Consider the following 72,089-nt stretch of genomic DNA (forward strand, 5'->3'; position numbering starts at 1 on the left):
TGATACGTACCATTTTTATTTTTACAATATGAAATGAATTAATGTGCTGAATGGGGAAAATCTCACACAAGCCGTGAGGATAACTGATTATTTTCTTTCATCAAGAAATACACTAATAGATAAATATATACATGAAAGAAATAGAAATAGAGATAACCAGTCATTACCTATTGCTTTGACTGGTTATGGTTTCTTTTCCTGCTGCACTTGTCCAGCTCCGAGCTCTCCAGCAGCTGCAAAAACATAAAGCAACTGATTTTAGATCCCAAGGGATCTAAGCAATGACTACCTACCTCTACAACTACATATTCTACCTATCAATGCATCCCATCATGAAAGAAAACAAACAGTGATATTGGCATTTGATGCTAAAAGAGATAAAACCATTTTGTGAGTGTCATGAGCCCGTGCTCGAACCTCATGAAATACCTTTAAAAAAGTGAACTGCTAGAAAAATAGAGCATTTAGGCAAAGAGCAGTACAAAGGTCAAGCAATATTCCTCATGCATGGTAGGAAAGGGAAACATGAAGCTGTACTAGAAAAAGGATACAGTTTAAGATTTCATGTGTTCTTGCTTTTAAAAAGTGGATATAGCATACAAAGAATACTAGTACAAGATTCTTGTCTTGACAAAAATGGAACAACATTCATTATTTTGACAGTGTACCCTGATTATTTCCTTTCATTCGACAATAATCTATAATGCTATGATGATAGAATATTGACCAGATTCTAATAATGGAAATGTTGATAAGTGATAATGCTGATGACAATCAACAATAATGAGAAATTTTAATACTACAAAGGGAGAGAAATTCTGGGTAATTGGATATTGCTGCTATTGACATATTTTTCTAAAGCTTGGAAATGGAAGGTCTCTTTATGCATGTCATCTGATAAAGGTTCTTGGGTTGAAATCTGCTGATCTCTCATTTTATGTTGCTTCTCTAAGTTTGTTGAGGTGATAAGGATTGCTCAAATGATGATAATGTATTGTTACATAATAGTATGAGAGGTACTGTAGAATAACATATGCATATAAAGAGCAGAAAGCCAGTGGAGAAGATGCAGCTTTGTTAATACTGTAGTTACCATTTTTATATCAGCCTCTATATCATCTCTTGTTCGAGATCATCATCTTTAACAACAACTTATCTTGGGGGGTAGCTATTGCCATTCAATGCAAGTTTTTCATCGAAATCTGAAGCCAAAAAATACATTCAAAGTTTCAACTTGAAAGTCTAAAAAAGAAATGGAATTTCTATTCGAACTTGTCTCATTGCAAAGAAGCATAATTGTACAACAACCCAGTTGGCTTTGGCATGGCTTCTTTATCAAAGAGGTGACATTATCACCATTCCAGGAACAAGTAAAACAATGAATTCAGATGATAATATTGCAACATTGAGCATAGAGTTTTCAATGAGTGATCAAGATGAAATTTTAAATGTAGTCTCAGGAAATAAAATAACTAAAAAATACATATCATGTTGTTCCAAATGTTCCAATATACAACTTGGCATTCACCTCCAACTATTGCAGTTTCACTGATTTAAATGCCTATTTCTGGGTTATGCTTTGGTCAACGAAGGAAGGAATGATGACTACAAAGAGTTATTAACAGCTGTAGAGGATGTGGATAATTCAGGACATCTAGCATGTTGAAAGCCATTCATGTTCAAAGTCATTCTGGAAAGAAAAGGAACCATGATTGTTACACAAATGATCTTCATTCCTACAGGTCATGTTTCTAGTCACCAAAGCTTATTTCCAATTTGTATAGCAGCAGCAAATCAATATCAACAAATACCCATAGCTGGAGGGAAAAGAAGATTTTCTTCAGATGATAGTGAAGATTTCAAGAATACGATTGGAAAAGCTCATCTTTTCAGTTTAACAGAAGTGAAAATTTCTACAAGAGTTTTTTTTTTTATATAGGAAATAAAAGAAGAGTGTGGTTTAGAGGTAGCATGCAAGGGTGTGCTGCAGAATGGAAATCTACGATAGTAAAGAAGCTGTCCTCCATGTCTAGTAAAGAAAGCAAGTAATATGGTTTTTGCATTTTGCAACATATGTATTATTAACTAGAATATCCAAAAGGAAGCAATAATATACATATGAAACAACAAAGCCTTCTAGTTCCAGCAATGAATTCACATTCAAAGGCAAACAATACCCATAGCTTATACTAGAGAAGCCATATAATAAAAAAATTCGAAGGCTTGAGTTCATATTCATGGCGGCCAAGAAAATTTTAAAAGAAATAATGGTAGAACAATACCCTTGTGTTCATCATGGTGGCCAATAGGAGACAATTATATATCCAAATTCATTGAGCTACTTTTCAAACTCTTTCAATGGCAGCCAACAATCGTTTCTCTCATTCCAAATGCAACCTACAAGTGTATCAAAAAGAGAAAGAACATAACAACATAATTTTTCATTACCTTTCAGCACATACATCTCATGATGGCTTTGACTTTCAAATAGCAGTGAAACTCAAGCACATTGGCCATCAAACTCTTCATGGTAGTGAATAACTCCAAGAAACCCTCCTAGCCGCAGCTCCAGAATGGGTTTCCTGAACATGCGAATGTAAAAATGGATGAAACTTTAGAGTATTTGAACCTTCTTATGCCCTAATTTTTTTTTCATAAAATTTTGAAATCCGGAGGGCTTTCCATGGGATTTTATTCCCTTTGCAATTATCTTTGTTTTTGCTTTGCAAAGCGGGGGAATTTTACCCGTGTTTAGCAATTTTTCATTTTGTTTTGCATATTTTTGTCTTTTTATTTCTTTTAAAAAGGTTCAAATTAAATTTATTTCCTTGCAAAAAAAAAAAATTAAAAAAAAATTAATTTACTATAATATGATTTATTTGTGTTATTTTAATAAGTATCAATTATTCTAATGGAATATTAGTTGATTCAATTATTACTTAATATTTTTAAAATGATTAATATTTATTAAAATAAAAGGAATAGATCATATTACAATATATTATTAATAAATACTGAATGATTTATATCTTATTTATAAAATATAAATCATTTGGTAAAAATTTCCGTGCAAAGAAATAAACATTTAATTTCTTTTTAAAAAGGTGTTAAAAGACAGATATCTTGCAAAATTATATGACTAAGTGTTGAGTCAAGGGTGAAGTTTTTTTACATGAGGAGTTATTGCATTTTGGAGACCTTTTGGAGGTCTGGGAGGAGTTTTGGGGCTACATTTATGAGGGTAGTTGGTGATGTTATCAAACCATGCCTTTTGGGCTATTTGGTACACCTTTTGAAGTCTTGTGAAGGACTCAAGTTGGCCTTTGGGGTTGAATCCGACCCAGCATTTATGGTTTTTGGTAAGATGCAGTTGAAAAAAGATGTTAAGTATGAGTTGAAGGCTCATTTTTAGAGGTTCTAATTTGTGTGGAGGAGGGTCTTGTGGCTTTTCTTTGAGTCCTAGACTTCATTCTACAGAGTCTGTAATTCATTTCTGGAGAGGCAATACAGGTTGCAGTAGCGTGATTATGCTTGGTGAAGTTATCAGTGAGCATTTTAAAATGATTGGATAGGTTAACTTGTGAATGTTTCATTATCGCCTATTTTATGTCTCATTTCAGCACCTCTGTGTAGAAGAGTAAGTTTGTTTGCAGGTTATAACATGTGTTTTGGGTGAAATTAGTCAAAGGAAGGTATTAGTTTGTCTCCCTTTTTGTAGTTTCAGTGGAAAACCTTATTATAAACAATTTGTGCAAGCCTTTCTAGGAAGTTGTGCTTCATCTGTGTTTCATAAAGCTATATTATCCTCTTTGTTACATGTGGGTTACATTTCCATACCCCTCTTTGGTGTATCACTTCCTTAGTTTAAGACTTAAGGTTTTGGTTTTGGTTTTCAGTAACTTCTTGCCCTTTTCCCTCAAGTTTTCTTTAAGTTTCAAGAGGTTATCACTGAGAGATTCAATAGGAGCCGACCTAGAATTTGGAGGTTTCATCTCACTATCCAGTCCCATATAGTGAATTGAATCCCATGTTAAGTAAGGGATACTGAACGTTTTACCATTCAGTAAAGGGTGCAAATCTTGAAACTTAACACTACTTTTGGATGATAATGCCTAACATCATTGCAATAATCATTTTGTGATTTGCATACTTACTATATTTATTATCTGTATTGTCTATATGTCTAGCAACTTTGTGTGTGATATTACATGCCTTATGGTAGTATCAATGGTGGTATTGATATCTAACTGGCATGTGGTGCTTGGTCTGTAGTTTGATTGAAATTTATTTTTTTACTAAACAACAGGTGTATTTGCCTATAAATATGTAATTTTAAAGCATTAGTCAATTTTATGATGCAAGTTTCTTCTCTTTGTTTTCAAGATTACAATTGTACACTTTGGTGGTTTTATAAATATATTTTTATTTATTTTTTAAGCTTAGTGAGTCCTACAAACTTCTCCAATCTGGACAATTTTCTTTACTACATCCTTTTGAAGTGTTTCTAGTCTTCTGTGTACAGCTATCTTTCAGGGGATGGACAGTTGATATGCAGAACATACTAAATACAAGAAAGCATGGTGATCTGGCTTTACAAGATAAAGATTTTGGAGTTGCTATACTGTGGTATAATCGAGTATGTATATCCTCATTTGTTTAAAGTGATAGAGTAACAGAAAAAACCAGCTGCATTAATATACTGAGCAATGTGCTTTCATTTTAATAACATCTTAATCTTTATTGAACTAAAATGTCTAACGATTAGGATTCTGTAACTGAGTTCATAAACCAGACGTTATAGAATTTATATTTAAATGCTAATAAGTAAATGGAGCCAGTATGTATCTTCTGTAAAATGAAAATATGAACATATTGAAGCATGCAAAGAAAACTACAATTGTGCACCTCATTGATGCTTATACAGTTTTCCTCATAGTAGCAAAAATCTTTCTCAGCAATAACTTAGAAAACCAAGACATTAATTTTTTTCTTTTAAACTAGCATTTAATCTGATAATGATTTGAGTTGGGGAAATTGAAATTTGATTTGTTTTCGCAAAATAACTTGTGGAAAAATTAAAAACACTGCAAAAGTGAGCAATATGACTGAAATGCATGTTTCATGGACAAAAATTGCAATCCCTTAATAAATTTATGGTTGTACAGGTACCAATGGTTTTTGATTTCATCAATGTGAAAAATGCATCCACAAATCAGGAAACGTGGCTATCTAAAATTCAAATTACTGCTTTGGATGAACCTAAATTAATTTTGATTATTTTATGATTTCTCCACCATAGTACTTGTCACCATAGATATTCCCCCATTGTTGGTAGCTTTTTTGTAAGATTTCTTTAGTGCTGCACATTTTCTATTTCCTTCTCTTTTCAGACACCATTTTCAAGATACCTCATCTAAGTTATCCCTCTTGGACTCTCTTGTTTGGCCAACTATTCTTTATGGCTCAGTGGTTTGGGGGCCTTCTCTCTTTGGATCTTACTAGGCCTCGATGGGGTGGGTTCAGACATTGTTGTTACGCAGCATCAATAGATGTCACAAGTTCACTCCTCATAGTATCATATTTGCTGAGTTTGGTGCTCATTGCTTCAGTCTTGCAACCATATTCGATTTTATCTAGTTTCTTCATCAGCTACACGATTTTGTGAACTTGGCTGGTGATCGTGATAGATACTCCTAACTAGCATATTGTTCTTTTGTTGCTACTGCGAGTGCAGATACTAGCTCTCATTCTCATTGCTGGTATGCTCAGGCATCTTCTCTACTGAGCTCGATAGAGATTGATATTTATTGTCTCCCTTCTTATCAGTTCTCATTGAATGCCCCTGCTCATCTCCTCCCCTCTTGATAGGAGTTAAATGAGCATGTCAAACTTGATATCTAAGGATAGTATATTACCACCACATGGACTAATTCTCAGGGTTGCTTATGGTTGAGGATGGCCTTTTATGCGGAGCAAGTTTTGGTGATCAGTAATGGGATTATTGTTCATCCTAGTTACTTATCTCATCAGTGGTGTTATGCCCTACGTATCTTTTTAGGGTCTTTCAGAGTTGGTTCTCACTTTCTTTGTGCTTAGATTGATCATCATAGAGGTGAACATATCTATAAGTCGTGTAATCTTGCTAAGGTCAAGATGGAGACTCACTTTATTTTCCATTTCCCTATCTTTTATAAGATAAGAGGGAGATTCTATTGTTTGTTCTAGGACTGTTCTTCTCTTTCAACCATTTTCAACTATTCTAACTAGCGGTTGTATATGAGCAATGTTAGTATGCTAATAGAAACCAAATTTAAATAAAGCTTCTACAAACTAAACAAAATTCATAAACTTCAAGATAGACTAAGATGAGCTCTTAATTGAGAATATGAGCCATTAGTGGGCTCTCTCAATAAGAAGCTCTCTTGTTGAGTAGCTTTGTCTTAAAAGATAGGATGTATGCTCAATATGCTTCCAAAGGCTTCAATGGATGATTGTGGATTTTTGGTGTGGATAGATGGCTTTAGTATGGATTTGGATCTCAAAATAGCATTATAACTTTGCTTCATGGATTGTGTTATTTTGTAAAGGGGAAGGATCCAATTTATAGGCAAGAGGCTTGAGGGTTTGAGGGCTAAGATGCAAGGATGGGAAAAAGCTTATGGAGGGCTCAGATTGCATGAGAGGAGAGCACATGGATTGTGCTTCCTTACAACCAATCAAGGAGTGACACATGTCACATGGTGAGAGGATGGAGGAAAGGGGAAGGATGAGTCAACAAAGGAGGCTCAAGAGATAAAATCTTCATAAAGACCCTCATAATGACTTGTAAGAGCAATAAAAGGGCTTGTAAGAGTCATTTATGACCTAGTGGACTTCATAAAGTTTTATGGTTGAGATATTTTGAGGGTGATGAGAGCAAATTCGACTTGGACTTGATTAGGAAGGTTCTAAGCTTGTTTAGGCTTGTGAAAATGATTAGAGGATGGATTAGGATGGTTTAGGATTAGCTTAAGGATAGGCAAGTGGATGGCATTTAATGAGGGTGGGTGAAGGAAGAGATATTTGTTAACTTTGGCTTGGGTTAGTAAGTTTTAACCCATGTTTAGGGAATGTGACAAGGTTAGGAGGGGATTAGGATTAGGTTTAAAGACATCTTCTAGAAGAGTCTAGATTTTGGATGAGGATAAAGACTTTCTAGAATAGTCTAGAATTTCCTAGGATGAGGATGAAGACTTTCTAGAAGAGTCTAGAACTTCTTAGGGTGAGGATAAATTAGATTTTTAGGAAATAAATAAAGTTTTATTTATTTCAAGGGTTTGGGTTGAGGAGATATTTATTAAAACTTTTTTAATAAACATGAGGATTAATATTTAATCTTAATTAAATATTTTGAGTTGGGATTAGGGGTAGGAAATGATGGGATTAGCCTTTAATCAAAATTAAAGAAGGATTAGAAGATTTTGGAAGAGGTTATTGGTCATAAGGAAATTGGCCAACTTTTGGGAAAAAAATAAATTTTTTATTTATTTTAGGATTTTTGGTCAATTTATTAATTAAATAATTAATAAATAAGGAAATAATGTTTAAATAAGATTTAAACATTTTTGGAAGGGATTCCTTAATTAAATATTTTTAATTAAGATAAAGGGATTTAATGGCATAAAAATTAATTAATTAATTAATTAATTAATTAATTAATTAATTAATGATGATGTCATCAGGACTTTTTCAGAAAATAAAAATACTTTATTTTCTAAAGGTTTTTAGGTGTCTACATTTTGCCCCTCTTTGATGTGATGCCGCAAGTGGCATGGCATCAAAGATAAGAAAATAAGATGCCTAAGGCTAGAGCAAAAGAGGAGAGAATGGACTATGAGATGCCCCCTCAAGAAGGCAGCGGGGAGAGAAAGCGAGGCTTGGTGGCTTCTTGAAAAATACAAGAATCTGGGATGAGCAAGGAGACTCAAATTGGATTAAGAGAAGAGGCTGAATTAGCTCAAACTCTCACTATGGGAGAATGATAAAGGAGAATCAGATGCACAAGAGGAAGCAAGCTTAAGACTTCAGGGATTGCAAAGGATGAAGGAGCAGAGCGCTATAAAAAGGAATCCAGGATAGGGAGATGGATGAGGGGATTATAAAGCTGATGCAATAGGATTTCAAAGAGTCAAATTGGTGGAAGATGGGTTTCGGAGATCCCTAGGACTAGGATTGTGGATCTCGAAAGATGAGGCTTGGTGGATTGATTTGGATTGGTGGATCCCTAAGACTAGGATTGTGGATCCCTAAAGCTAAGAGTGATGAGTGATTCAAAGAGATACTGATGCATAAGCTGGGGTAGGAGAGACGGATGTTGGATATGGATGGGGGATAATGGAGATGAAGGGAATCCATTGAAGCTTTTTGAGCAGGGGGATACTTCAAAGAGAAGTACCACCATGTAGTTGAGCACTAGATTTGCTATAGGATTGTTGGTTAATTGCCAAGGTTACCAAGAACATCAAGGCCTTTTCACCAACTGTCCAGAGGACTGACAAACTGACACAAAACAAACACGCAAGGATTTCCCCAGTATCACACATGAATCCCAGAGGAAGCAGTGTGGAAACGACACTAGGTAACCCACAAGGAAAAAAGAAAACAAGAAAAAGACATGATCAAGACCTTACGCTCTAATTGCCCCATTCGCAGCATACCATGATATGGAAGATCATGGCAACCTTGAGGAGGGAACAAGGAGATTGCTTGGAAAAGATACTTCAAGACCCAAAAGGGAAGATCCCAAATCAAAAGAAAGTGAAAATCCAAAAGAGAGCCGTTTGCCAACGAGATGGGTAGGACGAGGTACTAACGGACCAAGATCAGACATGAGGAAAGCTATATCTTGCAAGGACCTATCGGAGAGCACCTAAGCTGGTGGATCTAGATGAGTGATGTGTCTGGCAAGCTAAACTAAGAAGGAGAACACTTTGGTGACAAGAGATCTAGCTAAAGGATGCATTGGAATAGCTAACCGAGGGTTGTGCGATGTGTGCAAGATGCTGATCAAGGAGGAACTGACACAAAAGCTAGATAGATACAATGGTACTAAGCTAAAGAGGATGTACAAGCTAATGGACCAAGATATTTACAAGCTGAAGCGGACCAAGATAGTTACAAGTAGGCAAAAGCTCAGGATGATAGGATAGGAGGATGGTTTGATGTTGTGCAAGATGTGAAAGCTAAGGGTGGGGTGATAGCGAAAGATATGGATTTGGCAGGATGCATCCAATGATGATGAGAGATTTTGTGACCAAGGATAGCTAGAGGAGCAGGATGAGATGGCTGGATAGGATGGTAGATAGCTAGGATTATGATGGATATAAAGAGATGACATTGGGTTTGCATGAGGATAGCCTAGAGCTAGATACCAATGACAAGGGAGGATGGACAAGACAAGATCTCCAAGGAATATAGTGCCCCCAATCAGAAGATAACATGCAGAAGGAGGTCTTATGATGGATGTGATAGGATAGAAGCTAGGATGGAAAAAGCTAAAGGGGCTAGGGAGATGTATGATAGCTGAGATGATTGGCTGAAGCTACATAAGATTAGTGGATGGTGTGAGATGGAAGCTGGAGGATGGAGGATAGGTGGATAGATTGGAAGATGGAGTTGGATGTCAAGAGATGACCAAAAGCATGAGGGTGATAGGCTAAGCTGGGGATGGCGGGATTACGCATGATGCTTGTTTGCCAAGTTTTCATCATGGTACTTGTCCAAGGCGCTTGAATTGCCAAGTTTTCACCAGTGGACGCTTTATTTTTCTTTTATTTTTTGACTTTTTGACTTTGGACTTAGCTGGAATGATTTTGGCTTTCTTCAGCTATTTTGGCTTTTTTGGGATTTTTCACTGGTTGTTGGAATGTTCAATTTTGTTACTAGCTGTTGGTACACTGGATGTGTGATTTATACAATAGATCGGATTAGATGGGATTGATGGTAGGAGATGGAGGGATGAAAATGCTGGAAAGGAGCATGAGATGGGGATGCTTGCAAGAGCAACATTGGCACATGTTGGAACGGGTGTGAAAAGAGCATATGGGGGATAGATGGTAGATGCGGGTGTGATGGAGGATTTGTGGAAGCATGCTTGGGGATATAGGAACCCAAGATGGAGTTAGGAGATGGGGGACATGAGTCACTAGATGGGGGATTAGCAATGGTAGATGCCATTATGCATTGGGTTTCAACTTTTTTCTTGGGGATCCACATGGTTTTGGATTTTCTTTTCATAGGCTTTTGCATTGTTTTGCATTCTTTGATTGGATTTTGCCTTTTTGGAGTATGTCTTTTAGAATAGACATATGATTGCCTAGGATGTGGATTTTTAGCTTTATACATTTTGAAGTTGGCATTTACATTGTTGTGGTAAGCTTTGGGAAGATGGTTAGGAGAAGCTTTGTGAGATGGAGAGGATATGAAAGAGCATGTAGGGGGATGATGATGGATGATGTGCCCTGATATGTGCCTTTGTTGATCTTGCATAGGAATGGATGGAATAGGATTTTTATGATGGCTAATAGGAGGATGGAGGATGGTAGATTTTGGAACATAGGGACCCAAAATGGATTTAGCGGATGAAGGGGGGATATGGTAGGTTGTTTTAGGTTGCAAAGATGGTGGAGGGGGGATGAAATAAGATTTCTTGAAGGAGTGATGGGAGGCTAGCATGGTGGGCTTGGAGATAGGCTTGGTTTGGGGGTGTGGTGTACCAACACCTTTAGATGGTGAGCCTTTGGATACATATCCAAGACCATGAAATCCTAGATTTTTTTGTGCAATAATAGGCTCTCTGATTCCTTGCTCTTGTGGTCCTAAACCTTGACCTTGATAATGCCATCGATTGAGCATTTGAACAAGCTGAGGACACTTTTTGCTTGCAGAAAATGGTAGAAGTGATTTATTAGGTGTATTGCAATGGGGAGATACTGTTCTTAATTCTTCTGCTGAGAGAGGGCCACCATGGATGAATGTAAGTGAACCAAGAGGGTAGATTATAGATGGTGGAATAGCTTGGATAGGTGGTAAGATGGAAGCATGGAGCGGGGGAGATGGAAGGATAGGATCTTGATTTAGCTGGTGGGATGACAAGATATCTTGTAGTGGAGGAGATATGGCTTGAGGTTTTGGAGATGGAGGAGATGGTGATTGCACTATGGATGGAAGACATGGTACGATGATATCTTCATTTATGCTTTGGGGGATTTCAACATGCTTTTGGGCAGGATCTTGATAGGATTGGTTTGGAGTGGATGGTGCGATAAGAGGTGAAGGGATGGATTCTTCAAAGGAAGCGGATGGATAGATGGGAGATTCAGTAGTGGAGATGGGTGAGTAGAAGATGGATGCATAAGGGTCATTACGAGAGATTTGGGAAATGCTTGGAGGCGATGTGGATAGGATTTGGAGGGATTTGACAAGTGGTGGGATTTTGATGCTTGCGGGAAGTGGAAGGATTTTAAGCAATTTGATGGATGGTATGGGGATGATAGTTATGGGAGATGGAGGTGATATTATAGATGGGGAAGCTTCATCACTGACTACTTCACATGGTTGGATTAGATGAAATGGCTTATCGACTATTGGAGGCAACTTTTCTTGTATTTCCTCTAGGAGATTCCTTGGAGACTCGCGTGTCAAAGGTGGAGGTGGATTGATAGGAATAGCTAGTGTGATGGGGGTGGAAGATTGAAAGCTTGGTTGATGGGGTGATGGAGGGGAAGCTGGAATATTGGATGGCATGACTAGATAGTTTGGAATAACTCTTGGATTTTGGGGGATGCTTGGGGGAATGTTTCTAAGGCTTTCAATATACCCATCATAGTCAACAAGATTTTCATCATCATTGGAATAGGAGGTGGCGGGAGCAAGGACAATGCGACCAAACACATCATGATAGGATTGGTACTTCATGCTTTGATGGTGAGTTTGATGGGGATGGGGTCTTGCATATGGATGAACATGGAAGCTCATGGTTGGATTTGGATTAAGCACAGATTTTGGATTGGTTGATGAAAGATTTCCTAGGGATAGTCAAAGCTGTATGACAGACCTAAGGAGGATTGGCTAGAGATTTTGGGCTTTCTTGTGGGTGGAAGACTTCAAGGGTATGCTGTCAAAAAGTGAGAGTTTTGCTTTCCTATGCGCTAGATTTGGTGGTGGCTATGTCAACTTGAGGATAGACTAATGATCCTATGGCATGACACGAGATTGACCACTTGTGGATCCCAACCTTTAGCTCAAGGTGATGAGGGATACAAGTGACAAAGTTGGATTACCCTAGACAATGCTCTGTCAAAGGGATAACCTTGGCGAGATTGGTTGATTGGTAGGATTGATTGGATAGCAAAATCTAGCAAAGTGACAACAACTCTTTAAAGGCTTGGGTGATTTTGGATTGGGTTGCTAGCTGGCTGGGGGGATTATTTGGATGGACTTTGGATTTGGGATTTTTCTAAGGCAAAGAACTAGATAGATTCAGTTGCATCGGGGGAGCTTGGATGATTTTCTGATAAGGCAGTGACTACGCTAAGTATGCCTTGAGTTGGGAGATTTCTGCTTTTCAGGGATTTCGACCAAAATTGGCAAACATTCATTCAAAAGCTATGAACAAACAAGAAGACAAAATTTTGGAGCAAGCACGTCAAACACACCAACATCCTAGGAAGCTTTCTACAAAGATGAAATTTGTTATAGCTAGGGAGTCATCGATATACGCAAGGTACGTGAGGCCCAAATCCATAGATGAAACCAAAAAGATGTCACACAGCTGAGAGGAGCGGTAACCCACTTCTCCTCTTTCACTTCTCAAGGGTATAAAGTTCCTTGAGGCTTAGCCCGAGTGACAAAATTTTGATCCCAAGAGAGGTGTCTTTGGATTCACCTCCCGATCTTTATACTCCGCCGGAATGCTGGAGTTGAGGTCGTCCCAAGGGGTGATGAAATCCCCAAGCAGGCCTCCTAAAAAGCTAAGACAAGATTTTGGATCCTAATCTTATGCACCCAAGATGGCCTCGAAAGACGACAAGGGGAGAGAAGACTTGGATGATCTTGGGCTAAAAAACATGCTTGTTCTTTTCCAATTGATGATTTAGATTTTGTAAGCTATGATTGAAGACACTCGTGATTAGGACATACAATGTTCATTCCAACTTGACAGCGTCGTCAACATAATGAAAATCGAGAATTCGTCAGCATAAGAAATGCGAGCGTCATTAAAATGCATCAAAACCATGCAATGTTCATTGATTGTTAGGCATTCAAGATTGTGTTTAGCAACATGCATTCAAAGACAAGTGATTAAACATTCAAGTTTTTTCCTTTGAGCATTCAAGATTGAGATTTTGTGTGTTGTTTTAAGAACTTTGAAGTGCTTTGTTTTAACCTTAGATCATTCAAGATTGTTTTTGGACTCAAAAGTGAAAATGACTCTTTGGACTTTGGTTTTCATTCAAGATTTTGTGTTCTAGTTTGCATATTTTAAGCCCAAAAAAGATATTCCTAGATTGTTTTGATGCATGAAAAACCTAAGAAACATTAAAGATTTTGCAACAAGACATTTTTTTGGAACAAATAACAAAGCTTTTAGGACAATTTTTGGCAACCATTTAGGACTCTTAGTTTTCATGAGATTTTTTTAAAAAGAACTTTAGTGTGCACTTAGTGTTGATTTTGAAGCTTTTGAAATGGAAACTTGAAGTTCTTTTTAAATTCCCAAAAATGAAGTGTTCCTAATTTTGCATGAATGCATCTAAAACCTTGATGTTGCAAGGATTAAAATGATTAGATTGGTTTAGTTTCACTTGTTAAAAGATTTTTTCTTTTTTGCAAATTTTTAATTTTTCAATGGATTTAAGTATGATTTGGGGGTTCATTTTAAGCACTAAAAAGAAGTGTGTATGATTTTGCTTCCTTAAAAAAAAATGGCCAAGATCTCTCACAAGAATAAGAAGAAGAAGTAGATGGAATAAGAAGAATATAGACAAGAAGAGGAAGACGAATTCCAAGTGCTTTGTCCACCTATAAGCTTGAAAAATCTGCAAATACTATGAGATAGATTATGAGTTCTTTTGTCTTCTTCATGCTCATGTGGACCTACAAAACCAATTTATACAATCCTACCAATCACAAAAACAAGTAAAATTAGCCAAAATCAGCAAATGACATACAAAACTTGACTAAAAAAGCTAATGAAGATGACCCATGCGGGGTCCCACCGGGCGTGCCAAAATGTATATGAGCAATGTTAGTATGCTAATAGAAACCAAATTTAAATAAAGCTTCTACAAACTAAACAAAATTCATAAACTTCAAGATAGACTAAGATGAGCTCTTAATTGAGAATATGAGCCATTAGTGGGCTCTCTCAATAAGAAGCTCTCTTGTTGAGTAGCTTTGTCTAAAAAGATAGGATGTATGCTCAATATGCTTCCAAAGGCTTCAATGGATGATTGTGGATTTTTGGTGTGGATAGATGGCTTTAGTATGGATTTGGATCTCAAAATAGCATTATAACTTTGCTTCATGGATTGTGTTATTTTGTAAAGGGGAAGGATCCAATTTATAGGCAAGAGGCTTGAGGGTTTGAGGGCTAAGATGCAAGGATGGGAAAAAGCTTATGGAGGGCTCAGATTGCATGAGAGGAGAGCACATGGATTGTGCTTCCTTACAACCAATCAAGGAGTGACACATGTCACATGGTGAGAGGATGGAGGAAAGGGGAAGGATGAGTCAACAAAGGAGGCTCAAGAGATAAAATCTTCATAAAGACCCTCATAATGACTTGTAAGAGCAATAAAAGGGCTTGTAAGAGTCATTTATGACCTAGTGGACTTCATAAAGTTTTATGGTTGAGATATTTTGAGGGTGATGAGAGCAAATTCGACTTGGACTTGATTAGGAAGGTTCTAAGCTTGTTTAGGCTTGTGCAAATGATTAGAGGATGGATTAGGATGGTTTAGGATTAGCTTAAGGATAGGCAAGTGGATGGCATTTAATGAGGGTGGGTGAAGGAAGAGATATTTGTTAACTTTGGCTTGGGTTAGTAAGTTTTAACCCATGTTTAGGGAATGTGACAAGGTTAGGAGGGGATTAGGATTAGGTTTAAAGACATCTTCTAGAAGAGTCTAGATTTTGGATGAGGATAAAGACTTTCTAGAATAGTCTAGAATTTCCTAGGATGAGGATGAAGACTTTCTAGAAGAGTCTAGAACTTCTTAGGGTGAGGATAAATTAGATTTTTAGGAAATAAATAAAGTTTTATTTATTTCAAGGGTTTGGGTTGAGGAGATATTTATTAAAACTTTTTTAATAAACATGAGGATTAATATTTAATCTTAATTAAATATTTTGAGTTGGGATTAGGGGTAGGAAATGATGGGATTAGCCTTTAATCAAAATTAAAGAAGGATTAGAAGATTTTGGAAGAGGTTATTGGTCATAAGGAAATTGGCCAACTTTTGGGAAAAAAATAAATTTTTTATTTATTTTAGGATTTTTGGTCAATTTATTAATTAAATAATTAATAAATAAGGAAATAATGTTTAAATAAGATTTAAACATTTTTGGAAGGGATTCCTTAATTAAATATTTTTAATTAAGATAAAGGGATTTAATGGCATAAAAATTAATTAATTAATTAATTAATTAATTAATTAATTAATGATGATGTCATCAGGACTTTTTCAGAAAATAAAAATACTTTATTTTCTAAAGGTTTTTAGGTGTCTACAGCGGTGTCTAGTGCTTTATCTTCAAGAGGCTACTTTTGCTTCGTGACAATACTTTATAGTCACTACTTCCTCACCGGTATACCTTTTCTCATCTTTTTATTGCCTTTTTCACACCTTTATCTACTTTTCTCGGTATGAAAAGACTATCTAGTTCTACCAATTCTATTGACCATTCAAGATCTATCAAACCCTGCAATGGTTTCTTGCGTCAGCGACACCCTTCCATGAGTACACAGAGACAGTACAAGGCTCCTCCTTGCTCATAGTCTTATCCTTTTGTGACTGATTTTTTTTTACCAAGAAAAGACTCCTAGTCTTTCCTTGGCCTCTCTCTTCTTGGTTCTTGTTATTTGCTTTTCTCAGACGTTGTCAGCTATCTAGTTGTAAACTCTCAGTCCCATAGACCTTTTGTTTTTGTTGGACATTAATAATTTTATCTTATCTCATCTTATCTTTGGTATAATGGGAGATACATGTTGATCTTGTTCCTACATTTCTTTTGGGTTGTTTATTCATCTTTTTTTACTCACTTTACATATAACTATTTTCTTTCTGTGTTCCCATTATGATTAGGAATATTTCTCATTGAGCATGCCCAAGCTCTCTAGGCCATGCAGGTAATAAAGGATGTGGTATGATAGGTAATAAAGACTTTGGCAAGTAAAAATTGTGGTTCTTCAAATTATTGATCTGTTGAAGGGCTTGCAAAAGATTCATCTCTGTCACAATAAATATGGATCATTATTATTCTATTGGACCTTTGAAGCTTTTATAGACCAAACTTGGAGATGTTGACTTTCCCTACTTGTTTACCAAGGGCAATGATTTGTGCCCCCAATTATAGACAATCTGATTGTCACCCCCGACCACTGCATCTGCTTAATAAGGCAGATTGTATTTTTCATTCCCTCTATAATCAAGACAGAAATATTAATCTTCTTTTGAACAAATCAAATGAGATTCACAAAGGGACACCAGCTTTCCAAAGTTTGGTCCCCCAATTAATTAAATATTATAATAAAGTTGCCCCGCCCTACCACAATATAATATGATAATTATTTTATTATTATTATATAATAATATGATAATCAAGGTTGCATGGGTACTGGGTTACTTGGGTACTTTGGATATGAGTATGAGTATGGGTATAATTGTTTTTCAAAATAAGGAATGGGGGCATGTGGACATGTCTAGTTTTTTTAATATAATTTTGATATTTTATAGAATATCTGAAAATATGAGTCATGAGTCATCATGTCGAGCTTTCAAAACAAGAGTTCTGAAAATATGAGTCATGAGTCATAATATATATGCTGAATATTTAAACTTTAGATGCATAGCAAAATATGGACAAGAAAATCATAAATCATATAATGACATGCTTTTTAATGATAAACTTCTAGTTCTAACTTGAACAATGAAAATTAGAAAAGTTTAGTATTTTACTATTAATCAATATTATATTGAAGTTTCAAACAGATTACATATTGGATTAAGCTAGATAAACAACAAGCTGATATGCAAATGAAAAATTGAAGAAAAAATTAGACATCTTAATCTACGTGGCAGTTTTTTAACATTTTGCAAAGGGACAAATTTGTGAGTTGACATGGTGTTTCTGGCTGCAACGTATGTACCCAGCCAAGTACCCATACATGTACCATGGGTCTAGGTGTGTGTACTCATGCCACCTTGATAATAATTGTATATTATAATATTATTATAATATCATATAATACAATAATCCAATAATTAAATATTGTTATAATTATTGTATTATTAATTACAATAATCAATATAATTATTGTATCACAATAAATATTTTTATTACAACCTTTATGTTAACTATGTCGGTTAGAAGGAATCCAACCATAACTACAATAACATTAATACTCCCTCTTAGTTGTTGAGTAACATGGATAATTTTCTGCAAATGTACTATCATTGCCATTGTAATTGATATATTCCAAATGTAGATTTGAAGACTCATAAATATGAGAGAAGACATGTCTCATGAAGAGACATGTCTCTATGGTTAATCATGATTAGTTAATATATTAATAATATAAATAACCATATGTATAATATATATAAGAATAGTTATTTAATGATGATTTTCCATCAAGAATATATCGCATGATTGAATCAATCCAACTACAACTACAAAATTAACATAACTAGGAGGAATCCTTCTCGATAACTTTAGAGTTACAATGTCTAACTTGGCTAGTCTCATAGGGTGGCTCCATGATGTCTGTTCCCATGAATTCAAAATAAAATGACCACAAGTGCTCATAATGGAATTACTCAATGTGATGTCATCATGATGTGCAACATGGCTACTCTTAGAGGGTGAACATGCACAAACATGAAATTTCTTCCATGAAATCCACCATACCTACTCGCAATGGGTGGATTTATCATGCCTACTCGTAGAGGATGGAAAAGGGCTTAGACCTCAAACTTCTCCTAGAGAAGAGTGCATTACCACCTTGCCTACTCGTAGAGGGTGGCTTCACCTACCTGTAGAGCTTGGACAATGAGGTCTTGCACCTCAAACTTCTCAGAGAATAATGCATCACCAACATGCCTACTCGTAGAGGGTGATTCCACCATACCTACTTGCAGAGGGTGGACAATAAGGGCTTGTACCTAATACTTCTCCTAGAGAAGAATGTATTACCACCATGCCTACTTGCAAAGGGTGGAAGATATACCTCAGTGTAGCACTGATGTTGAGACTCCCTCTCAACCAGAGCTTCATTCTCCACAATTTCAAGTTTCTCTTGGAAGTATGTGAACTTCACTTGAGCAAGAGGGTTGGTGAGAACATTTTCTGTCTGAACATCAGTGCTAATGTATCTCAATTGAATACCTTTCCTATGCACCATATCTTCAATATGATCTTCACATGCTTTGACTTGTCATGAAATACCAAGTATCCATCTATTTAAGAATATCTTTGTGTCCCCATAAAGACTTTTTGACTTCCACACATAGGACCATCCAATGAATCATAGTCCTCTACAACAATTTCCTAATCACTAAAGAAGCCATCACAACATGGCCTATTCCCTTTGGTTCAATATGACCAAGATCTTTAGAAATCAAATGAAGCAGATCCTCTAGTTGCTCCCTATGAAGCTCAAGTTCTGACCTCTTGACACTTCATCCAAGGATGCCTCTAATGGATTGTCAGACTCCCTTTGAATGTTAATTCTTCCTCTATGAAGAAACTGATCACAATCTATATAGATTCTTCCCCCTTGAGAGATGTCTCAAGGATAACATGGGCAAGTCCCTCTCCTATTTGAAGACAATCATCCTACTATCATGTCTAGAAACATTTAGGTTCTTCTTAGGATGTACTACAAGGATAAAAGGAGATATAAGGAACAGACTGCCTTGAAGAAAGATAGCAAAAATTATAAAATCGGCTACCACAAGAAGGAATACTAACAACCCTAGTGATAATGAAAAGAGGACCAGTGGGGGCCTCGGTTGTTTCAACAAAATTAAAGGTAATGGAAGGTTGAAGTTGAGGTTTAGGTTGAACATGTTTAACTTGATTAAAAGTATGATTGACTTCAACTTTCCCATCATAAGAAATGTTTGTAGGAGAAGGAGGCTCCTTAGTAGTGTTGGTTGAATGAGATGGAAAATGATTAGTGTAGATTTGCTAAGTCTGATTAGGAGGTGCAACTGAATTATTTCCATGATTAATATCAAGATCGAAAAATATAGGATTAGAATCAATAAGCTCTTGCACCACATTCTTGAAAGAAAGATATCTTTTAGTATCATTACTAGTTTGGCGATGGAATTGACAGAAAGATTTGGGATCAAAGAATCATGAAGGTGGTTTAGATGGGTCAATTGGTTTGATAAGAGGAAGTTCCATCATGTTTTCTTTCATTAACTTCAAATTCACATTATGCAAAGATTTAGAAAGTGGAGTAAAAGTAAAAGAAGGCCTGAAAATAAAGAACAAAGGATCCACACCTTTGGATACTATTGCCACTTGTTCATCTATAGTGCTAGATGGTTAGTTGATTTTGATATACTTTTTAGGTTTATGAGATGTTGGAATTGCATGCAGCACCACTTTTATGAATAGAAACATGAACCATTTGATTGTTTCTCTCAAATTGACTCACTTGAAGTTGATAACAATGAAACACTACAAACAATTGTGAGAAGGAAGAGAACTTAGTAAGTAGTAAGGAGAACCTTATCCCTAATGTCTTTTTGTAAATTAGAAACAAAATATGCCATATATCAATATTAGGAATAGGGTAAAAAATCTAAGCATGCAAGTTCTTAAATCTACCAATGAAGTCACTAACTTTTTCTTTTACACCTTATTTACAATGCACCAAATCTAGTAACATGGATCTTTTCTACAAATGTACTAATATGGCCATTGTAATTGATATATTTCAAATGCAAACTTAGATCTCATATAAATATGAGAGGATACATGTCTCATGAAGAGACACGTCTTTAAGGTTTTAATCATCATTTAATTTATATATTTAATAATAATAATAATTTGTATAATAAATATGTATTAATATATAGTATAATATATATTATATACTATAATATATATTATATACTATAATATATACAATAATATATATTATTATTACATGAATACATATATATAGAAAGTGACGATTTACCAATAACAACAATGTATCTTAGATCAAATTAATTCGACTGAAGCCACAACTTTAACACTCTATCTTAGCTATGGAGGATCTATATAACATGTTATGCTCTGAAGAATATGAAGAGATATTATCTCAGTATGATATTCAATTCACTATGAGGCTAAATATCTCAACACTCCCTCTTTAGCAAAGAGAGAATTAAAATAATTATAATACAAGATTTGAACACCACCTTAAGTGTGGTCTATGATAGATTTAAGTTATGGTGTCTAGCAAGATCTAGCCTGAAGAATCATAACAAATTGATTTTCATGGTGTCTAGAAAAATCCAGCCTGAAGAACCATGATAGCACTTGCTCCAACACATATTGGTGTTAGGAGATAGACCAACTATTGATAAGGTTGTCACCTTACAATAGTTATCTTCTAGTTGATATGTTTGTTATCATGACTTCCAACTCTTTGAGACAACAACTTAATGAAGTCTATCATGATAATAGGTCTACCATTTATAATATTGTCACCTTACAATGGTTACCTTCTATTTATATATATCAATGAAAGATCACCACCTTTCATTACATATCATATGTGAAATAGTAATCACCATGAACCTAGTCAAAGGGTGGTACAAAGGCTTTTACCTCAATTTTCTCTCATAGAGAAGAATGCATTACAAGGAGTTTCACTTACAACTTCTTATAGAGAAGATATCATTTAAAAAAGATTACACCTCAAAAATTCTCCCTTTGAACAATGATTTTGGGAAGTTAGGTCCAATAGTTACTTCTTTAGAGGCTCTCTTCCCCCAAGGATTCCTGTCAGACTCACTTTGAATCTGATATGAGTCTTCTAATTTTCTAGTGATAAGTAAATACTTCCTCATAATGCACTCAAGAGTAGGCCCATTCAATGCATGTAGTCACACACATGCATTTCTAGACTCCCTCTGAGTATCAATCTTCTAAGCTCCTGCATTTCCTTAGAAGGAGTGTCATACTCCCTCTTAATGTAGAAGGATCTCAATAATAAAAAATATTTGCTTCAAGAGCCTCACTTTATCCATCTTGATCATCAACATCTTTGGAGCTACTATCATAACATTGAGTTTGTACAATATTTGGTAGCACATGTAGAGTACCAACCTTCTTTTCCTACAAGAACATCCTTAGACATAAAGGAAAAATCAAGGAAAATAACTCTTATAGTATGTATAGGATTACAATAAATGAATATATAAATGTAAAAGTTACAAGTACCTATCTGCCCATGAGGGTCATGGAAACATCTCCTTTCTAAAGATGGTTCAAGTGGGAATGAAACATTGGTTATTATTCCCCCCACAATGTAAAATTCCCACTCTTATATTGTTTGAACACTTTTGCATCACATCAAATTCTTTCTAAGTTCCAACTTGCTCTTTTCATCCATTGAAGGTCCAAACATTCATTAAACTTAACAGTAGAAGCAAACATGTCCTTCCATTTTCTTAAACTTTTCCAAGATACGCCAATATCTTGATTGAGTATGATTGTGCCACATGAATGAATCTAAAACTCATACATCAAGCTTCATTCATCAAAGAGAGACTCGTAGATGGTTCAAATGCTTTGGCAACCATAACCATACAATTTGGATAGTTTTCCCATGTTGTCCATCATATAACACATTCATGATATTGGAGCTTTGTTAGACATTAACATAGGCTTCTTGTCCTCGATCCTTACATCATTGATAACAATAGAATCATTGTATGGTAAAGCTTCAAAATGTGAATTTGGTTTAGAAGTAGTTATCTATGTTGGTCATAAGATCTATGTGTAGAGAGTATGTGTGGATGAGGAGAAAATCAAGGCTCTCAAAGAATGGCCAAAACCAAAGACTAACTCATTTAAGGGGATTTGTGGGCTTATGTAGCTATTGCACAAGACTTGTAAAAGGATTCTCAAAAATTGTGCCCCACTTACCAATCTAATGAATAAGAGAGTGTTTGCGTGGAATGAAGTAGCCCAACAAGCCTTTGAGAATCTAAAAGAATTATTGAGTTCTTGTCTCGTTCTCACATTCTCTATTCTACGCTGCTATTTGAATTGGAATGTGATGCATCTAGAGAGGGCATTGAAACAATTCTCATGCAAAATAAAATTTTATTTGTGAGTAACAATCTCACTACAATTGAAAGACTTCGTTTAGTACTCATGATAAATAAGTGTTGGCTATTATGTACACATTGGCCAAATTTAGGCAATGTTTGGTTTGTAGAAATCTGTGGTTAAAACAGGCCATAATAGTTTGCAACTTTTCCTAAGGCAAAAATATTGTAATAGATGCATTGTCTTGCAAGCCTACTTATGTAACATAGTGGTATTGCAAAAGATTTCAAGAACACCATTATTGTTGAATATGCAAATGATCCACATGCAAATGATATGTTTGAGAGAAACCTACAAAATGAAAAATATAAAATAGTAGACAAATTCATTCTCTATAAAGGAAGGATATATCTTCCATAGAGGTAAAAAATGAAAGTACAAATGACCAAAGATGTTACATCCCAAATTTTGACCTAATTTAAAATATAGCCATTAAGGTTCACATGAAGTTAGTTGACAGTGAAATTTTTTATAATCTTGTGAAATGGTAAGATGGTTAGTCATTATAATTTCATGTGAAGATAACATTCTAGTTGATTATTTATCACAGATTCATGGAATTGAGAAGGCAGCTAGCCGTTATGATTATTTATAACTTGTTATGATAATATGATTTAATTGCGAAGAATTTCCTTGCAGAAAATACATTGAAGGGGTGGAAGCATTGTCAAAAAAGAATTAGGCACAGGAGCATTGCCATCACTAGGAAAATGGGTTTGAGGGCCTAGCGACTTGAACATTAGGATACAATCGATGAAACTACATGAGCTATTTAAATAAATAATTTGAGAAACATAAAATAATTAAGTTAAAATATAAAAACATACCTCAAGGGATTTTAATTGATCTTTCATCATATTATTATAATAAATATTTATATGCATGCATATAAATATAAAAATAAAATGGCACCATTATATTATAATAACTTAATATAATGATGTCACCCCATTGATATACTTACATGAACGTATGCAAGTATATATTATAATAATAATATTCATAATATAATAATATTTGAATTATAATTTTCCAACTCTTTGTCCATCCTTTTTATTCTTTTCTTTTTTAAACCAATTGAGCACTTGGCATTTTTAAGTGCCAAGATATTCTTTATGTTTCAGAAGCCAAAGAGTCTCCTTAGACCTTTTGATATCTTGAGATGAGTGGAGACAAGGAGGCAAGAACTTTCATACCCAATTTATATTTTCATGGCACTCAATTGGCTTCTTCTCAATTCTGACTCTCTCTCTCTCTATTATTTATTTTTGACTTTCTTGCTTAAGTCGATAACTTGCAACTTCAATTGGAAAATTATTGCTGCCATAGCAATTAAGTTTTATATATTATCTCAATTTTAGATTATGTGATTCATATATACTTGGGATATTGGTGCATGAAGAACATTTATGGGAGGTTGAATCATAGCAGCTAGCTAGGCACATACTACCTTATTCATGCTACAATTTTTCTATGATCACTTTCGCTTTCTACCACAACACTCGAATTCCTTCTTCTTAATATTGATATCCTTGCCAATACTAGTCTATACCTTTCAATAAATTTGTCCCACAATTTCTGCCCGTTCACATATTCTGTCAGAAATTGTGAAGTACTTTTATGTTGGAGCTATATTATTTACTTTGAAAGTATAGGTGTGACAAATAGCTGAGCATTCAACAAGACACCATCTACAAACTATCTAGGTTATGTGGAACACTAAAATCTAATGTTTCTAATCTATTTTCTTGAACAAATGGTGTAATAGCAGTAAACTACAATATTTATCAGGATGATAACTTGTTGATATCTTGTTTTGATATTACATAATTGATTCTCTTTTAAGTAGATTTATTCATGGTAAATGAAAGCCAAATAACCATAAAATGAATCCATAAATCATTATGCCATTGGATATTATAATTAAACAATCAATTCTGAAATCTTTAAAGAACATAATCATGTAATCATAGATTGTGAAATGTTGGATGTATGAAATCTGATATAGTGGTATCTAATGCCCTAAATGATCCAATGGTAATTGAAGACCTAAGTGATATAGTGGTATTTGATGCTCTAACTGATCTAATGGTAATCAATGTCCTAATTGATATAGTGGTATCTAATTCCCTAAATGATCTAATGGTAATTGATGCCCTAATTGATACAGTGGTATGTGATGCCCTAATTTTATATAGTGGTGTTTAATGGTAATCATCATTGGATTATGATATAGCAGTATTGGATGGTAGTTGTTATTTGATATTGTTATAGTGGTATTTTTGGACTAACTTAGGTGGTTGCAAAAGCATCCCTACAATGATTTCTTGGTTCAAATTCCATGATATGTGGATTTTAATTTCTATAGTAAATTCATTGATAGTGTTTTAAGTTCTTAATTAAGAAATTTTGTTTCATTGTTTTTAACTATCAATCTCTTTCATATGAACGAAATTGATTTAACTATCTTCTTATGAAAATGAAGTAATAACTATGTTTCTTTGAGTATGTTTGTTGTTAATTAAGACCCGAGAAAAGTGGATGTTACAAAAGAATACTGTGATAATCTACTAGCAAGTCACCAAGGTTATTTCAGAACATATAAAAAAGGGAAAAATACTCTTGGAAGGGACTTAATAAACATATAGTGAAATATGTTCAAGAACATATGACATGTCAGTGAAACAAAACATAGAAAACATATCGATTTGGCCTCCTTCAACCTCTTTCTATATTGAATGAATAGTAGGGTAGTATCTCTATGGATTTCACAATAGGGATTCCTAAAGTTCAAAAAAAAAATTGTATATATGTAGTTGTGGATTATCTAACCAAGCTCATTCATTTCATGGCCATATCCATAGAATACAAGGGACCTCAAGTAGCCGAAGTCTTCTTTAATCAAGTGTTTAGATTACATGGCCAAGAAATATCATTAGCAATAGAGGAGACTGATTGATTAGCCAAATTTGGCAAGAGCTCCTCTTTGATAGGAATTGGATTGATGCCCAACACAAGTTATCACCCTCAAATCAATGGTCAAACTTAAATTGTTTGTTGATGAAATAACATCAGTTAGATTATATATGATTTGATGAATATATGTTGATATCTTAAATATGTCATTCCAAGAATATCATATTGAGATGATATCTCTCTATAATCCTCCCTAGCTAAGAAGGAGTGTTAATGTTGTAGCTTCAATCGAGTGGAATTGATCTAGAGTTAATTCCCAATGGTTATTGGTTTTTGATTAATCATCAATTAGACAAATATCTATCTATCTATCTATCTATCTATATATCTATCTATCTATATATATATATATATAATTGTTAATAATGTCTAATGAAATTTACTTACCATAGCCAATATTGATTAACATAGAGACATGTCTCTTCTACTCCTATTCATATTCATTTAGATCTACACTTGGAGAACACATAACATATAGATAGTGCCATTACATTTGTAGTGATCCTAAAAATCAACATGGTATCAGAGCAAGGCTGCAAATGCAAAAAGGAACTAGAAACCAACCAGACATAGGACAAAGAGAAGTGTAATGGAGAAGGAAATGTATAATTTTTATTGATTGTAGACACATCAAAGTAAGAATGTTCTCAATGTTCTTTATATTGTATCAGGTTAATTAATTGTAGAGCCTTATTTGAGTGGTAGTGAAGTAATAGTTCCTACCAAGGAATGTAAAGACCTCCCAAAACATGGTGTCTTTCATATCAAATAAGCTGATTAAATTAATGGAGGCATGATAGAGTCTGTGTAATTAAGTGAGTTTATGCTTCCTACATTTGAAATATGTTTAGTAAATCATTATGTTTCTTGGTAATCAATGTATGAGTATTTGAAGATAATAAAATCAAAAGTCCTTCCTATTATTGTGGAATACCTTGAAGAACCATAATGATATTTTGAAGTCCATTGTAGCTATTTTTTCTCATATTGGTTTGATGGAATGGTTATATTGTTGATTTTGATGATAATGTAATGGAGGACAATCTGGTATGAAGGGGGAATGTAGACATGTAAGCTATATGCTTATGCTAACATAATGATAATACATTTTTATGAATTTTGATGCAAATGGTAATACTTTTGTCTATGTCTCAATGGTAGATATTTTGATGCTCACATTTCAATCTCATGATTATGTTGTTCTTTGCAATCATCAAGGTTGGATATCACTACCATATATGTTTTAAGGAGGAGATGCAATGTGAAGGAGGTCACATCATAGTGTCTTAACTCAACTAGCACTAAATAAATAATATAGAGGGAGTAAGAATCTAAAGGATTTAATCCATATGAAGGTTGAAGATGTTGAGAAAACAAAGCATGGGAGGCACAAATACAAACATAGGAAGACAAAGCCTACACACACATGCAGATGTAGACAATGAAGTATAGAAGGAGCGATTGTTATCTGGGCAACGGATGATGGATCAATGGGAAATTATATATAGCACTTCATCAGATAATTAAGTTCCTTATCTCCAAGAATTTTCTATTATCAAGCATTATAGTTATGGGCCCACTATACTTCTACTCTACATTATGGTTATCTCTAAGATGCTCTAAGAGTGAGAGGATGACATCAATCCAGTGACAAGTACACATAAGTAGAAGATATAGAGACTGGGAGTTAGTCAGATCTTTAAAGGTAAGAAATCATCTAAGAAGTTTGAAATGCAGAGAAATTTTAGAGAATCTCTTAATATCTTCTCTAATACATTGTGTGCATCTTCATTTCTTACAAAACATTATAACCTACAGATCTACAGAACATTTTACATTAACTAGTAATCATGCCTTTAACTACAAAAAAGAAGAAGATAAAGAAATATGCTTATAGGAATTGATGCAGTCAAAGTTGTTGGAACTGAGACAAGTTAGAATTGATACAAGCTTAATAGGGGTATCATTTTATCATGCCATTTCCACAGCCTATAAAGGTTACTTGGTGGCATGATTAATTCTTAATATAATCGTCCACTATCACTCATCTGGTTTGCTGGAATATATCTTTAGATAAAAATTTTTGTTGCCGCACTTGTTAGTAATCCTAAAAGACAAATTCTAGGTTGACATCGGGTCTTAAATATATGGCACAACATGACAAAGACGCTTTAAGAAAATGAATATGATTAGGTTGAATACTCATTACGAAGATTTTTTTTATTTGGAACTCACAAGATTAAAGTATATTATCAAGGCTTGAATGAGTTAATGGATTTTATTAATAGAATGTAATTATGCATGAGGAAGTTAAAGGTGGTTTAGAATTGTAGGAAAGAACTACATATTCCAGGTATAAAAAATGCTATGAAATTGATGTCTTCATAAGATATCTCACAACTAATATTCTACATCTATAAAAATCATCATATATATAGAAATGGTGCTTGAAATTGATAGGAGTAGGGTTAGTGAATTTGGAATTAGTGGTGTTTGTTTCAGTTATCCAATCACCTTTCTATATAGTAATGACTCATTAGCTCTAGAAATATAATAGAAAACATATGCCAACAAAGGAGCACATTATTCAAATAGAAGATCACATCAAATGGAGTGGGTGGATCATCTAGTGAAAGACGACTCCAAGAAACTATCGAGACCTTATTAATCACAGATAAGGAATTGACAAGGAGTTAAGACAAATTGATAGAAGATACATAGAATAGTTTGTGAACTATATGTGTTTGTTGCTGGAGTTAACATTAAAAAATGCAATTTGATTCGGAGCCATTATTAGCGGACCCTAATCATCTGTAATGATAATAATGAAATCTAAAAGAACAACTAATAAATTATAGTATTTTGAGATGATTTATTTGTGCTTTGAAAAAGTAACTATGATATGTGAAGAAAGCATAAACTGTTCACTCAGTACATGAAACTACTTAAATACAAATTCACAATGAGGAGGAGATATAATGAAGTTATAAATAAATGGTGCTAATAGTGCAAGAAGGGGACATCAGAGTCATACCTAACAAATCTTGGAATTCAGTGTCATGCCTTTGGTGATTTTTGCTTCTTTGTTCCATATCATTTATTAAACTGTTGACTTTAAGAGCAGACCCATCTATAAAAACAACATGATGTCCGTGACATGGACAAAGATTTCTCTATTTTGTAGAATTGGACAATGAAAATAATTAGAACTGATAAGAGGTTGGTGCAAGAAATTAAGCTTCAAAGGGAGAAACTTGAGGATTTATGTCAATTGAGTGTCAAATAGACTAAGGTTTTGAGACCTATTAAACAAAAACAAGTCTGTCATATTTGATGTGATGCAAAATTGTTCAACAAGATAAGAATAAAAATTTTACATTATGGGGGAAATAATAATAATGTTACATTCTCATTGTTTGACAAATGTTTATATAGAGGCATTTTCAAACTTGATGCATATGAACCTTCATTGGAGCAACTTGTATTAAGAATGTTGATGTGCAGGGATATTCTTCCAAGAAAAGAAGAATGATGCATTAGGAATGTTGTCGAGCGATAACATATGGGAGTATGAAATAAAGAGAAGACAAGGGTCTCTTTCATCGAGAGGGAGAAAACTGCAATGAAATTTTGTTCTAAGATCAAGATTGGTCGTTCAGATGATCTTATGGTAGTAGTTGAAGGGTGAGTAGCTAGAGGATTTACTTCAGTTGACATTGAAGGATCTTGGGCATTTTCTTCAAAGAGAGAATTTCCAAGTGCAATTCCTTGTTAATGAGTTCTTCTTTATGAAAGAAAAGTTCGAAGCGAAATTCCTTGTAATATATTCTTCTTTGTGAGAGAGAAGTTGAGGTGAAAGTCCTTGTTCCACCCTTTGACTTGGTTCATGGTGGTTACTATTTTGCACATGTGGATTATGTCATGAAAGGTGATGATATTTCATTGTTGTATTTGTGAGGTGGTTATTGTAAGGTGATGATCTTAACAATAGCTTGATCTATTATCATGATTGACTACATTAAGTTGTTTTCCTAGAGTGTCGGATATCATGATAGACTATATTAAGTTGTCCCAAAATGTCTCGAAGATCATGATACTAAATTTGTTGTTCTTGAGTTCTTGATCTATTATCATGATAGACTTCATTAACTTGTACTCTTGGAATGTGCCAAAGACCATGATAACTAATAGTTTACAATAGACTATATTAAGTTGATGTCCTGGAGTGTGCTAGAGGTTGTAATACTTGTCATAATGGAGACTAGTTTGTTGTCCCTGATGGAGCCCAAATTTGTATCTCCATGTGTGAAATCATGTTGGAAAGTTATTTTTTTGTGAAGAAGAAATGATAATTAGGAAATTATAAGATCCGATCATGGAATGAAGGATACTAGACTAAATGCATCCAAGTGTGCAAATACTTTTGAAAAACTCATTGCAAATTTACAGCAGACATTATGCTGGATGCATAGCAGATTGGAGTCAGAATTTGGAACAATCATAAAAAGCATTCATCTCATCAATTTGGTTGCAGACTTTGATAAGACTCATATGGAAAATTTGAGCATTCTAACATAGCAGATATGAGCCAAAAAATGAGGTACTGATTACCAGATTTATCAGAGCTTTCAAGGCAGAATTCTGAAGAGTGTTTGCGTAGATAAGTGGCCTTTTGATCAAAGTTGAGGAAGCTTCACCCAATGTGTAAAATCTAGAAATAATTAGATTATTTTTTAACATATTTGTGAGAAAATATGAAGGCTATTTGACAAAATATATGTTATTGTATTTGTAAAAGAAGATGGGTAAATCTCTAATTATACTAGAACTGGTGTTCTTGAGGCCAAGCCACACACTATTTTATACTACAACAAAGCAGATGAAAAGAAGGCAAAAGCCTATTTCAGAATAATATACTCACGTATAAGTGCTATAGAGAATGTTTAACCATGTAGAACAAGAACAAGTATGTCTTGTTGAACTCAACGATTTTGTTGCACATAAAATGGAAGAAACATCAGACTTTGAAGATGGGAAGGATTGTCATCATTCGATATGAGAAGATGTTTTCTTTACAAAGGCCTAGATAATGGTTGCATGGTTATAAGATTTCAGCGATATCCTCCATGCACTCACGATGTATTTCAAGTGTGAAAAAGTATCACATCATCTTGCATATTGCTTTGAAAAAAATGAGAGCATCAAAATAATAGTTTTTACACAGATGCAACAGCTTTATACAATCATGATGAAGTTAATTGTTTGGTGGTGCTACCAAATGTTTGGTATAGAGTATATATTCTTGAAGTCTATTCTTCATCTAAAAGAGGCTACAAGAGTTTCTACATTATCTACTTCCAATTGTTAATCCAAGTCTTGCTTAGAAAAATCTGAGTCTAATAATGTTGTGTGTTTGTCGTAGGTATGCAATGAAGAGGAAGTGCATAGAAGTGTTATCTATGGAATTCTTTCAAATCAGATTTCACATCTAATCCTTATGAAGGAATTATCCTGTGCGGAGAAGATCACTCTGGAACCAAGTAGAGAACATCTTTCTTGAAGATTATATGAAAACTTGAGAATTGCCAATGTCTTTGTATGAAAATAGGAACACGATGATTTAGTGATAGGAATCTATGCATAGAAGAAAGAATGGAAGACCACACACAAAAGATGAAGAAAATTTTCTGGATGCCATTACACAAAGAATCATAAAGCTAAAGCATGATTAAATTTCCTACAGTACCCGATGACACTTCTAGTCATTGAAAATTTTGATTGCGGAAAGATTGCCATGAAATGATGTAGCTTATTTATTGGTTTACTTCTATATATATATATATATATATATATATATATATATACTTATAGTAAACCCTCATTATTAATAGGGATCGGTTATTCATGATGAAGGGGTGTGATGCTTTGTAAGGCACCCGATCCCCCTCCAAAATCTATAAATTTAAGATGTAGAAATCTTACAATTCATATTCATATTAAAAAATTTATGTACACAAGTTCTATATATATATATATATATATATATATATATATATATACATTGGAAAGAAATGATTTTTTGAACTAAGCCCATGGATTGTGGAATTGAATGAGTTTATATGCGATTCTAGAGTCAAACTATATTGGATGAATCATTCATAAGGAGTGTCTCCGGTACAATTTTATTTTTGGCATGATCAGTAAGAAATTTTTATTTTATTTTATTTGCATGAAGCTTTAGAGTTAAAATATCATATAGTTTTGTCCTTAATAATAATTATTTTAATTTTATAAATAATTTATATGATAGATAAGTGGACAGGATCAATTATAGCATTTTAAAATCGAACATCATAGATATTGTGAAATATTTACTTGTTTCTAAATCTATGTCTGGTTTGTCTTCGAACTACAAGAGTTAAAATACATTCTAAACTATTTTGAAATTGCATCCATATACTTGATCTGTTGCATCTTGATTACTAAATTTTTTATAATTAATGTGTGTAGAATTTTATTAAGTTGTATGTTTTAAACTTATAATATTGACTCTATCACCCTTCAGCACTGGTATTTATATTTTTCATAATTTGTAATCCATATGCTAGCAATTATCTCATATCTTTCCTTTGAAGAATTAATATATTCATTTGTTGCATTAATCTATAATTACTCTTTATTTAAAACATTATCACATTCATATATTCATTTATTATTCTTAATTTATAAATTGCAAGTTTAAAGTTTTCTATAATTCTTTCCATTTGGAAAAATTTTGTTCATATTCTAACCAATCTGCTATAAGCATCCTGGGCTTAAGTATTTTATTCAGGAGTAGGTAACACCCGCTTTGGTTTTGCAGAGCTAGAAGTGCAGGGGATTTTGATCGCATCGATCAATTCCATCAAGTTGGCCATAATCGGTTTTGATATAATGAACACTCAAGGACAATCTTCACCTTGCCCAATGTAGATCAAAATTGCATTGAAAGAACATTTGATGCTGGAGATTTTTTTTTTAAGGCCACAATTGTATAAGCATACTTGAATCAAGGCCAATGAAGTAGAAAAGTTAAAGCCCCAAGTTTATAGACCATACAAGATCCTAAGAAAAATAGGCAAGGTAACCTATGAGTTAGAATTGCCTGAGAACAATAGAATTTCCAATGTTTTCCATTCGTCTCAACTTAAGAAAGTCCTTGGACAATAAATTTCTCCATGTATAGAGTTATGTCCACTTGATGAAAAGGGTAAGTTGATTTGGGAACCAGAAAAGTTCTTACTACTTAGTATGAGGGGGAAGAGATTGAGGAATAATACCATTCTCAAATTCCTATTTAAATAGAAGGGCTTACATAAGGAAGACACTACATGGGAAGGAGAAGAAATCTTCAGTCATCCAAACTTGAAATTACTTGTGGAGAAGCAAATTTGGGAAGGGCAAATTGTTATGACCCTTGATTTAACCTATTGCAACAACAATCATCATATTTGTATAGGCCCAATCACTATCATTCAACAATTAAAAGAGGGAATTATATAAACCTTACACCAATGACAACTAGTTATCAGCAGATGATGATGTGAAACATCTAACTCTCGCAAGTAGCATTACCAAAGATTGTTGAAATGACTATTATAACCTTCTATTATAACAGCACGCTACAAAGAAATTTCTGATAGTTGATTAAGATAATCAACGATTGGTTAAGCCATTGATGCAGTCAGTGATGGAGTGTGCATTAGCAATGGAAGGAAGGAAGTTAAGGTAGAGAGAGTTAACAATGATGGAAAATAAATATGTCGAGGAGTTATGAAATTACCAACAACAGTGCTTATAAAGTGGTTAATCAAGATTACTATTAAAATGATTTTCTATGCAAAGGTAGGATCTTTAGGAATACTATCTAATCATTGGCAACAAATATAAATCTTCCCATAAGTTGTAAGCATCCAAGTAGATTTAATGGGCATTTAAGTCATTCCATTGGGCATTAAGGAGAACACAAAACCAAATACGTATCAGTTGTAATCAGAAATCAAATTGAATTATGTCTGATTGCTATCAAGTATTGAGTAACAACAAGGGGTATGCTGTAACCTATGCATCACTAATGATTTGTGGAATATTATGTCAGGATTTTATTACTATATCATTAATATTGGTTTTAAAATGTATATGTATAAATATGTGTGTGCATGTATATATATACATACATACATATATATATATATATATATGTGTATATATATATATATATATATATGTATATGTATATATGTATATATATGTATATGTATATATATACATATTTATATATATACATATGTATATAAATATGTATATATATATACATATATATAAATATACATATACATATATATATACATATATATATACATATACATATACATATATATATACATATATATATATATATACATATATATATACATATATATATATATACATATATATATACATATATATATATACATATATATATATATATATATATATATATATATATATATATATATGTATGTATGTATATCTATGTATGTATGTATGTGTATGCATGCATGCATGCCACATTTTATTTTATTTGTACATAATACACAATATATTAATAACTATTGATAATCTATTTGAAGTTAATGCACTCCTAGCCTATTCCATAATTTCTCACTATTGCTCCTTAAGAGGATAGGTTAGTGTTGTTTATGGAAAGGTGCATTAAATCCTTACAAGGTAGGTGAATCCCAAGGTAGGATGCAGACAAAGTCTAGGAGCCTTGGGGAGCCTACCTGTAAAATTGGTGTAAGTCACACTATGACAAGTAAATCCCATTCTCTTTAGGGTTGATGATTAGGAGAGAAGTAAGGAATTGGGGCCCAATTTTGTTAACTATTGAATGTATAAGGAATCCTTAGTTGTTTCTATCTGTTTATCTATAATATAGCATTATACCTTTAGGTTTTTTTTGTTTTATATATATTATAACTTGTTTATTTCATATATTAGTTTTCTACTCATTTTTGTTTATTTTAAATATTATTTGTGGTCTTAATTTTGTTTTTATTTTATAAAATTTATAATTATTTTTCTTTCTTTTATGTTTCTAGTTGACCTGGAGATTCTCTTTTACTTTTGTCCTAGTTACTGATTCACATCATCATTCCTGGATTCATAAGTGGATTCGTTTTGATGCAGACACTGTTTCCCTATAGATGTGTGCAAGATGTGCATCCTAGGTACTTGGATGCTTTGATGCATGCAAGAAGTGCATCCTAGGCACCTAGATGCTCTGTATACATCCAGAGAGCTCTAGGTATTGAGACTGTGGTTCTTGCATGCACTAGAGGGCAGCCATGAGCTTCCACAAGCATCTTCGGACCCAACATCCAAATTGATTTTTTTTATTAGGAAAAACAACTTAATAGCATTATGCAATGTAATTTTTTTTGCAATGTAGAGTTTGATAACCTAAGATGTTGAAACTTGTCAACTTTGATTACTGTTTATGTTCAATCTAGTAGTTGCTTATATTCAAACTAGCCTAATGTAAACCGGTTGCTTACTTTTTGGAGCTTGTCAATTTTATCACTCAAGTTGGAAAGTGTTTATATGTAGACAAGGCTGATGTAAACAACTACTAGAATGAGTAAAATGTCTTCAATTTAAGCTGTTCTAGATAATTTCTACCATTTAGACCTATAATGAAGAGTGGGAGATCGGGATGGGTATTTTGTATAATTCAGAATCATATATCAGCCTGATTGGATTACTTCTCTTGTGCCATTTATTGCCTTTTCATGTGATTCAGTTGTGCTAGATCTATTACCTGGCTAAAAAAGTATATTTGAATCTTTGACTTCTTTTTAGAGTCTAAATCTAGACATATTGTGCTTTATTGGAAGTTGATTCATAATCTATAGTTCAAGGTTTAATGCCCATTTAACCAATATAAACCTTCGATAAAAGGTGAACCTTATAATTCTTTATTAATGATAATTTATGATGTTGAGCAATTTCATAACCATTGTAAAGGCCTATTATTATTTCAAATCTAAGTTGCTAGTGTGGTTATGGTATTAGAACCTAGTATCTATGTATGGGCAATTTTCTTGGGTTTGGGTTTGCATGTGTGTATGTGTCTCTGACTCTATATACAAACACACAAAATTTGAATAAATCTTTCGAATTATAGAACTAAATCATTTGATTGTTTGGTACTTCATCATTGATCTTTTCCAAATGCCAATGATAAATATTAAATGCCAATCGATAGTTCATGTTGAAAATTGATGATCAGATTTATTTTAATTTAAAATTAAATCCTTAAGTCCTTGTATTAGATTTATATGTTAATATATATAAATGGTCTCAAAATATGTTTTTAATCAATATGTAATATGTTTTCAGTCAATATGTATATTAAATATGATTAATATTCAACACTTGTGTAATTGCACCTTACACCTTTCGATGTTTATTATGTAATAATTGTAATAGGGATTTTTGACTTATAAGCAACCAATAATAATCTGCAAATCAACCGACAACACAATTGTTGTCGAGAAAATCTATATTGTAGCCGATGGGTAGAATTGTATCCAAATAGGCGCATGATAGTTGAGTCACCCCTTTGGGAAGGTATATGTAAAATGTTCAAAATGGACTTTATATTAGAAGGAGAATCGTAATCATCAATGTAATCAATCATATCGAATATTGTAGTATCTTCTGTATACATGCGAATAATAAAAAGAATACTTATGTGTTACATGTTCTTGTCTATTGTCTAAATGCATTAATAAACTATTTACCCTATATGGTAAACAACAATGATACTTGTAAGCCTCGCTGTCTATTGTTTCACCGATAACAATAGAAACCCTTTTTGTTGATCTACTTTGTATATATATCCTTGAAGTAACCGGCATGTATATTGAATATGATTAATCTTCAACACTTGTGTAATTCCACCTTACACCTTTTGATGTTTATTAGATAATAACGATAATAGGTATCTTTGATTTGTAAGCCATCGATAATAATTTGAAAATCTACCTAAAACACAATGATACTTTTAAGCTATGGATGTCATTGTCTACTATTTCACTGATAACAATCGAAACCTTTTTTTATTGATCTGCTTTGTATATACATCCTTGAAGTAATCAGCATGAACTCTATTATGTAATAAGTGTGTGAGAGGAGTGGGGGGGCAAGTACTATGGGGATGTGACCTCTATGTGCATCCCTACATTCAATTGACACACCAATTACTAACAAGGTTGGGTGGATACAATCACGATGCTTTAATATCAACTATGCTCAGTCAATGTGGGTTCAATGCACATCCCTTTTCCACCTGAGGTCCACATGGCATGACATTCATACATTGAATATTTGATCACAAGAAAAACAAAGAAAACATCCGCTTGACTTAGCTATCCAACGAGGAGATGATCGGGTGAGCATTTAATCAATTAACATCTCACACATAGGCAAGCCCCTTATAATGTACCCAAGACTATGTCTTATGTCATAGAGAACAGTGTTGGAAACTATGTATAGTTTAATTTTTATAGGTATAATGTATATATCATTTATTAAATATTATAAATATAAATATAAATATAAATAAATACACACACACACACACACACACACACACACACACACACACACACACACACACACACACACAACATAATAAACTATATATTCATCTAATTAAATCAATCATATTGAATCATCATCCGATGAAAGCTATATCATTAACACTCCCTCTTAGCTTGGGAGGATGATACTGAGATGATTCAAACACAAAAGAATGTCATAAATTACCTCAATTGAGAGGATATCTCTAATCAGAAGTTTTCTACCATTTGATATCACATTTGATATCAAGAGCATTGGCCTCCTAGGATATCGCCATTCGATATTCACCATTTATTCAAAAGTTTTGATATCACATCTGATATCACAAATTACTCAAATTTTTTTATATCACATCTGATATCATGAGCATTAGTCTCCCAGAATATCAATGATATTAACCAAATACTCTTTGAGTAATGGCCTTCCAAAATGTTGAGATGAAATATATTCACCAAGTACTATGTGTAATGGCTTTCTAGAACATCAAGTTGCATGATATTCACCAAGTGCTTTGTGTAATGTTCTTCCATAACATCAATTTGCATAACATTCATGATGTAGTCAAAAAATGTTTACAAGGTATGGGCATACCCATTCTCATAATGCTTATTATAAACATCCACCATGCAAAGTATAATCTATCATGATCTTTATAGACATCGTAAGATTAAGTTATTGTAAGATCCTCACCTTTCATTAACTTATGCCAATACAAGTAATGATCATTTGGAAGTCATCACTTACTCATGATGTACATAGGGGTAGGCCCATTAAAATCACATGGTCACGGGGTATATTCATGAATCACACTTCTCTTGACTAGTACAATATATTTATCATTGAAGAATCCATCTCAACATGGTTTACTCCCTCTGAATCAATATGATCAAGATCATTGATAGTTGACTGAATCATATCCTCTATTTGCACCCTCCCTTTCAAGGTCACCTCTAATGAAATGTCAGGCTCCTTCTGAATTTTTCTACCTTTTCCTACAATAACATTCTTTGAGGAAAAGATTAAGGCACGTAGCTCTTATAGTATGTATAGAAATATACACAAATAAATGTGATTTTAAATTTTGATTTATATGAAAATATATTACAATAATTTGGTATTTTGAGACTCCATCTTAGAAATTGTTACCAAGGCAAATTTACTTTAAAAACATTTCACATTTATTTTGCAATTTTGATGACGATGGTAAGAAAATAGAGAATTCCCTCTCAATCCAATATTTCATGTGTGATGAAAATTGAAGTTTCTCTAGAATGGACATCTTTTTGAATCTATATTTGAATTGGTGATTGGCAAAGGATGCTTGATGTTTCAGTCTATCAGGACATTAAAATGCCGAGTGACCATAGTTGTCACATCTAAAACACTATATTTTAAAGTAATCTATCTATTTCCTTTTCCCTTTTATTTTAGGTTTCTTCCTTTTATTAACTTGGTTTGTGAGAATTTGAATATAACCTTCAGTAGAAGCATCATCTTGAGACATTAGCATGCATTCCTCTTGTAGGCAGTCAGCCTTTTTGGTTGAGCAAGTTTAGGAAGCTTGGATCGAGCTTATACTCCCTCTCTAAAAAATTTCCATGATGGTGGTAGTCCTTTCAGTGCTATCATGGTTAATTATGTCATCATATATGTGACCAATTTGTACAGAGTTGGTTCCTTAGTTTTGTTATCCTTGCAAAATAGGAAGCAATGGATTCTCCTTTATTCATTTTAATGTTGGAGAGTTTGTCTTTCAATGTGAGAATATTGGTAGTATTGTTTATCTCAAACATTTCTCTAAGTGTTTTGAACATTTCATGTGCTATGTCTAGTTCTTTAATAATGGGAAGTAGATGATCCTTCATCTCGTCCACTAGTAATTTCATAGCTCTAGTGTTGTTTTTTCCCATTTATTCAATTTGTCACTCCCTTTGGTTGGTGGGTTTGATTTTTTCATAAACTGTTTTAAATCATGCTTCTTCAAGATCAACATTATGTGCAATTTCCAAGCTGCAAAACTTGAGTCACCTTGAGTTTGTCTTTTAGTCTCATACCATTCACCATTTTAATAGATAAGGAATTTTGAGTGAACTAGATAAATAAATCTGATCAGGATCCTCTCTTAGACTTGCTTTGATACCATGTTGAAAATGAATGATCAGATTTATTTTAATTTTAAACTAAATTCTCAAGTCATCGTATTAGATTTATATGTCTATATATATATATATATATATATATATATATATATATATATATATATATATATATATATATATATATATATATATACATATATATATACATATATATATGTATGTATAAATGGTCACAAAATATGTTTTCAATCAATATGTATATTGAATATGATTAATATTTAACACAAATAACACATGCAACTACACCTTACACCTTTTGATGTTTATTACATAATAATGGTAATAGGTATCTTTGAATTGTAAGCCACTGATAATAATCTGCAAATCAATCTACTACATAATGATACTTGTAAGCCACCAACATCACAGTTTACTATTTCACCAATAACGATAGAAACCCTTTTTGTTTTCTATTATATAATAAGTGGGGAGACAAGTACTATGGGGATGTGACCCCTATGTGCATCCCTACATTCAACCAACACACCAATTACTAACAAGGTTTGGCAGATACAATCACGATGCTTTGATATCAACAATGCTTGGTCAACGTGGGTTCAACACACATCCCTTTGCCACCTTAGGTCAACATGGCATGACAATCATACATTAAATACCCAATCACAAGCAGAAAAAAGAAAACATTCACTCGACTTAATCATCCAACGAGGAGATGACCGGGTGAGCATTTAATCAATTAACATCTCACACATAGGCAGGTTCCTTATAATGTCCCTGAGCCTATGTCTTATGTCATAGAGAATAGTGTTGGAACTATATATATAGTTTAATATGTAATAAGAAATAATTAGTATAGGTATAATGTATATATCATATATTAAATATTACAAATATAAATTTATAATACATATATGATACAAATATATACAACATAGTAAACTATATATTCATTTGATTAAATCAATCATATTGAATCATCATCTAACAGAAGCTATAACATTAACAGTTCAAAATTTCAATATTAAGTCATATGTTATATAATAAATGTCTAGGTTAATGATTCAAATAAAAATCATTACAATTAGAAAATGGAGAATCAAAAATAGTAATTGTCTTCTATCTTCATCAAACATCTAAAGGATTTAGAAGAGAATCATCATCCATTGCATTTGCAACTATTGCAAACTCAACATCATTTTATTCCAAAATAGTTCCATTTTCCTTTTATGCACTCATTTGCAAAAGAACGGGATACAACTACAAAACCACTGTCAATTTTCGTCAAGCATATATTAAAAAAATGGACAGTTTCTACATTGTTTTTAATCTCTATATTTACAAAATTACTGTATGTCAGAGGACTAATTTAATGTGTGTCAACATTGCAATTGTGTTTAAAAAGGAACAATTTTTAGTTTTTGGAATGATTCACCACCATCCATGATTTTGTTGATTTAAAATAGGGTACATAACAGGTTGATGGAGGCTATGTACAAATTACAGACAACCAATCTAACCATCACACTATGGTTTAACATAAGCAAGACACAATGAATTTACAAAGTCAGCAGAGCGCATGATGAATAGGGGGTAATTCCCTGGTATGCACTGGGTGCACCTTGGACATGCTTGGTGTACACCCTATGCAAACCTAGAGTGTCCTAGGCTTGCAAACCTGAACACATGCATGCCCACACATGGTACATGGGTTCATACAGTATACCCTACAAGTAAGATGAAAACATATATAACTCACTCTAAAATGAATTGGAAGAAACTATCAATTTAATATTTGGTTAATGCAAGTAGTCCTAGGTTGTAACAGCCAATCTAGGGCCATGTCTTAAGATAATACAGAAATGAACAGAATAAGAAAAGCATACATGTTTCTTATGTAAATAGCTATGGACTAATAATAGGGGCATTTATTATCCAAAGTTGTATAGCTATTGAGCTCCCAGCTACCATAAGTTTCCCAATATATTTTAGAATTATTTACTAAAGATGTGGGACTCTCTTACTCAGTCTTTGGGCAAAAGGTAAGATCTTGTTTAAAATAAAAGTGGTAAAGACGCAGTTGAGGCAAATGGAGATGCCCTTTTATAATTGTTCTACTTACATTTTGCATTGTCAATATTAAAGGAATCTGTGCAAATTTGGCATATCAAAATTTGTAGAGAATGTTACTTTTCCTTTGACAGATTATATTTTTTGTCTTGTTTTAGTACAAAAGGAGGGATGAGACTGAAAGGATATGCAGGTTTTAACATGGTTTAACCACACTTTTGTGGGGTTTAAACTTTATACAAAATAGAAATGATAATAATTGATATTACAAAAACTATCATATATTACAATATTTTCTCTTTCAACAAATAACATCTGTGGCGGAACTGCATAACTGTTTACTACATAGATTAATTGATTGATGCACATAGACAATAGATGGAAATAGTAGAACTTATTATTATTCACATATGCCAAAATAGTACATTATACTCCAATAATGACAAGATGCTTTACAATGACCCAAGAGGGTGTATAAATACTATCTGAAGAATCTTCCCGAAGGGACCCATCGACTACATAACAAGAACCTTTATGAAGGGACCCATCGGCTACATAACAATTTCTACCGACGATATCATGCCCCCCCAAAAAGAAAAAGTTTCCTCTTGATGACTACAGAACAAAACTCAAACAACTAACTACAACAAGATAGATCTGCCACATCACTTTCACATTCATTCTATGCTTGCACCAAACTGGTCTCCAACCCACATTGCATCTGTAGACAAAATATTATCTTCTTAGTCAAGCTAACCTTGATAGCCACCTGTGCTACTTTCTTTGCTTCCAACTCTGGGTCCACTGAGCCAAGTGTCATTGCACTACCTTCGACTAGATGATCAACTCCTCCCAAGCTCTCCATGCATCCACCAAGATAGCTTCACGTCCAACACCTACTCCAAGTGCCTCTAGTGCACAAACACACTATCCTTGTAGTAGCTCTGGGTATCATCAATTGGTCAGACTTCCCACAACTAATATCCACAATGACTGGGGGTGTAGGGGGCAACACCCTTGGCAGGGTCGAGGGGCAGCACCCTTGCAGGCTCCTGGGGTTGACACCAAGACCAAACCAACACTCTGAAACTCACATAAGACTACATGGGACACACTATTTTTTGTAATTTCTTCTAATCCCACACTCTTCCTAGCAACTGCTAATGCTTCACCTTTGCTTTGGCATCATCAAATACTCAGTCTATGCATTCTTGATTTGTTGACTTTTTTTTTTATTTTAAAGCTCTTCTACTTCCTCTTTCCTGCAGACCCATTCGTTCTGTATGGCTACTAGGCTACAGGAGAGGCTGGTCATATCAAGTATCCTATCCCTCAAGGTTGACACCTTTAAAATTTGTAAGCCAATTTTTTCTTCAATATCCATGGTAGACTGGGGTTGGATGTTCAAATCTGTATGATGCCTAGTCTTGTTCAAATCCGTACGGCAACCTATTCTAACAAATTGAATCTTCACTTCCTTGCTTGGGAATCCGTATGGCTACAATAACATGTGAGCTCAAACTTTGTATAGTGACTCCTTCCAAAAACCTATACAATGCCTAAAATTGTACAGCAACCAATCTTCAGAAAACTCGTACGACAACTTTTATTTAGAATTTGTACCATGCATCCACCTTTTAAAATCTGTAAGGTGAGCAGTTTTAAATCCCATATAATGATAAAAAAATCCATATGCTACTCATGACTTAATGAAAAATCTGTACATCACATATAGAAATCCATATGGTATATATGCTCTAATAAAGCCGTATGGTAAGTGCCTCCAAAATCCATACAGTCTCCCAAAAATAATTTTAGAAGATCGTACAAGCTGAAAGCCATACAGTGCATTAGCTTCAGAAAATCGTACGGTGAACTTTCATTCTTTATTCTCTTTATTCTCTTTATTTATTTATTTTTGATCTAATCTACCCTTATCTTACATATGTACAATATTTACATATATGCACTATGTACAATCATTTTTTTCTCAGTTGTTTGTCCACGGAGGTGCATTACTTCTTTCATGGAAGACATTCAACTTCAACCTATTCACTACATTGGCAACTTTCTTTTTGTCTAACATCCATAGTTTTATTGCTTCGTTATCACCCACTTCCTAAATCTGGTACGACCTGACCCATTTCACTTGAAACTTTCCTAAGTTGATCTCGTTCCGCCCATCATACCTCAACGCCAACTGTCTTGGTTGGAAGTTGTTCAATATCAGGTGTCTAGCATGCCATGGTTTGAACCTATTCTGTGTCAACTTTGTGACCCCTTGTGTTAGCAGTTATCGCTCATCAAGTTTATTTAAGGTACACGATCTCTCCACTTGATTTTCCATGTTTCCCAATTTGTTCCCGAAGCTTGGTACCGTGGACTCCGTTAGCTGCCCCTTCTGGCCGTCCATAACACTTGCAAATTTTACTGAACCCTTTCTCCTTATTTCCTATGCAGATCGTATGACATGTCTTCCTTGTTGCCGACACCTTTTTGCTATATCTATGGGTCGACGTAACATGTCCTTTTTGCATAGTCGCACAATGGAATCTTTCCTTTTTATGGGTTCACACTATATGTTCTTCCCTTCATCTTCAGCTATAACTACTTTTCCTTCTTTGGCTTCTCTATGTTCCTTCGGACATTCATTTCCTCCTTTAGCTTCACTGTGTTTCTGCGGACATTCATTTCCTCCTTCAACTTCACTATGTTCCTGCGAACATTCATTTCCTCCTTCGGATTTTCTATGTTCTTTTGGACATTCATTTCCTTCTTTCATACCTTCATTGACCCTTAACATATTAAAGCTCAAAAAGAGCTCATAATTCTCCATCTACCAATGAAAAAGGTCATTCAATGACTCTAGATCTCCTCACTCAAACCTCCTTCCAGTCTCAATATTCCCTCTTCATTAGGTTCCATTCTCTTCTTCCCTTCATCATCCCCTTCCTCTTCACCTTCACCTTTGCCTTTGGAATCTGATGACAGGGCTTCTTCACCAACCATTTGAGTGTGTAGATCGATGAAAAATTGTTGGCCTTTACTTTTGAGTGACAGGGTGTTCTTCTTCTAGTTATGTCTAACTCTGGCCTAAATAAGCCATCCATAGCCCAGAATGGCATTGTATCCTTTTCTCTTCAATAGAATCATGATGAATTCTAGCAAGAGCTATTGTGTACCAATTGTCACCAGCTATGCCATTAGGACACCAAGAGGTTTAATGTCGTATTGGTCTACTGTGAGCAATTGAAATTTAGGGGGCCACAACATCGGTTGTCCTATCTTCTTCTAGGTCTCCTCAAGTAAAACATTTATGCCAGACCCTCCATCTATGATTGTGTCTATGAGAACATGTCCAAGGATCCCCATCTCGATGATCGCCAGATGTCGTCTGGATGTGACGGCTAGCAACATTTGGTCTTCTCTGCCTACAAAAATTTCCTTGCCTTTACCTTGTTCTCCTAGTATCTTCAGAGTTGGCACCATATTTTTGAGAGCGAATCAGAGCTGAGGCATCGTAAGAAGAAAATCATTTATCTTGATTGGTACCTCTGCAAAAAAGTTTGTACGATGTTCTATTTTGCACAGTTTTGTATGGAGGTACGAGGCATGTCCTTCAAATGTGCTATTTCTACCTACATTGCTTTCTGGATCTCTGCTCGTGCTTTCTCTAGTTTTTTCTTTTCTTTTGCTAGGTTGGGGTACACTTTTGCTTGCTTCTATGTAATAGCCAGAACCTCTTCTTCATCGATCCTGAACCTAGCATCTTCATGACCACTAGGTCCAAACCATCTACATAACAAATTTAGTGTGTTTTCCGTTGTGCACTCTCAGGCGAAGTGACCCCACAAATTGCATGCATGGCATTGGACTATCAGCCGACCATTTGCATCATACTGGATTCAACACCTCCCATCATTATTATTGTTGCTTCCATTTTTGTTGTTATTGTTTTGACCGCGTCTATTATTTCTATATCCACTTGATGTAGCACTTTTCATACTATTGTTCCCATTCCCTCCCAATGGGGAGGCCTCCTATGTTAGAAACACTTGCTATGGTGTTCTTGTTTTAAAATTGAAAGGGAATTCCTTTACTGAGTGTCCCATAATCTAGTAAATCTCACAAAATTGATCTTTCAGGCATGATCCCTTTGTATGGCCTTCTTTCTTGCACTCTATGCACCATAGGCCATTTCCCTTAGTCTCCTTGTTCATATTTTTGAACTCCTTCATTATCTAAATCATGTCCTTCTGAAGAGCACAAAATTTCTTGTTGCTACCTTCATCGTCATTGCTATCTTCTCTTGAAGGGTCATCGTCATCTAAATTGGATGAGCTAGTCTTCTTCTTCTTCTTTTTCTTCTTTTCACTTTCGAGGTTCAATGCTCAATTGTCTGCTTCAATATATGTCGATGGTGGCATGATCTTCATCTTTTTTCATAGCTTCGGGTGAAGGCCTTCGATGAACCATATTTTCTAGAGCCCATTTGTCAGCTTATTCTCCATTTTAGTGATTAAGTCTTTCAACCTCCTCACAAAGACCCATACTGTTTCATTCTTATTTTTCTTGGTATTGAATATCTCGCAACGATCTCATTATTGTTGTGCAATATTTGAAATTCTACACAAAAATCCTTAATGTTATCCCAAGTGTTTAACTTCTACAGATCTATGTCAGTAAACCAATCAATCGCAACACCCCATAGGGTGGCTGGAAACTGTCAGACCCATTTGTTTGTATTTGTTATGCCATTTTCCCTCCAAATCATTTTACATGTTTTATAATGTCAAATTGGATTGGCAGCTCCTTCACCATCAAATTTAGGCAACTTTTATTTTGGACTTGCGATTATCACTATATGTTGTGGGTTTTGTTGTGTATCTACATTGTTTTGCACTCCCGCACTATTCTGAGCTCCTATGCTATTTCCAACACCTATGTTGTTTTCAACACCTGTGCTATTTTTGACTTCCATGCTATTTCCAACACCTTTGTTGTTTTCAACACTCGTGCTTTTTTTGAATTCTACGCTATTTGGTGAAGAAGAGGTTTCGTCAACCGAAGCTGTCCGTTTCAAAAGTATATATCGGATGAAGAGGTCACTCCACGATCATGCTCCCTTGGCACTTCAAATCATGCGAGTCGATCTCCTTCTGTCTAGATTCTCTTCTCGTGGTGTATGTAAGTTCAAAAACTCCTCCCTGGCTTCTTCCACCAACCCAAGTCATTTTTGAGTCTCCCTCAATAATCCCTCCGCACTCTTGTTTCCATCAGCAATATTCTAGACTCTCCTTTGGCGCTCTGTCTGCTGTGCCTAAATTAAATTTTCCTACATGACACGTATCTTATCCTTTTCCTTCAGCTCATTCTTATTCTTGTTCAACTGATTAGGAACTTAATTTTCATTTGCCTGCCTGTGTACCAGGTCCATCGAGCAACAACGCCAAATGTTTACAGGCATAGATTAATTGATTGATGCACACAGACAATAGATGAAAATAGCAGAACTTCTTATTATTATTCGCATATGCCAAAACAATACATTATGCTCCAATGATGATAAGATGCTTTACAGTGACCCAAGAGGGTGTATAAATACTATCTGAAGAACCTTCCCAAAGGGGTCTATCAGCCACATACAACATGTCACTACATAACAAGAACCTTCCCGAAGGGACCTGTTGGCTACATAACAAGAAACTTTCCGAAGGGACCCATTGACTACATAACAAGAACCTTTTCGAAGGGACCCATCAGCTACATAACAATTTCTACTAATGACAATAACAAGGCTACATGCTTTCAGTTATGGATACTTCAAATAAATAGATGCTCCTCTCTTTTCTCTTAAGATCTACTTGACCAATGCTAATGTTGGCAGGAGTAAGCCTATTTCACATCATGATACACAAACTTTTAAAGTTGGGATGTTTATCAAACTCTAGTAGTACAGGTGGATATTGTTGCTATGTCAAGCTCTGTATAGGTTCTTGGTATGGAATGTATCTTGGGAATATGAAAGAAATCTCACAAACAATTGTAAGCTACTTGTGGACCAAAATTCTATGGAATGATTTCACTAGCATAGGAAAGTTAGAGATAACTACTAAAGATGATAATGAAAAAATTAAAACAAACATAATAATAATGTAATCAGTATCTAATCTGCAAGATAAATTTAGGGTTAACTACTAATGAGCACATACAACTTAATGAAGAATCATTTTATACCTTTAAGGACATATAAGTAATTTGAGTGAAACAATACCACAATGGTAAGACACAAGAACTTAACTTGGAGAACCTGAATTCTGAGATAAAACTCCAGCAATAGTGAAGAGTGCAACATCCATAGAGAGCAATATAATCTAAGGAATATTGGGAACACAACCAACTTGAAATTTCATCTTATCTATTCTTAAGATCATTACAACCACTCTTTGCTACACATTTTCAAAACTATATATTTTTTGTGACTTAGTATTGAACCCATGAACTGATGCAAGAGCATGCTTGGGTCATTGGCAATATTGCATCATCCAAACAAAATTTCCTTTCGGTTTGCGTGTTTATTGTTCATTTGGACAGTTTTCTTGTTGTTTTAGGTTGTGATCAATCCTCCTAGCTGGTTATCTTATACGATCCTTATGGGGTGGTCTCAACATCATGGAGATCCTATGTCTAGCTTCACATCTTGTTATGAGATTTCCAGATAAAGTTATCTTATGATTGGTTTGGTCCTATATTCACTTTCTTGTTCTAGCGGCCAAGTTGGCAAGATTCGGCTTGCAATGGGATTTCACAACATGTGATGCTTATTGGTGCATTGTTCTATGTTGTTATACATGTGGCAAACCCTCTTGTATGTTTGCATGACATTATTTATCTTTTTGAGGGTGTTCTTATGAATTTGGGTCCTGACCTAAGTGTTGCAATACATCTCCATTCTCTTGTGGATTTTTCATCGATAAGCCAACTTGTGGTTAAAAATCTTGTATATAAGTAATGCAATTGTTCTTTTTTAGGGATAGGGAAAGAGAGAGAATATCTTGAGGGATAGTTTCAAATTTTGTGAATAATCAAGCATGTATGTGTGAAATGTAAAAAGGTTCGTGTCCTAAATCTGTAATATGCATTTGTAGGACAACTTGATGAAAAATGAAGTTCCTATTTCCTTATTGGTTGGTGTTATTATAGCTTTGTGTTGTTATTTTTGCTGTGATGTTTCTAGCTGCAAGATTAGACATCTCCTTTTGAGGGTTCTGCGAGGTTGATTGCATCATGAACTCTACAAGAATACAAAAAATTCAACTTCGATCCTTCCCATGTCATTCCATAAATGTTTACATATGTTCAATAAACTTGTAAAGTCTAACTGAGAATCCCCAAAATCATTAGAAATTGAAACCAAGATGTACTTGCAAGTGTTCTTGGGCATTTCCTACTATTTTCAGATACATGACAAAATCAACATGTTGTATAGTAACTAAACCACCTTTTCTATAGAAAATTCCATCTTGACGAACTAGTGTTTTTTCACAAAGCTGCTGAAATTTTATTTTTTCTTCAAATTACTTACTTCTGAGACATGCACCTGACTTTTGTGTTTTCCTAGCTATTTTCCACTTATCCTATGAAATTAATGGACCATTTTTTTGATCAGTATAAATGACTACAATGCTTCTCAAACACTTTTATCCTTAACATGTTGAGTGTAGATTTTTTGTTTTAGGGTCTTTAATTAATTAAGTGAGCTACCAACCAATTTAATTTTAGAAAAATATTCAACAAGATACCTATGCAGAAACCAACTAGTTCTAGGCACAATTGTTTCTAGAAATTATTTGTGCCTTAAAAGGATTGTCATACCATATTTACTTGATTTGGAATCCATTAGTGGGGTGTTGATTCATTCACATGCCTGATGCTTGCCTAACACAGCTAGCAGTTATTCTATATGCTTCTATTTTCCCTCAGTTGTCATTGAAGCCATTGGAGTTTACAAAAAGCTTTCCTCCATTTGAGTTTTAGTTTCTTAAGAACGTATCTCATTCTGAAAAACTGAGTGATTTTAATATGAATGCTCATGATTTTTGAGTCAATTTTCCTTGCCTTGACCTATTTGAACCATCTGACTGTTAGTGTGATAAGGTTATATTAATGTTCATCTACTTCAATGGTCAAGGGATCATACTAGAATTTCTATTTTTAAATCTATTTCCTTTGAATGCCTTTTGTTTGTGATTTTTTCAAAATTTCTGCAATGTTAGTACTTGTCGACATTGTTATTAACTTTGCATTGAGTTAACATTGCGTTGTGTTTTTTTGTATTTTTTTTTTTCAATTGATTTTGCATTGTTATTTCCACGGCATTAGGTTTTTTCTAAGGTCAATGTTTAATTGTTTGCACTTTTATTATTTTTTATTATTTTTATAATTATAATTATTATATCGTAATTATGTTATAGTAGTTCTATATTTTTATTAATATATTTTAAAGAAATTTATTACTTGTCAATAGTTATATTATAATATTTTATTAATTATGTTTTAGAGAGAGAGTTTTCATAGAATGTTGTTTCATGGTTAACACATAGTAATGAGGCTTTGGTATATTAATAGAGTGGTTTTTTTATGTTTTGAGACTACTATTATAATGTTTTATTGAAACTTATAATGTTGTTCTGTAAGGAAACTTGGCAATAAAGAATATAACCGTTTCCACATAACCCATAATAGATCTAAAATAAACACGGAATTAAAATCCACATGCAAGAGAATAGACAACATACCCACAAAATTGTGACACAAGATATACCCTGGGAAACGCTCATTGAGGGAAAAACCCAGCCTCCAAAAGCATCCATCACCATGTATTATTTAGCAAAAATACCATTGCCATACAACCATGGAAGCCTTCATGGCCATAGCCACAACCGAGAAAACTATGTGAACAAGCATGAATCCACACATCCCATGCCATGCTTTCAACCTTCACAAATGCTCCCTTGGCTAACCTATCAAGCCTTGTCCCACTCAACTCTTGCCTTGTGTCTTCTCCTTGTAACTCTCTCTATTCTCTCTACAACAACTACCCTTGTGGCTGCTTATATAGTAGCAAGTCCCACAAAACCACCAAGTGGTATTACATAAACCATGTGCCAAAACCATGTGCTACCTAACCCACTGACCCCACATTTAATATTGGGCATTTAACTCTTTTCCCCAATATTAAATAATTACATGAAATATTATCACAATTTTACAATACAACTCATCAAGAATATTCCATGGGAATCTTTACATGTTGCACGTACATCTAGGCACAACATTACATAATAAAATAATAAAATAATAAAATAACAATATTATGCAATGTGTGCAACACCCATTATCTCAACATGTTCTACTACCGCTCTCTTATAAAAATAACCTAGAAAATGTTTCGAACCATGTCCCCTGCCATCTCCTATCCCTATCCTGAAACACCATGGAACACAATATATGTTACATGTTGTAAAGGTGAAAAGTGAAGCAACAGAAAAGCTCTCAATTACTTCACGTTTTGTCAAGGGAGTTGTGACCTTATAACTCAAAGGGGAACTAAGGGGATAGATTCTTTCAAGTCCAACTTTGAGGTTATTAGATTCATGTAGATTAATGCAATCTAAATGATGAAGGAGCAATAATGCAAATAAAGATCTAATGGTTATAGAATTAGAGAAAGAATGCAAGATCTTTAAAACCCTAATTGTAGAAATTGCAAGTGATTTGCAATTAAAGATAATAGATTTTATAAGGTAAATTTAATGAAATGAATGAAACAAATAAAAGACTAACCTTAAAAGGTGAATGGAAAATTGGACTTTGAGTTTTTGGCTTCTGTATTTTTTTTGATAGCAAAAAAACCATCTTTTGGACAAGAAACTTTGAGATATGCAAAATGTAGAAATTGTTTAGCTCCAAGATAAAGATGACTTTTAGGGACGGGGAAGAAATGTGCCACTTTCAAGGATAAAGATTATTTTTTGGGACAAGGAATAAATACCTCCCACCCCAAATGAACTGCTTTGAAGCTCCTTGAAAACATCTTGAATGCAAGAAATCTCATCTCCAATGGGTTACAAAAGGATCTCCTTGAATGCTCTTGAAGATGGTTTGAACCCTTGATTGCTTGAAGGATTGAATTCTTGAGCACAAGTATGCTATCAATCATGGATTATGGATTTTTGAAATAAAGAGGGAAGGCCTCCTTTTATACCAAATCTTGAGTGTGCACTTGAGAGAGCTGATCCAAAAAAGTATTTTTGATTCCATTCCACAACGGATCCAGTCACATTAATAGAAATATTTACTATGGATTGACTCAGAGAAGACTTGAATCTCAACATGTAGTGGAGAACCTATGGATTAGTTCTGGAGGCACCCAACCTACTGTGTAAAGAGCCCCTACTCTCTATGGGTTGTTGAGACCAAAGTGGCAAACAAGTGCATAACACATGGGAATCTACTGAATAGTTGAGCCCATTCTTGAGTTCCATTAACCTTTCACATCCTCGCACCACAAAAGTAATAGCAGCAATCATTCCTAAATTCATACAAGAAGATAGAAACTTTTCTAAAAACTTATTAAAATATTGAAAACAAATATATCCCATCTTTTTAAAATAAGTCTAAATCATTTTGTATTTTTATAAAAAATATTATAAACTAGAATACTACATTTACACATAATAAATTTTTGTGCTTATTAATATTTTAGAATGTCATATATACAAATTTTTAAAGATAATAGTATTTTTGTAGCCTTTTTGTTGGAAACAATTCTTCAAATTGTATATTGCCATTGATGTTACACAATGTCAGTATTAACCGAGCAGTCGGGAAACGAAGAACTTGCAGTATGAACCAAGAATATTCAGTATCAACCAAGTAGTCAGGCAATGAAGAGTATTCAGTGTTAACCAAGCAGTCAGGCAATGGCAGATATCTAGCTTCCAGTATTAACCAAGTGGTCGAGCATCAGAGGACTTCCAGTATTAACCGAGTGGTCAGGCATCAAAGGACTTCCAGTATTGATCGATTGACAATAAATTACACTTGTTAATTATTTAACTAATTGAGATCAACTTGTTAGATGTTTAATCATTATTTGAAAAGGTATTCAAGCCGACTTGACAAAGCTTATGATATATAAGAGAGATCAAGAAGTCTAATGTAAAATGTGAGATATGTATGATGTGGAATAAGATGGATATGTGATTGAAGAAAAAGGAAGAGCAGGCAAGTGTGGAAGATAAGCTGCAAAGGATATTCTAATCAGTATGGATGTAGAGGTCAAGCCAAAATAGAGATCTAAATTTGCAAAAGAAGTTGCTTCATAAATCAGGTCAAATTAGTGTTACCTTCTAACCATTATAGCAGTGAATAAATCTCTTAACATAATTAATAGTGAGACTATAAATCCTTTAACAAGGTGACATTCAAGATTGAAGTGTTTGACGACCTCTAACTAGGCCACTCCTAATAGGGTGATCTAAATCCTCTAACAAGGTCATACTTAATAGTATGTATTGTAACCTTTAATAGGGTTGGTGCAATATCCTCTCTAAATAAAGATTTAAGATTAAATCATAAATTATATCCATATTTATTTACTAAGTAAATGGTCAATAAAAGATATATATAAACTATTACTCAATATATAAGATCATCCAAGTCGCTAAATAAAAACATTTATAATAAAATTTCCTTGCCACTTTAAATAAAAGGAAACATAATAAGTACAAATCATTCTAAACCATTTTTCAGCCCACTTTATAACTAAACACCATATTAAAAGATGGGCTTCCAAACACGTCGAATGATGATAGGGCATGACCTATCTTGGTGTGTTGGTACTATAATTCCAATCAAGGATATAAGTAGCAGATCAAAAAGTAGAGAGGAGATATCACCATCAAATAGAAAATAAGGAAAATAAATGCATAATAAAAGGAGGGCAAGCAAGATATAACCCCACCAATGGGCAAAAGGGAAATAATTACCCAATGAAGAAGAAACTATTTAAAGGGAAAACTATATGGAACGATTTCCACTCAATTGGTAATATCCATGGCTATTAGAATTGTGCCCCAATTTTAAAGAATCTAACATACAAGGTTATCCTACGTGGATTTAGAAGGAATTATACAAATAATATAAGGAGTAAAGTATTAATGCTAAAAAAACCAAAATTCTTGGGGAGGGCTTAATTTGACCATAAAGGAGTAAAAGGGGTGTTAAGGAGTACATAATTAATGCCAAAAATCAAGCTATATATTGATTTTCATATTGTATATTGATGGTAATATTAATAATATTATATATTTAGATAAATAATACCAATATTGAGTATTTATATGAATAAAGTTGAATCTTTATGTTATTTTTTAAAAATGGGATTACTGTTATTAATTACAATATTATTATTAGCATTAGGGTTGATTTTTTTTTGTAATATTATTATCTTGTATTTGAGAGGAGAATCAAGGATGTAATTAAGGAGAGGCTGGAGTAAATTCCAAACAATTGGATGTATCCCAATAGAAGGTGGGGGTCAATGTTCTATAAATCTTTGTGAAACAGACTTGGGTTTGTAAACATTGAGGGAACACCTATTGAGGATTGGTGTCTAAGCAACTTGATTACAGCTGAAGTCTCCTCCTTAAATATAAAAATAATTTTTAACAATAGCATTATCTAAATTTTTGACTAAATAATTATCAATTATGACTATCCCAAAAAGTGGACATTACAGTTGGCTCCTAACAAGGCTCACTTCAGAAGAGTGAAAATATTGTAACTAGTTGCATGGTGGTTTTCCCAAATTAGGTTTCCATGTTAAATCTTGGTGTCATCTGTGTTAATGTTATTTTCTTTATGCTTTATGTTTCTTCAAGTAAGTTACTAAAGTTAAAACAGATTAATTTTCATAAGACTGCTTTGTTAACCAAGTTACAACAAGTTCTTAGTTTTAACCGAGCTGGATAAAGAATTGCATTATCAGTGAAAAGTTTGATTTGACATTTGGGGACAAGGAATTGTTTTGTGGTAATTGATTTACCCCTCCCCTCTAGTTACTCTCTTCATTTCCAACACTTTTGACTTGTATTGTATTGGAATTTGACTTAATGTTTGTGTACTTCAATGCTCAAAAGATCACAACGCAATTCTGTTTTAAGCTTATTTTTGTGACATTTCCTTGTTTTAGCCTTTTGACTTGTATTTGCTCCCAAGAAGAAAGCTCTATGAATGTCACCTCAATCCTTGTGCAAAGGTTACAAGTAGCTGCTAGGTTTTAGAAAGAAAAATTCCATAACTAACTTTTGAAATAAATGAACTGTAATAACAACCATTTGACACTAGGTGTATGTAGTAGAACACAAACATGAATATCAATATTCTAAAGATAAAGACATTTTGGCAACTTTTACTCATATGAACAAGTTTTGATGAGCATTTCTTGAATAGATAACTCGTAAAATTTAATTGAAGGGATGGTTCTGCATCTACAATTTATGAATATATTTGACATTTTGTTTTGGGATACAGGTCATAGATTCTCACCTTTTGGAGTCACCGACAGTTCATGCAAGACGGAGTCTAGCGTAGCTTTACTGTGGTCTGCCAGAGCCAACTCTTCTAGATGCAATGAAAGCACATTGGTTAAAACATGATTGGCCCACTGCATTTTACTTGCAAGCTGCTGCCCTCATCAAACTTGGAATGCAGGACGATGCAGCTGATATGTTGGAGGAGGGTGTTGCTTTAGAGAAGAGAAGAAGGAATCTTAAATAAGTTGGCTCTTGACATGAAATGATGACAATATACTTATTTTGTGGGATGCTTATCTGTAAACAAGAGATCAGAAATGATGTATGTTTCATTTCTCGATGTAACATCACCACCCCCAATTTATAGTTTAGTCATCCATACAAAATTATTGTAAATAACTATCCAATTCTCAGAAGTCAAAAAACTATCAAGAAAGTAAAAGAAAAAGTCATTATATGGTCTGTCAAATATGCTATTTTTCTATGTAACTATGCTATGCCAATGTGTCACAGCTTTGAGGGATGTACTACATCAGAAGTAGACATTGCACACTTACTATAGCAGGAAAAACCAAGCTACATGTTTGCTATATTATCGACTACCTTCTACTACTTCAGAAAAGATTTCTGTCGTTTATAAAAATCTCTGTTTTATGAATTCCAGCTATATAGTTATTTTGCTACATAAATACTTTCATTATGATGTCCCACTCGTATTCTTTTGTGCAAGTAAGTAATTACGTTCTTGCATAGTTAGCAGTTGCAAGTATAACTTATTGTCTGCAGTGTTCTGACGTAAATTTCTCTCAAAGAACCAAAATAATGTAATTGTTTTCTTCTCTTGTTGAAACCATGGAATAACGTGCTAGCTGTATTTTGAGTGACTTTTTATTTTTTTGATCAGAACAATACCAAGTGAACTGTGATTCAAATCTAGTTACCTCTTCTCTATTGTTCTCTATTCAAATATAAAATAAAAGTGCGAACCTGCTAAAATCCTACACGTAAAAGCAGCTAAATAAAGAAAACAAAATCCCCCAAAAAATATTTGCTTCATTGAAACTGTAAGATACTAGCCTCCATGTTCTTTGAAGTTTATATACTATGTTAAAGAAGTATTTCCTCAAAAAGGACTGAACTACTATATCTAAACCAAACCAATCTTATCAAATCCATGAAAACAAGGATAATTTAAGTGGAAAGCTATTGCATTTAGCCTAGTAAATTATAGACGGTTCTAAGATTAATGCGAGATTTTTGAACTATCTCAGTATTAGAAATAATGAATATCGGATCATTAATCGCCTTATCATTGTCATTGTGCAAAGATGAGTCAAATCGATCAAGGCTGAATTTATGGCTGCAAATTTGTCTCAAAGCTACAAACATGTCCTATATGATCTACATACAAGTTTTCATTCATGCCTTACCATAATATCTTGTCTCCATGCTCTGCTTAAGTCAATTCAATTTTTTGTTTAATTATGGAAAAATGAAAATTTAGAATCTTTTTCTATTTTTGTGTGTAGCTATTTTTGAACAAATAAAAATAAGCTGTGGAAAAAGAGGAGGCTAGAAATAATCATTAGCTACTTATTGAAAAAAGAAACCTATGTCATCACCATTGTTTTCTCCTTCCTTTTATTTGGCTACAATTTAGTTCTCAAAATTATTTTCAATAGAAGTAATTAAAAATTTGTTGTAAAGTAATATTTGAAATGCTGCTAAAAATTAAGTAGCAAACATTCTGATCTAGAGGGCTACCAGCGCCACAAAAAAATGAGCAATCGCTTCTTGCAAAATTAAGCTAATCAGCAGCATGGGGGCCTGCTCTAATGGGACAATTTGCTTTGCTCTTCTTGGATATCAAGGGACATTTTGATAATTAATAATGAACATAAGTAGTCAAATTCTTCAAAGTCAACTTCTCTAAATTGAACAATGGTAACAATAACATTAATATACAATTACGAAAGCATTTTGAGAATGATGACAAAGGGTTGATCTTCCAGGAGTGATTGATCTTCAATTACAAAAGTGCTTGAATGTTACCAGGGTGTAAGCATGTGAATGCGAGGGGCTCATGCATAGAAATGTGTTCAAGGTTGGTAGATAATGCATGCAAGGGGCTTTGCTCAAAACTATACTATTTCTAATATTCTTATGTATCTAAATATTTAAAATAAATACAATAAATTGAAACCAATACATATATACACTTCAATATTATATGTTGCTTGCACTTTAAAATACATGTGAATCATAGAATGATCATGCATTTAGAGATATGTAGTGATAATAAACATACCTCCAAAGCTATCACCATGAAATCCTTATGAAGCAATAGAATCTGGTGTGTTTTCCTTTAGGCATGTATTCTCCATGGGAGGAGTCTCTATTTGTACAGGTAACCATTTACATATATAAACATAAGAATATTAGTGATAAGACATGTCTCCATCTAAGCAAATATTCATGCAATTATACACAGATCTAATCATATAAGCATTTTAAATAAAATAGTAAATTGGTACATGGTGTAATGAAAATATTAGCACAATTTTTATTTGATAGAAGATATCAATAAGATAATAAACTATGAATTGAGAAAGAAAATATTACAAATGCAAACGATAACACCAAATTTATCTGGAGGAATTCTTGAAGAAAAAGGTTGCCACTAAAGAGATCTAAGTTAATATTAATCTCAAAGTAACATATACAAACACAATCACATATTGAAGAATATCATTAAAGTATCTTATAATTCCAAACATATATAGGTAGATAAGTAATATATAAATAAAATTCCTATTCACACATAGGTATCTCATTTTTTCCACTCTATATGTTTGGAGATCATACATTGTTGGTGTTCTCTTTAGTGGCAAATATTTGTTAATTAGCAAATTTTGCTCATTGACCAACATCAGTTTAGCAATTTTTTCACATATGTGGTACTATGCATCGCCCCAAGTTTACCAAAAATGGGTCACACCCCTGGGACCATTGTTGTAGGATTTATGCCATCAACTCTCCTTTTGACACAAAATCGCTAGTTAAAAATATATTTTGCATGTGGCAAATTAAACACATTCGCCTATGATTTCCGAAGTGAAACTTTTTGAATGACCTCAATTCACCAATGGTTTTAAAAAATGTTTTAGAAGAGGGACGACATTTTCCCCACAAATATACGAATGTACGTCACACACTAATTCAATTTTGCCAACTATATTATGCATGACCATATAATGGATGAACCATATTCACCTTCAAAACTCCATAACACATGTTTTTATTATGCGAGCTTCACCAAATAGTTTGTATACACTATATTATTCCTACTAAATTTGCAAAAAATGAGTGATTAAATACATTCATAGATAAATAGGTTGTCTAAATCCCAATCAATAGCAAAATCTCAATTTCACAAACTGCTGAGATCATTGTCGAGCAAGTCTTGAGTGCGATGACTGCAATTTAGGCAAAGGTGAGTAAATTGGACCCCTATATGTCTGTTCTCCATAATTTGAGTTCATTCTTATTTAGTAGATACAAGTTAGATTGTTAGTGGTCAGTTATCACTTGGACCAGTACCACTAAGTCATGTAGTGACTAGGGAGACCTAAGACATCTATATTATATAGTGTAGGTTGTACAACCTATAAATACTATTTAGATAAATATATGTAATAAACTATAGTTGACTGTCACATTTTGAACTTGAATTTTTTGGCAGCCTATATTTCTTGGGAGATGCCAAACATGAACAAGGGTAAGAGTCCTACATGTGGTGCAAGCCAAGAAAAGTTAGGCAAGTGCACTCACAGAACCTTGTGATCATATTTTAGTGGCCAATATCAAGAAGCTGCAACATCACAAGTACATCTAGAAGATTCCTAACCACTGCCAGTGCCATTGGCACATATTGAAAAAGTTGGCAAACCTGATATCTCTGATTACGATAAACTTGAAGAAGATGTTCAAGTAAATACCTAGGGTAGCCAGCATAATATAATGAACTTGGATGAGAATTCCAAATATGGTGATGCTGCATGACTAGGAAAGGGAAAAAGGAAATACAAATGCAAAAATTGATGCAAAATTAAGAAAAAGATCAGAATTGAGATTTATCGATTAGGAGTTTTCAAGTAGAATGGGTCTCAAAGTATTCATTCATTGAATTTGAGCGTAATCTAAAAGAAGGTGAGCCTCTAGTAGAATGCAGATGTACAATATGTACAAGGATAAGTAAAAAGGAAAAGAGGCTATAGATAAAAATTGACACCATAGAAAAACAAATAGGTAAAATTTATGAGGGGAAAATCATAGATGGAGTGGAAAAATTAGTGACAAGATGAGAAATCAAGAAGGAATGTCAACATGCTAAGAATGCACAAATCTTAGAATTTTAGGTGAAAATACAGATGAATAAGCAAAAAACTCAATTGAACCTCTTCTTGGAAAAGAAATGGAAGTTGAAGAAATGGGTAAAGTTCTTTAGTGAAGTGTTGTCTTCTTTATTTTGAGAAAAGTGTGTTCCATGACAGATTACCCATCATTGAGTGATTTATTACACTTTCTCAAACTTTGTTATTATCTAAGGAGTTACTAGTCAGTAAACAATGGATGGGAATGAGCAAGTTGTCTTGCTAAGGTTGAAAAGGAAAATATCAAAGAAAAAATTATAGAGTCAATTTTCATTGCATTATCTTTAGATGAAGTGAGAACAATAAACAATACTTCTTGGGTATGTATGCATGCATTTCTATGCTAGATACAATTTTTTCCACCAACCCAATCTACTAATTGTTGTTAAAATGAAGGATAATTCAACAATGGAAAATATATTTGAACTAGTAAAGAGTTATCTAATTGAATATGGAGGTATAGTTGAAATGATGATTGCCCAAAAGTTGGTGTGTGTTGGAGCATTTGGAGCTTCAGTAATGCAAGGCCACAAGAATGGTCTTGTCACAGTGTTAAAAGATTTTCTTGCACCAAGATACATTGTTGGAATTCATTGCATGACCCAAAAAATGAATCTAGCTTTTGGAATTGTCAGCAACTCTTCAAAAACATACAAAGTTGAAGTTATATATATGTATATGTATATGTATATGTATATGTACACACACACACACACATGTGCACATTTATCAAAGTCCTAAACGATTCACAAAATTTCATCAGTTTGTCGAGAGACTAACTAATGGGAGAAAGCTTCTTAAGGATAATGATACTAGGTGGATCTCTTTGGATGGACCAACTCATTGAATTTTTTTTGAATATCCATCATTGCTTGGTACAATGGAGTCAACTCACGATGATCAAGTTGGTCAATGGAAATATGGTGAGCTACTTTAAAGGTTAAGTAATGTAGAGACTTAACATTAACAACCATTCTCCCCATGCTATAGGAAATGAGAAATATAATGAATAAGATCCAACAAAGATTTCTTTATATTGAAAAATATAATACGTTGCATAAAATGACATGCACGACCCTTGATAATCTCTACATAAACCTAGATTCATTTTCTATGGATGAAAAACTTTAAGGGTGGATAAGAATCACATATTTGGATAATCCTAATAACTTTGTAAAGATTGAGCAAAGGGGGACTCATGTGCCAATATATGGGGTGTTGAGACACCAATGCACTGTTAGAGTAATAAGATATTGCCTTATTAATTAAATAATTTTGATTTAATTATTAAGTCACTTATTATCTTTAGTTTACTTAAGCTAAACTTTGGGCATATAATAAGTAATTCTTTTATTAATTATTATCATGCAACTTAGGTTTTACCTATTAGGGTTTTGATATCCTTTTATAAGGATTGATCTCTTTGTAATTAATTCAATTCACTTTTGATAAGAACAATCTCTCTTTTTTCTCATCAAGAATGTCTCATCTATTGATCTGGGAATTCCACCCTCCATAGATTTTCCTTCTCACTTTTTGTGATAGATATTTGCATGCAGGTGATTTGCGAGAGCTGTTGAAGTTAATTTTTTATCAACTTCAACATAGTATCAGAGCTCCAGATTTTCATACCCCTATTCTATTTATGAGAGGTTTGGCTTGGCTTTCAGAGCTATGCATTCTCTTTTAGATGGTTTCATTTTTCAGAGTTTTTTTGTATTGGATCTAGGGGGTTCGCTTTTCTTAGTGCACTTTGAGCCCAAACGGACCTCGCTATTGAGCTTAGAGCACCCCAAAACTCCTATTTTCATATATAATTTGTCCAATTTGGACATAGTTGGAATTTGAGGCAAAAAAAATATTGCTCCCAGATTGGGCATGTTTTCAAAGGCAACAATTTTGTGATTTTCGACACGAAAATCGAGTTTTTTTTCAAAAGCCAAATTTTTGGTATAGAACTTGTACCCTTCCCAAGATAGTTCCTTGTAAGACCTTACATGCTTCTCGAGATAATTTAACTAGTGGGCATGTTTCTTGAGGCAATGATTTTATTTTATTTTTCCATTCTAGGTCTTTTTTCACCTGCCTATGGTTTTTTGGCTGTAGTTTTCTCATCTAGACTCTACTTTTTGCAAATGTGATATCATTGGAAACCTGATTTTGAGCTCGTTGTGACATTGCAGTTTATTTGGAATTTTGATTATGCCTACTTTCCATTTTATCTAGTTAAAGTCATAGGTTCTATTTTGCACTCTTGGAGACATTGAAAATATCTATTTTCTAGATTTAGCTTCAAGCACATCTCATTTAGTTTTTTACTTTTTTACATTCTAGTGGATATCTTGGGTGTTTCAAGTTAGGAGTTGATTTTTTAATTCAGATGATTTTGCATGCGTTGTACTATCTCTTTTATCAACCTTATGTCTCTTTTGATCTTTGTTAACATCCATTTATAGTATTTTTGCAAACACATTGAGATAAAGTGGCACTCTATTGCATTTTGGGATCTTGCACATCTTTGTGTTTTATTATTCTCAATCACACTATATTATAAAGTACCTTGGGGGGTTTCATATTGGCCATGTTCACCATCTTCCTTTGTCAAGTGAGTGTTCATTCCACAACTTTAGCCTCATGATGTGTCAATGACATGTGACATTGTAAGTGTTTGTACTTCTTTTCCACTCTCAATGTTCCTGGTTATTTTTCTATAGGAATTATTGTATTCAGTTTCAATGTTTATGTCTTACCTCTCAAAATTATAGGGAGGTTATTTTAGTTCTATTGCTTTCTTGGTTTGACAAAGTGAGCTATGTATTCAATATTTGATGCTATGTACTAGGCAATTGTAGTGGCTAGATACTTATGTATTTCAGTGAGATGGACCATTTACCATATACATATTCTTTCATTCCTTATTTTGGAGACCATGAAGATACTTTCCATCTTTGATTGATCATCTCTTCAAACTTATCCTCTCTACCTAGTCATGTTCTATACTACAGAGGTTCTTCATATCATCAATTTGGCAATGTTTGTAGCTTCATGTTTTAGTGGTGTTCTTCATGATCATCTTTTGTTCTTATCTTCTAGGACATTCCCTATTTTGAAGGCTTCTTCAGTCCTTCACTAGTTCTTTTAGCATTCTTTCCATCTCTTTTGGAGTAGGGTTTTTCCCATGTGGTTTTCTCTATTTCTCCTCTTTTCAGAGATTTGGTTGTGCTTGGGTATCTCATCAGGGTTTGTTTGTTGGGACTCAGATTTACTTTCAGTAGTAGTTTCTAGGTCTTTAGCTACTCTTAAGTTTACCTTAAAGGCCGGGGGGTGGGGGCATGTTAGAGTAATATGATATTCTCTTATTAATTAAATCATTTTGATTTAATTATTAAGTTGATTATTGTCTCTAGTTTACTTAAGCTAAAATTTGGGCATATAATAATTTATTCTTTTATTAATTGTTATCATGCATCCTAGATTTTACCTATTAGGATTTTAGTCTCCTTTTATAAGGATTGATCTTTTTGTAATTAATTCAATTCACTTTTAATAATAGAAATCTCTCTTTTTGTATTCAAGAATGCCTCATCTATGGATCTAGGAGTTCCAACCTCTGTAGCTTTTCCTTCTCTCTTTTTGTGATAGGTGTTTGTATGCAGGTGATTCTTGGGATTCGTGGGGTTGATCTTTCATCAACTTTAACATGCACTATTATGGAAGGCCCGTGTTCATGAGAAAAGGGAAGGAACCCACATATCCAAAATTAACAATTACAAAGGAAGTGTTTGAACAAATTATTGAGCTTGTAATAGTTTTTGTGAATGAAATTTCCTATAATCTTTCCTCATAAATTGGAGTTTACGAAATACTAAAGATTTTAGAGATAAGTTATTGATTTTGATAGATCAATTTTGTAAAACCAAAGAAATCAATGGGGTAATTGTAAATGGAGTTTTAGATGAATCTCATTTCAGAAAGAAGTCACATTGTTTTGCTATTACAATGAAGGAACAATATGATCTTATGTGGAACCCTAGAGAAGAAGGATCAATAACCAAAGTTTAGATAAATCTAGTACAGAGCGAAGTGTTGTGAGATTCAAAAATAGAAATTTTCAAGCTTACTGAGTTATGTTTGACCATGATATTGGGGTCTATGGAGGATGAGAGAGTTTTTAGTGCTTTGGGGTTCCTAAAGTCAAAGGTAAGAAATAAACTAGACAAGAATTGAAAAATTGTCTGAGGTTGTATACATCCAGATATGAAGTCAATAATTTCATTACAAAAGGGAATTAGAACTATTGAGGAAAAAATGTCAAATAAGAGGTTTGAGAAACATTTCAAACAATGAGATCACTAACTCAAGTAGTGGGAGTGGTATTGGTAGCATTGATGTTGAAGCTAAGGATCGGACAAGTGAAGGTATGCAGACTAGAGATAACATGGAGCATAATGAAGGATTGTTTGAACTTGAGGGTGAGGAATATGAAGATTTTTATGATGAGATGTTGTGGCAAGTCTAACAATTATGGTAAGATGTGTCTTTATACACCCTAAAATTGGAAAAGATCTAAAACAACATAAATTTCAATCAAACAACAAAAATTAAAGACAAAATTAGATAAATGAGGAAAATAATAGACTTTTAAATCAATTTCAACATCAAATCATTTGAGTTGTTAATTAATTAATCACCTCTCAAATTCAAAAAGGACCAAAGTCACTTTTAAAGAGGAAAGTCAATTCATAAAGTCAAATAAAATGAAATAAAAAAGGAAAAAGGTAAAGACAAAAGTTGAAAATAAATGCAACATTTAATAAATCAACAAAAAGACATTTATCCTCTCAAAAGAAAAATTCACCTTTTTGGACTAAAGAATTTAAAATCCCTATTTATCCTTACATTCCAAGTCTATTGGACTATTACTTTTGGGGTCTTATGAGATATTTTTATTTTCACCATTAGCCCACCTTTTCAGTTGCCTGTCGTTTCACCCCATCTGCATTAAGGGGGGGTTATTTTGTTGTTCTAATGCATCCATGGTTTGATGGTTCAATAGTGTGAGCTATGTATTCAGTGGTTGATCCTATATACAAGGTGATTTCAGTGGTTGGCTACCTATGCATTTTGGTGAGATGGATCATCTACCATATAGACATGCTTAGTTCATGCCTTCTTCTTCCATGGAGGTTCTTCAGATCAGTAGTTCTCTTTCAGATGGAAAATTTTGTAGCTTCTTCAAGCTTCAGTGATGCTCTTCATGATCACTTCTTGTTCATATTTTTAGGGGACATTTCCTAGTTGGAGGCTTCTTCAGTTCTTCACTAGGTTCTTACCTCTTTTTGAGGGAGGGTTTTTCCCACGTAGTTTTCTCTCTTTCCCCATTTTTAGAGGTTGCATTTTCTTTTGCATTGTACATGGGTACCTAACATGGCCTTGTTTCCGGGACACATTCTGCATTTCTTAGTTTTGTGAGCTTAAGGTGTTTCCCTAAGTTGCACTTAAGGGAGGGTGTTAGAGTAAATAATTAATTTATTAATTATTTATTCTATTTACTTAAGCTTACTTAGGTAAATGCATTTATTAATTTATTGTAGTCTAGGAGTTTGTTCTAAGTTGTTGACAATACAAGAGTTTGTTCTCTCCTAAGTCATACTTATCCTCTCACATTGTTCGAGGAATTTTCACCTAATGTGGATGTATACTTAGTTGTCACACTTATCTCCTAGCATCTTCTAGCTTGTTCTACAAGATTCCTCAAGGCCTTTATAAGAGGTCTCTTCCTCTTTGTATTTTCATCATCAAGGCATATTTTAAATACATATTTTCTTGTGTTTGCATATCTAGTTGTCTCTCATGTCTGTTTAGGGTTTTTCCCTTGTTCCGTGCTCTTCCTCTCCTTGGCTTCTCTTTGACAGGTTTTTGCATGCAGGTGATCTTGGGCATCTTCAGAGTTGGATTTCATTAGCTCCAACAAAATAAACCATAGAACCTCCTAGTCACTAGCCTTAGCAAAACCATTAATAGGAAACCATTTTCTTTACATTCTAGAGTTGTGCGTGGAATATTTCATTTTCATTTTCAATTGTTGTGCTTGAAAGTGCCTATTTAATGCGTGTTAAAGAACTTCAAATTACAACAACACCAAGGAAACTCAGACACAACTACAAACTGACCCTGAATCATATACAAATGTTGTACTATTGTTAAAAATAGATAATACTAAGAGGGTGAGGGGGGTGAATCAGTATTATACAAACTTTTTTCCACAACTGAATATTGTTAATTACTTTATAACTTGCATATGAAAGTAAACCAACAATGATGAATAATAAATATAACCATGCACAAAGAGAACTCATAACACCATTATTTGTTAACTAGGGAAAATTGACTAAGAGAAAACCCCGATGGGGATGATACCCACTAGATGATTCACTAAACAAAAGAATCATGTTAAAGATATTGACCTCATTAGGATTCTATGATGTACATTTAGTGTCTTGAGTCCTTATTAGAAAAATAGGCCCTATTAAAAGCCTCAACCCTATTAGGAGTTGCTTCAACTCTGTTAGGAGTTAGTAGATCAAATATAATGTATGTAAGAAGATCCCTCTACCCCAACATGCAATAAGCAATAAAGTTCTTCACAAGTATAGGTATACATACAAAACTTTCTCTCTGCAAAAACTTGTACTTGATCTGATCATATGTTAGATTTTGTATCACATAAGGCTCACATATCTTTCAAGCTATCTTCACAATAGTTTGTTGGAAATATTTAGGATGAGATGTGTTATTGAGAGGGGAGGGGTGAATTAGTAACATATAATTTTTTTAAGTATTTTAACCATTCAACATCTAATCTACTGCATAAATGAAAGATTAATCAAACACATGAACACAATGATTTGGTGACCCAGAAACCTTCCAATTAGAAAGTAAAACTAGTGTGGGGATGATGCCCAAAAAACTTTGTTACTGCAGTATGAAGTTGGTCGGTTAAGACTTACAATGATCACTTCTGATGATCTTCCCTGTTAGGAGCAAGTAGGACTGCTAGATCCACCTTGTTAGAGGATTTACAAATGTACAATGAAGTATGCACTCTGTTAGGAGATTTACAAAAAGACTGTTATGTCTAACCTATTAAAGGATTTAAAAATTGATTCACTTGTTAGAATGAAGTAGTGGATCTACTTACAACTTGTTTGCTAACAAGATCCTTTTTGCATTGATCACCTGATGTGATAGATATAACTTTTCTAGTCTTGTTTTGACCTTGCTATATTCCTTTTGCTCTGTCGCTAATAGCAATACCTTCTTCACATGCGAACAATACTTTCTTATCTCATGCCAATATTCTTAATCATATCTAACAAAATGATATCATACATTACATCTATACCATTCCAATATTTACAGTTACAAGGTCGTCCAAAACACAAGTGAACAAAACATTACTGAGTCAGCCCATTAGTAAATAACTTGAGTTCATTGAACTGACTTGGTGACCTTCTGGTACTCGGTATCCACTATGCTACTCAACATCATCATGCACTCGGTAGATGTAGAGACTTTGTTCATACTAGTCATAGAACATTGCTTGGGACTCGGTAACCATTGGTGACTCAGTAGATGTAGTGTCACTCGATAGAAACTATCTTCTTTGTTTACCTTGCTTAACTCAGTAAACATTGAATCCTTTGTTTACCTTTTTCACACAGTAAACTCTATTGATCTTCGATTACCTTTTTCACTCGGTAACCACTGCTGAACTTCTCATTCACTCGGTATCTTCTAGAATGCTCAGTGAGAACTTTCACTCGATATCTTCTAGAATGCTCGGTGAGAACTGTTTACCTACTGAACTTATAAGGTAACCATTGAATGCTTGGTATATACTTGAGACTAAGTGATGAACAAGATAAGAATTCAAGATAGAATATGTTTTTGCACTAATGAAAAATATGTCATAATTCCAACAATCTCCCCCTTTGGCATTAGTGACAAAAACACTTATGAGCAAAAACTTATGTAAAAAATTTGGCGTATTGATTTACATATATCTCACCCATATAATATGCTCGGAGTATTTACAAATATCTTTATCTCTCCTCTAACTCTATCTCCATTTCTATCTTTTCTAACTCTATCTCCCCCTTTTTGACATTAATGACAAATTAAGCAATATATATTTACATAGAGACACCAAAATGGGAGATGAATTCATAATGTACCTTGAGAATAAGAGCCAAATTCTTATCCCAATATTGTGCAAAATTTTGCATGTGGAGAGTGCTATTTGAATTTTTGCTGAAAGTTTAATCATATGATCTACAACTGAGAAATTGTTGTCATGGATCAATGCTTTGGAGTGGACAATGTGTTTCTGCATTGTGTCCATGATAGGAAGGATCATGTCCTAGATGTCTATTAATGTAGAGCTGATCCTTGCTTCCTCTCTCAACAATTCTACCTACTTTTCTGACAAAAATCTTATTCTGAGATGATGGGTTGAACTTGAATTGGGATCAAGTTGCAATGTTTGGGCACTGCCCTTCATATCCTCATCAATTTTATTCAATTTTTATTTGATCTCCTTGGTGTACTTGCTAACATCACAAAGTTTGGCAAAAAGTGAAGTTACATTATTAAAAGAATTTTCAAAATTGGCCAAAATTGTGGACAATTCTACCTATTTTATTGCAATGTGTTGAGCAATGTGCTCAAGCACCTTATTATCAAATTTCCTTTCAGCCTTCTCAATCAATTTATCTTGACCAAAGGTTTCCTCATTGAATTTATTTATAGCCTCTTCTAATTGTATCAAAATGTGTTGAGTAGAATCTACTTCAACACCTATAGCCTCTATAAGTATGTTCTTGGCATCCTCTATTATTTTATATTCTTTATCCCTTTTATATCTTAACTGCTTCTGTGTAGCCTTCATCTCTATTAATTGACTAGCATACCTCATTTCTTCAATGGTAGCATTTTCATAGTCAATTTTTCGAATAACTATATCTGTGTCTAAATCAATATCTTCTGGAATTTCTTTTCCAGTTATCAGAAGTCTTAATGGTTTCTTTTGTTTGACTTCTATGACCATTGGTTTAACCTTAGGAATAGACACAATAGTAGAGATGGAAGGGCTAGCAGCAAACATTGGGATAGGAGTTGAATATTGAATGCCAATAGAAGTATTTACCATGTAAAAAACTAGAATACTTCCCAAAAATGATGATATACTCATTATAGTAGTATCTAAACTAGTTAAATTTGAAGTAGATGCAGATAATGCTGTCAAAATTGTAGAACAGGCTAAAATTGACAAAATTGTGGAACTTACTATTGTATCTCCTAATGATGATGGAATAGAGGAGGCTAGCTCGATGACTGAAGAAGAGGGTTGCAGCTCGGTAGATGAAGTGGTAGACACTTCCATTGATGATACCTAGAGCTGTGAAGTGGCAGGTGCAGATGATAAATCTGATGTAGATGCTATCAAAACTGCGAAAGTTGACTCCAACCTTGATGATGTGATAGTTTTAGGTGGAGAAGGAGGAAGGGATGCAATGACTGCTATTGCAATTTTTACTAGATCATCTTCCTCCTTATTTTCCTCTTCAGCTTCTTCCTCTTTTTCTTCCTTGTCGTCTTCCATTAATACATGTAGCTCTCCTGGTTAGACTGTGATGGATGGAGTGGCATTTGTATCATCACTGTCACTACTGTCATCATCCTAGATTTCTACTGGGTCTTCACTGGGCTTATGTAGATGATAGATATTTTTCCACAATTTTTTTGCATCATTTACAACATGCTCAATGTATTTGATTAAAATCAAACAAGTGTGAAATCTGATCATCATTTTGCCTTCATGATTTTTCATTGTAGTCTTTATTTCTACTCCAGTGAGATTTGGTTGAAGATTTTTCAAAGATTTCTCATAGATGTCTTTTACTATTTGGGTGGTTGTATCCCATCTTGGTTGCAATCTCTCCAATAGTTCCTTGGAGATTTGAGAGGCAAGTTGATTCAGGGAGTATTTTCATTTTCCCATCTTGGAGAGTACCAGTTCCTCTATCTGCATTTTCTTAGCATCTATTCTTGTTTCAAATTTCAAAGCTTTGAAATTTGTGATGCTTGCTCCTTCTTCCAATTGTTTGACCCTTTCCTCAAATGTGAGTGAAGGTCTGACTAGTACAGGTTCCTATTTGCCTTTCTTGGTTCTCCTTGAGGATATTGTAGTAGGCATCCTCTTAGGTTTGGTAATGGTTACCTTACCTTCTTTAGAGGTTCTTCTCCTGCAAATTCGTGTTCTTCTTTTTCTTCTTCTTCTCCTGCAAATTCGTGTTCTTCTTTTTCTTCTTCTTCTCCTTCTTCTTCATCATCTTCTTCGTCCTTGCCTTTACCTTTAGTTAGCATAAGAGGACCAGTAGCAATTTTCATTTTGGCTATCTTCCTCTTGCCTTTGCTTATTACCTGAGGAGCTTGATTTCAAGCTCTATTATGGCCTTTTCTTCATCATAGGTTCCAAAGGAAAGAATGTTAGGGATAGTTGGTTCATTTACCAGTGCCTAAATGATATCTCTTGCATCATCAATATTTAATTCATAAGGTAATGGTTTTACCCATGCCACTCGGGGTATGACTGCTTGTATGTACACATGATCACAGTCAACCATGAAACATATATCATCTTTATAATCCTCAACTAGTTTAGGAGGAATTCTGAACCTGTTATTCATCCTTTCCTTGAAATCTTCAAAATAGTTATCCATAATTTTGTCAAAATTTTCACCCATTTCTGCTATGAACTCATTAATCTAATATAAAATTGGAGTATCTTTTCTCCATACTACAGATCCTTTTGATGGAAAAAACTTTTGTACATAAAAGAATAAGAAAATTAACAAAGAACCAAATTTACAGGGATTATTCTTTGAAGTCCTTATGCTTTCCATATTTTTATTCAGCCATCTTAATAGCAATTTTGATAGATCAAATTCGAGATTTTTCTTTACAATCTGAAAAGCTAAATCCACAGCTTCACATAGTACACTATTCAATCTGCTGGAACTGTATAATTTATATGCAATCACATAAATGCCAAATCTGAGTTCCACATTAGATATATTGTTAAGTTTGAGTCCTCTACCATCCCATTCTACTAGGGTTTTCTTTTGCAACTCATCCCGACCTAGGGTTTTAGTGGTTTTGGCTTTTTTTAGCATAGGCAAACCCATGATTTTATGAATCATCTTTTTGGTTAACAATATGGGTTGCTCCAACCATAACTGACCATTGTGTACATGGTTCATAACATATCTAACCCATTTAACTTGGAAACTTCTTGGTAGGTGCAGAATATGGTCAAGCCTTTTTCTTCTAAATGTTTATGCTCTGGTTTTAGGGCTCCATCAACACATAATTAACCTAGGGCATTATCCATATCTAATGTACCAATTTCTTGAACAACACATTTGAAATGAGTGCGAATATCATTAACAAGAAGTACCTTAGGAGGAATTTTTGACTGAGCTCCTTGAATGTCAAGTGATTCTGCAACTACATGCACTACCTTGAATTTTGGGGCTTTCCATTCGACTCCTTTTACGAGCATTTCAGAACCCTTTTTCACCTTGCTACTGGTGGTGCTTGCGGATGCCATTGTTGCTTGATGGATGAAAAATTTTCAAAAAATTACTTTGCAAGGATTTTTCTTCAAATTGCTTGGCATGCAACTAGAAATCCTTTTTGCTCTGAGTATTTTAAGTTGCAGTGAAAAATGAAATAAAATTTTGCCCCTTTTAATGAAATACTATCATTAAAGCTCAGTACGAAGGTAGATGGGATGAAATCATTGAATTATTTGGTAGAACCTTGCAACTTGGTGGCCTAACAAAATCTTTGATACTCTCGACCTAGCTCGGTAAGGTCTTTAGTTAGCCTTTCTCGGTGCATGCAACTCAATGAACGATAACTTTTCTATGATCCATGTATCTGAAATACTAATTTGATCATTTGCACCCATTTTTATAATCTGAAACTATTTAAGATGTGGCTAGAGGATGCAGTTCCCGAGTCTTCTTAAGTCTTAATTGGAAATGGTGGAGTCACTCATTTCTTGAGTGACATGATCATTATATGAACTGTCTTGTTCGGTAGATTTAGGAATCCACTGTTGTCTCATTTGTTTCTGAATGTTATCAGCTTTAGCTTTCTTTTCATCTTCAATTCTTCTAGTATTCATGCAATTCTTAGCTATATGACCAAGTTTATTACATGTGTAACATCTTATGGTTGTATCCTTCTTTTTTAGGTGATGTCTTGCATAGTTTATCCCAATGTGTCCACATTCTCCACAATAGTGACACCTGCACCAGGTATTGTAGTCCCAACCAAATATTGCTTTGATAATTTTTTCTGCTAGATGAAATGCTTTTGATTTGCATTGAGATGCCTTGTGACCTAGTTTCTTGCATTTGTGACATTTGCCTTCAAATTTTGGTTTTTCTTTGCATTCGTTGGCTTTGTGACCATGCTGATTGTAGTTGAAGAATTTTCCATTGAATTTTTCCTTTCCATTACTCCAACATTTGTTTGATGTATGCCCT

The 72,089-nt window shown here is 33.8% G+C and overlaps 1 long non-coding RNA gene across 1 annotated transcript; it reads left to right on the forward strand.

The window, feature by feature from the left end:
* Positions 1 to 4,538: 4,538 nt before the first annotated feature.
* Positions 4,539 to 55,626, forward strand: LOC149575472 (uncharacterized). Its single transcript, XR_016359685.1, has 2 exons — positions 4,539 to 4,636; positions 55,035 to 55,626. It is a non-coding gene; the product is annotated as an uncharacterized LOC149575472 (long non-coding RNA).
* Positions 55,627 to 72,089: the final 16,463 nt, after the last annotated feature.

Source organism: Cupressus sempervirens, chromosome 2 (genome assembly GCF_028749045.1).
Source record: "Cupressus sempervirens isolate cs-2001-9-10 chromosome 2, ASM2874904v1, whole genome shotgun sequence".
NCBI lineage: Eukaryota > Viridiplantae > Streptophyta > Pinopsida > Cupressales > Cupressaceae > Cupressus > Cupressus sempervirens.